We start from the raw sequence: 72,089 nt of genomic DNA, 5'->3' as shown, positions 1-72,089 counted from the left end.
CTGTTCTTCACAGCTGTGTTATCAAAGGAAAGGAGAGAGGGAATAATAGAGAGAGAAAGAGCTCTGTCACTCCGCCTTTTCTATTACCTGCCTGACATCCCTCTTTCCTCAACCTGTCAATCACAGTTCACATCCCATTGACCTCTGCTGAGAGCCTACTGTAGCCACACACATAGACCGCACGCACGAACACACATGCCAACACCACACACACACACGCACGCACACGTACACAAACGCACACGCTAGAGCAGAGGCGCCAAACATGTAGCCCTGGGGCTTTTTACCTCCTGCCATCTGATAATGTGTTCCCAATACAAACCTCTTAGTTTGGAAAAAACATTGAGGCTGGAGAATAAAAATTCCCATCAATGCAGTTAATGAATTCAAACGTGATGCTACTTAGTCAATGAGGCAGCTAATATTCTCTGAACATATACGGGGCATTCGAAAAGTATTCAGATCCCTTGACTTTTTCCACATTTTGTTACGTTACAGCCTTATTCTAAAATTAATTTAATTGTTTTTTTCCCCTCATCAATCTACAAACAATACCCCATAATGACAAAGCAAAAATAGGTTGTGAGACATTTTGCAATTTAAAAAAAAAAAGATCACATTTACAGAAGTATTCAGACCCTTTACTCAATACTTTGTTGAAGCACCTTTGGCTGCGATTACAGCCTCAAGTCTCTTGGGTATGAAACTACAAGCTTGGAACACCTGTATTTGGGGAGTTTCTCCCGTTCTTCTCTGCAGATCCTCTCAATCTCTGTCAGGTTGGATGGAGAGTGTTGCTGCACAGCTATTTTCAGGTCTCTCCAGAGATGTTGATCAGGTTTAAGTCCTGTCTCTGGCTGGGCCACTCAAAGACATTCAGAGACTAGTCCCGAAGCCACTCCTGCGTTGTCCTGTTGGAAGGTGAACCTAAGCCCCAGTCTGAGGTCCTGAGTGCTCTGGAGCAGGTTTTCATCAAGGATCTCTCCGTACTTTGCTCTGTTAAGCTTTCCCTCGATCCTGACTAGTCTCCCAGTCTCTGCCGCTGAAAAACATCCCCACAGCATGATGCTGCCACCACCATGCTTCACCGTAGGGATGGTGCCAGGTTTCATCTAGACGTGACGCTAGGCATTCAGGCCAAGGAGTTCAATCTTGGTTTCATCAGACCAGATAATCTTGTTTCTCATGGTCTGAGAGTCTTTAGGTGCCTTTTGGCAAACTCCAAGCGGGGTGTTATTTACCTTTTACTGAGGAGTGGCTTCCGTCTGGACACTCTACCATCAAGGCCTGATTGGTGGAGTGCTGCAGAGATGGTTTTCCTTCTGGAATTTTCTCCCATCTCCACAGAGGAAGTCTAGAGCTCTGTCAGAGTGACCATCAGGTTCTTGGTCACCTCCCTGACCAAGGCCATTCTCCCCCTATTGCTCAGTTTGGCCGGGCGGACAGCTCTAGGAAGAGTCTTGGTGGTTCCAAACGTTTTAAATTGAAGAATGATGGAGGCCACCGTGTTTTGGGGGACCTTCAATGCTGCAGAAATGTTTTGGTACTCTTCCCCAGATCTGTGCCTCTACAAAATCCTGTCTCGGAGCTCTACAGATAATTCCTTCGACATCATGGCTTGGTTTTTGCTGTAGGACCTTAAACAGACAGGTGTGTCTTTTCTAATAATGTCAAATCATTTGAATTTACTACAGGCAGACTCCAATCAAGTTGTAGAACCTCTCAAGGATGATCAATTGAAACAGAATGCACCTGAGCTCAATTTTGAGTCTCATAGCAAAGGGTCTGAATACTTATGTAAATAAGGTATTTTTGTATTTGCAAAAAATAAATAGTAAATAGATAGAAACATAAATAGATAGGTTGAGAGAGAGAAGGGGGAGTAAGAGAGAGAGAGTGAGTGAGTGAGTAAGTGTGTGAGAGAGAGAGAGAGAGAGAGAGAGTAAGTGTGAGAGAGAGAGAAAGAGAGAGAGTGAGAGATAGATGATAGAGAGAGAGAGAGTGAGATAGATAGATGATAGAGAGAGAGAGAGAGAGAGAGAGAGAGAGAGAGAGTGAGTAAGTGAGAGAGAGAGTAAGTGAGAGAGAGAGAGAGAGAGTGAGATAGATAGATAGATGATAGAGAGAGAGAGAGAGAGAGTGAGATAGATGATAGAGAGAGAGAGAGAGAGAGAGAGAGAGAGAGAGAGAGAGAGAGAGAGAGAGAGAGAGTGAGATAGATAGATAGATGATAGAGAGAGAGAGAGAGAGAGTGAGATAGATGATAGAGAGAGAGAGAGAGAGAGAGAGAGAGAGAGAGAGAGAGAGAGAGAGAGAGAGAGAGAGAGAGAGAGAGAGAGAGAGAGGTGGGGGTGAGTCTCTTTCTTAATAGGTTTCCTTCAAACACACCTGCTGCCAGAAATGCCATTTAATGTCAGCCGTCCGTATCGGACACACACACTGGCCCCTGTCCCATGAGCCTCCAGGGTAAGTTCAAGGTTGTCTTTCCAGGCTGATGCCATGGTCTGTGACATGGTCTGTGACCAGAGTGGGTGGCTGAAGAGGCTGCCAGTAGAAGATGCACCCAGGCACTGGTCTGGACAACTCAATATTAGGAAGGTGTTCTTAAAGCTGCAATATGTAACTTTTTGTGTTATAGATCTGTCATTGAAAGCAAGTCTAAGAAGCGGTGTATCTGTTCTATGTGCACTATTTCTATGCTTCCCATTCTTAAGTTTTGTGTTTGTGTCTTTTACTTTTGTTTTTATACACCAGCTTCAAATAGCCGAAAATACTATATTCATGGTTATGGGAAAGATATTCCACAGAGGTTTCGGTGTTCCAATGATTATCTACACTATTCTTGCTTGTTTTGTCACACAAACTGAAATTAGGCTAACTTTTCAAATTTTAGCAACTAGGAAATGCCGGAGCGATTTCTGCATAGTGCATCTTTAATATTTTGTATACTTAGTGTACATCATAATAATGTTTAAAGACATGGTATTAGATTGTGTCCATTTTGATTTCAACAGGGGTTTTTGGTTGAAAACAATAATGGCCAAAGGCAAGCCAAACTCTGTCGATAACTCTGTAGAGTCGCCCAGACCTACTGGACTGGTAGCACCACTGCACACAGGGAAATAACTATTCATCTCAATTAGCCCATTGGACATTGCTCAGCTACGACTGGGTGGCTACTGGGCTGAGTACACCATCAGGCCAGAGATGGAAAGGTAACACACACACAAACTTCTTGGCGTGAGCACACTGTTGCATGTGTAATATGATGGACGTGGCTGAATCAAGAGTGCACATGCCTGTTAATATCATGTCATATAATCTGCAATTCTAATCCAATCTAGGATACTCACTGATATTAAAACTATTCATTTCATTGGCAAAGGGACTTGGGTGTGTGAGTGCTGCTTCATTTCTTCATTCATGTTCTACTCCTTTCTATCCATCCTGTCCATTGTCACAGCTGTGTCTGTCTCACCGATGCAGTCCCGCAATCATTGGTGTGCTTGCTCCTTAATTGGCAATTTCACCAAGTGCCACACACCCAGTTGGGGGCCAACTATAACTAAACCCAGCGATTGCTCTCGGAGAATAAACAGGTTTCCCCCCTCACACACCCGTCTGACAGCAGCGTGTCGAATGAATGAACCGGGAGGGCGTGCAGGCAGACAGAGAGAAAACGCTCTCTACATCTCTTCCCATTTACTCTGAATACCCACCGTGGCCTCTCTGCGTAGCTCAGGTGGAATAACTCAGCCGATATTTGCTCTGATGAAAAATGGTTTGCTCCTCTGATTCAAATGTCCGTTGTCATTAAAGCAAATTGCCACTGAAGCGTCAGTCTGTTGTGTTATTCTCTGTGATGTCTCTTCTCATTTCAGAGACACAATACCCATTATGATATTACAGTATATAGTTGGCTCAGTAACCCCAGTGACTGGACCACTGATCTGACATGACAACCTATTCCGAGGTTGTTCCGGTATATCTGAGAATCAATAGATCAACGATGCTGTAAATTAGCCTAACCTAGAAGCATTATACTACAACGCACCTGACTGTGGGTGATTCGGTGGTCAGCATGTCACTGTTTTGTGTTTGTTCCCGAAAGAAACCATTGGAGGAATGAAATGGGATAGTCACATCAAAACCGCTGAGCCTCAGATGAATGTCTTCTTCAGGAAATATGCATCAACTTACACTGCAAGGCATGTATTGCCACATAATTAGACAATGTTGACAATAACCACCACAAACAAATTGGGATGCCTTATGCAGATATGAGAGATGTAAGATAAGAAAAACATTATTGTCCCTCAGGGGACACAGCTGTAAACACCCTATATGGCCATGTTTTGATGTCATACTTGATTCTTATTTAATATGTGCAAATATTCATCTCTAATAAAATCCTCAATGGTGTCATAACCTTTTCTCAGTCTGCTGCATCCAATGATAGTGTCTAATGTGAATTAATGACTGCCAACATTAGCAGTGATGCATTATCAATCAACGCAGACCTTAGAATGCAGACAGGAACAGGTTTCAAAACAAGTCTTCAAACTCACTGAGGCTTATTAGATTAGAAAGAAAGTCAGTCACTTTGTTTATAGAATCATTTTTTAAGCTACATCAGAATTTTGTCAAGTGAAAAAAAAAAAATCAAGACCTGGTCCCATGTCCACAAAGCAATTCAGAGTAGCAGTGCTGATCTAGGATCTGTCCATATATTTTAATTATGATCTAAAAGGCCAAACTGATCCTAGATCAGCACTCCTACCCTGAGACGCTTTGTAGCTATGGGCCCAGAACATTAAACTGGCTATACTTATTGGTAGAGTCGATCATAGATATAGAACAATTAGAATTACTGGCAACTGATATGTCTATAAGGTCTCTCCTAAGTGAAGTATAAGAGACATCTATCAATAGAAAACATCGGATTCAATAATTGGATCCAGGCCAGATGAGCAGATGGCAGAGGGGTTCCCTGGCCTAGATGACCGTACAGGTTTGGTTCTGCAGGACCACACGGATCCATCACATCTGTGATGCGCTCGCCAGCCCTGATGTTCGTCCTCATTACTGCTGGATTCCAGAAATAAGAGGTCTAGTGATCACCATGCCAACAGCTTTATTACATCACTCTTCACATGGAGACAAAAAAAATATATAGTACATTAGGGATGAACAAAAAACATTCCAAGAGAAGCCTTTGGAAACAGATGAGCTGGGATGAAAGGAAACAAGGCCCCAGTTGGCTTCCTCTGTTCTAGTGGGAAGGGGTCTAGACTGGGTTACCAGTGTGTATTAATGCTGCCCCCTATAGGAAACATTATGACATTGCAACAACCCCAACTACACCAGACCACAGGCATCACGCAAACACTCTTTCTGCTGGTATTATTATAAAAAGGAATGACAGAAAATGTTTTTTTTTTGTAAGACGGCAACTTTATTTCACATTATCCAAGATGGGAGACAAAAGGGTAAAAAAGTAACATACATGTCTGCTAAATATGATCTATCAGAAGATAAAAAGGCCCAAAAGAAAGCATGTATGTGGGGGACAGTCAAATCTGAAGGATGGCCCTATTGAAAGTCACGGTAGTCTCTGGAGAGATGGTAAGAGTCAGTGTGATCAGAAAGGCTTTATGTATGTTTAGAGGTGGGTTTGGGTTTTGTGATATTCTTATGTTCAGAAGGGCCTCCCCATGCCCATGCGTGGGTTAAGTGGGGGGGCTCTGTTGGGTGGTGTGATGGCTATGTCCAGGTAGTCTCCTATCTGGAAGCGCTGTGACTGTAGCGTCATGGAGTCATTTTCCCCCTTCCTGCCTGACATAGTGTTGCCGATGTCTTTCACTCTGTAACCATAGAGACCGTGGGTGAGACAACAGTATTCATAATGACATCATCCAATCAAATAACTGAGGCCATGTTTAAATACTTTTAAAAAGGCTAACACTAACACAGCCGATTTACCATATCCACTTACCGCCAAGCTCTTGATTTAAGGTAGAGTCAGCAATGCACAAAGCAAACAGCAATGTCAGGCGACATCCACAACAACTACAGAGCATTCGGAAAGCATTCAGACGCATTGACATTCTCCACATTTTGTTATGTTACAGCCTTATTCTAAAATGTATTAAATGATTTTTTTCCCTCAATCTACACAAAATACCCCATAATGACAAAGCGAAAACAGGTTTTTAAATTTGTGCTAATTTATAAAAAATACCTTATTTACATAAGTACTCAGACGATTTGCTTTGAGCCTTGAAATTGAGCTCAGGTGCATCATGTTCCTATTGATCATCCTTGAGATGTTTCTACAACTTGATTGGAGTCCACCTGTGGTAAAATCAATTGATTGGACATGATTTGGAAAGGCACACACCTGTCTATATAAAAAGGTCCCACAGTTGACAGTGCATGTCAGAGCAAAAACTAAACCAGGTCGAAAGGAATCGTCCGTAGAGCTCCGAGACAGGATTGTGTCGAGGCACAGATCTGGGGAAGGGTACCAAACATTTCTGCAGCATTGAAGATAGCCAAGAACACAGTGGCCTCCATCATTCTTAAATGAAAGAAGTTTGGAACCACCAAGACTCTTCCTACAGCTGGCATCCCGGCCAAACTGAGCAATTGGGGGAGAAGTGCCTTGGTTAGGGAGGTGACCAAGAACCTGACGGTCACTGACAAAGCTCCAGAGTTCCTCTGTGGAGATGGGAGAACCTTCCAGAAAAACAACCATCTCTGCAGCACTCCACCAATCAGGCCTTTATGGTAGAGTGGCCAGACGGAAGCCACCACTCAGTAAAAAGCACATGACAGTCCGCTTGGAGTTTGCCAAAAGGCACCTAAAGGACTATCAGACCATGAGAAACAAGATTCTCTGGTCTGATTAAACCAAGATTAAATTCTTTGGCCTGAATACCAAGCCTCATATCTGGAGGAAAGCTGGCACCATCCCTACGGTAAAGCATGGTGGCATCATGCTGTGGGGCTGTTTTTCAGCAGCAGGGACTGGGAGACTTGTCAGGATTAAGGGAAAGTTGAACGGAGCAAAGTATAGAGAGATCATTGATGAAAACCTGCGCCTCAGGACCTCAGACTGGGGCGAAGGGTCACCTTCCAAAAGGACAACGACCCTAAGCACACAGCCAAGACAATGCAGGAGTGACTTCTGGACAAGTCTCAATGTCGTTGTGTGGCCCAGCCAGATTCCGGACTTGAACCTGAACGAACATCTCTGGAGAGACCTGAAAATGGCTGTGCAGTGATGCTCCCATCCAACCCGACAGAGCTTGAGAGGATCTGCAGAGAAGAATGGGAGAAACTCCCCAAATACAGGTGTGCCAAGCTTGTAGCGTCATACCCAAGAAGACTTGATGCTGTAATCGCTGCCAAAGGTGCTTCAACAAAGTACTGAGTAAAGGGTCTGAATACTTCTGTAAAGTATGTATACATTTTTGTTTTATCATTATGGGATGTGTAGAATGAGGGGGGAAACAATTGAATCCATTTTAGAATAAGTCTAATGCAGCAGCGTGAAGTGCACCTACGCAGATATTTGCCAGTGCAACGTCTTGCATTGCACTCATCTGAAAAACCTGCGGTTCATCCTGCTGCTCGTGGCAACATGTCGCTGAGTCTCTCTTTAATTAAGTCAGGTGTGTTACGGGGTTTCCATTAGCCAGCTAATGCCAGCTTTTAGCCAGAAAAAAAATGAAGCCAATAAATAAAAATGTTGCCAGCAAAAATTAAAATCCAGTTGCAAAATATTGCTTTTTAATCATTGATGGAAATACCAGTGGATGGAAATACATTTGACTGCCATGCTTATCGGTCTATAGGTTCATTTGAATCATTTAGTGGAATTCAAATTGTCCGAGACAGTATTTTTGTTATTCATCGTATATCTTATTTATCCAATACAACCATCACATGCATACACAGCCTATTTTAAGTGTGATTTCTCCTGCAGCTCCTCAATTGGTAACTGCTGGAGTAAAACATGTGATTTTAGCAGCCCATTCAATGCACAACAATTTCTAAATGCAATCGTGTGGTCAAAACAGTTTGGTACACGATTAAAAAAAGAGCTACTATTTTTATTTTTCAACTGGTAATTGAAGCTTGCCTCCCATTCAAGTCCAGGTCAACAGGTTATCAGCACATCACCCACCACTTTACAGTGTGAGCTGGAGACACTATGCATTTGTTTTTTTTTAAATACTTAATTGTTTGAAACCTGAATATTTTATTTAATATTATGAGACATGTCTTACCTTGCTTCAAAGTAGCCTATAGGCAAAATCCGACCATGGAAACATGGAGGCAATTATTTTATATAGACTTCAAAAGGCAGCGCATGAGTATCATGTTTGGGGAAACTTACAATTTATCCCACCATTTCTACCATTCTGCCCGCTAGTTATATTTTCAGATACTCATTCTCGCGGACCAGTTTCATTTCATAATGTTTTTGTTTCTCAAAATCATTGAAGTGGTTAATCTAAAAATCTCAATTAAAATGTTATTGAATTTAAAAGTCTACTAACACGAGATCACCAGCCTCTGCCATATGGACACATTTTCAAATCTTCCCGGTCAATGTCCGGCGCCACATTTTCCTAACAGAAACCCTGGTGTGTTAGTACTGGGCTGGAACAAAACCATGCACACCCTGTGTCCAAGATTATAGCGTGACTTGAATCTACAACAGCCCAGTTGCCCGTAGACCCAATGAAATGACATTGCCACGAGCAGCACCACAGATATTGAGATGAGCAAGATGCAAGACTTCGCTCTCACACAGTATCTGCAGATGTGAATGGGTTCGCTTCACGCTGTTATAGCATGATAGCCACGGGACCAAAACAGTAGAGAAGTTGAGACTTGCGCTTCAACGCTCTTAGTAGTTGCTGAAATTGACCCACTACGCTGTCTACTTTGTGCCTCTACGTCATATCACTGACTCTACCTTTAAGCTAGGGCCGTAGAGTAGTCTACTAACCTGTAGCCATTTCTTTTGGGCTCAGGATAAACGATGGCGAAACCAAAGTGTGTTCCTTTCTTCCGAGCTTCAGGGTACACCTCCTTCACTAGGCTGGTCAGCTCCTTTAGCGAGGCATCCATCCTTCAGGAGAAAGACATATCACCACAATAATCAAAACTATGTAGCCATGGTTCCCTGTAATACACACAACACTATCATCAGTGCTCGACTTGGGCAGAGTGCCAGTGCCACATTTTTTACTCCTTGAGTTCATGCACTTCTTATAGAATATTAGCTCAAAAGTATTGTGGCACGCCTAAATACAAACAGTACCGGCACCCAAAATGAGTACTGGTGTTGTGCCGAGAATTCCCCCCCTTCGCGTTCTTCATTGCTGCGACTTGTTTACTTGTTTGCTAGTTGAGATTTCTGCTCTTCACTCCATTGTCAGCTTAGCCTACATTTCACTGATCTTAGTAGCAGAAAGCAGTGCCCACCCCTGGGCTCCGTTCCGCCCCCAGCAAGATGCCGCCCTGGGCGACTGCCCATGTCGCCTGTACCTAAATCCGCTACTGATTTTGTATTAGTCTAAATAAATCTTTGCCAAAATTCGTCATCTCTCTCATGTCTTATTCAACTAGTATTTTTGGAAGTGTAAGGATAATAATTCAGCCATAGTTGTTCTGAAATGCTTATTGCTTGCCAACATTTCACTCCCACCTTTGTTTAATATAACACTAATTATTCATTTCGGTTGCCTATCCTGACGTGAAGTTTATTCTATAGAAAGTATTTGACTATTTGAAATGTTTACCTTGTCAGCTCGGGGATTCGATCTAGCTACCTTTCGGTTACTGGCGCAACGTTCTAACCACTAGGCTACCTGCAACCCCTGCACCTAGGGTCACATGACCCTAGGTGTAGCCAACCATTTAGATATTCTTACCATGTGTAGATTTGCAGCTCACTTGAAGGGACTTGTCCTCGTGCGAATTCGTCCCCTCTGTGATGCCTGCCACCGTTGGTCGTAAATACCCGCAGCAGAAGAGGACAAGTCTATAGACACACAAACAGTTAGCTAACTGGTTAGACAGGCACGTGGCTAGTCTCCTAGAAAATGTGGTATCAGGAAAAAAGATGAAATGCCCGTATAGCCGCTTACAGAACTACAAACAATTAGTTTCGTTTGAACTGGGAGTCACTTGCACAGTTCAAGCAATGCAGCTGCGTTTGCTAGCACAGCAGGCTCGTTAATGCTAGCTACGTTAGCGAATTGCTTTCTCACAAACCAAGCGAAGATAAAGTGCTTATAGCTACCTTTTCTCGGTCGATAGGCTTTTCAGGGATTTTTCGAATCTCTTCTTGTGTGATTCTTGACTCAAGAGCCATTTTAGGGAGTAAATAAGTTAATTAATTGACGTTGTTGGTCACAGCAGAAGATTTGCAAACACCGTGCCAAATAGTTGTTTCCGTTTCCGCTTTCCCAGCATGATGACGTAGAAAAGGTGCGCAAAAACTTTATGAAACTTTAACGATTGCCGTATAAAAAACATATAGGAATAGATTGCAGTTAGCTTGATTTTACAAAAAAATAATTTATAAACATCTAATCTCTCGAGTCCGATAACAGATAATTAAAGATAGTTCTCAATTAATTATTGTATTTCCAACAGGTGGCGGTAGACAATGATAGCCATTCTTATGTTCATTGCTATTCGGAATCCTTGGAAGGTCCACACTCTAAATCCTAACCCTTTAATTTTGTATTTTTATTGAACCTTTATTTAACTAGGCAAGTCAGTTAAGAACAAATTATTATTTACAATGACGGCCTACCCTGGCCAAACCCTATCGCCGGACAACACTGGGCCAAATGTGCGCCGCCCTATGGAACTCCCAATCACGGCCAGTTGTGATACAGCCTGTAATCAAACCAGAGTCTCTAGTGACGCCTCTAGCACTGAGATGCAGTGCCTGAGACGGCTGCGGCACTCGGGAACCTTAACCCCTACCCTTACCTTTACCCTAACCATAACCGTAATAGCCTTGGTTTCATGCATGTTAACATTAGAAGCCTCCTCCCTAAGTTTGTTTTATTCACTGCTTTAGCACACTCTGCCAACCCAGATGTCCTAGCCGTGTCTGAATCCTGGCTTAGGAAGACCACCAAAAACTCTGAAATCTCCATCCTAACTACAACATTTTCAGACAAGATAGAACGGCCAAAGGGGGCGGTGTTAGCCTGCAAAGTTCTGTCCTACTATCAAGGTCTGTACCCAAACAATTTGAACTTCACTTTTAAAAATCCACCCCTCTAAAAACAAGTCTCTCACCGTTGCCGCCTGCTATAGACCACCCTCTGCCCCCAGCTGTGCTCTGGACACCATATGTGAACTGATTGCCCCCCATCTATCTTCAGAGCTTGTGCTGCTAGGTGACCTAAACTGGGACATGCTTAACACCCCAGCCATCCTACAATCTAAACTCGATGCCCTCAATCTCACACAAATTATCAATGAACCTACCAGGTACCACCCCAAAGCCGTAAACACGGGCACCCTCATAGATATCATCCTAGCCAACTTGCCCTCTAAATACACCACTGTTGTTTTCAACCAAGATCTCAGCGATCACTGCCTCATTGCCTGCATCCGTAATGGGTCAGCGGTCAAACGACCTCCACTCATCACTGTCAAACGCTCCCTGGAACACTTCAGCGAGCAGGCCTTTCTAATCAATCTTGCCCGGGTATCCTGGAAGGATATTGACCTCATCCCGTCAGTAGAGGATGCCTGGTATTTTTTTTAAATGCCTTCCTCACCATCTTAAATAAGCATGCCCGAATCAAGAAATGTAGAACCAGGAACAGATATAGCCCTTGGTTCTCTCCAGACCTGACTGCCCTTAACCAACACAAAAACATCCTGTGGCGTTCTGCATTAGCATCGAACAGCCCCCATGATATGCAGCTTTTCAGGGAAGTTAGAAACCAATATACACAGGCAGTTAGAAAAGCCAAGGCTAGCTTTTTCAAGCAGAAATTTGCTTCCTACAACACAAACTCAAAAAAGTTCTGGGACACTAAAGTCCATGGAGAATAAGAACACCTCCTCACAGCTGCCCACTGCACTGAGGATAGGAAACTCTGTCATCACCGATAAATCCACTATAGTTGAGAATTTCAATAAGCAATTTTCTACGGCTGGCCATACTTTCCACTGGCTACCCCTACCCCGGTCAATAGCACTGCACCCCCCACAGCTACTCACCCAAGCCTTCCCCATTTCTCCTTCTCCCAAATCCAGTCAGCTGATGTTCTGAAAGAGCTGCAAATCTGGACCCCTACAAATCAGCCGGGCTAGACAATATGGACCCTTTCTTTATAAAATTATCTGCCGAAATTGTTGCAACCCCTATTACTAGCCTGTTCAACCTTTCTTTCGTGTCTGAGATTCCCAAAGATTGGAAAGCAGCTGCAGTCATCCCCCTCTTCAAAGGGGGGGACACTCTTGACCCAAACTGTTCCTAAACGATATCTTAACCGCCATCATTAAGAAACAATACTGTGCAGCCGTATTCATTGACCTGGTCAAGGCTTTTGACTCTGTCAATCACCACATCCTCACCGGCAGACTCAATAGTCTTGGTTTCTCAAATGATTGCCTCGCCTGGTTCACCAACTACTTCTCTGATAGAGTTCAGTGTGTCAAATTGGAGGACCTGTTGTCCGGACCTATGGCAGTCTCTATGGGGGTGCCACAGTGTTCAATTCTCGGGCCGACTCTTTTCTCTGTATACATCAATGATGTCGCTCTTGCGGCTGGTGAGTCTCTGATTCACCTCTACGCAGACGACACCATTCTGTATACTTCTGGCCCTTCTTTGGACACTGTGTTAGCAACCCTCCAGACGAGCTTCAATGCCATACAACTCTCCTTCCGTGGCCTCCAACTGCTCTTAAATACAAGTAAAACTAAATGCATGCTCTTCAACTCATCGCTGCCCGCACCTGCCCGCCCGTCCAGCATCACTACTCTGGACGGTTCTGACTTAGAATATGTGGACAACTACGAATATCTAGGTGTCTGGTTAGACTGTAAACTCTCCTTCCAGACTCACATCAAACATCTCCAATCCAAAGTTAAATCTAGAATTGGCTTCCTATTTCGCAACAAAGCGTCCTTCACTCATGCTGCCAAACATACCCTCGTAAAACTGACCATCCTACCGATCCTCGACTTCAGCGACGTAATTTACAAAATAGCCTCCAATACCCTACTCAATAAATTGGATGCAGTCTATCACAGTGCCATCCATTTTGTCACCAAAGCCCCATATACTACCCACCACTGTGACCTGTACGCTCTCGTTGGCTGGCCCTCGCTTCATACTCATCGCCAAACCCACTGGCTCCAGGTCATCTAAAAGACCCTGCTAGGTAAAGTTCCCCCTTATCTCAGCTCGCTGGTCACCATAGCAGCACCCACCTGTAGCACGTGCTCCAGCAGGCATATCTCACTGGTCACCCCCAAAGCCAATTCCTCCTTCGGCCGCCTCCCCTTCCAGTTCTCTGCTGCCAATGACTGGAACGAACTACAAAAATCTCTAAAACTGGAAACACTTATCTCCCTCACTAGCTTTAAGCACCAGCTGTCAGAGCAGCTCACAGATTACTGCACCTGTACATAGCCTGTACATAGCCTATCTATAATTTACCCAAACAACTACCCCTTCCCCTACTGTTTGTACTTTGCACTTTCTTCCACTGCAAATCTACCATTCCAGTGTTTTAATTGCTATATTGTATTTACTTCACCACCATGGCCTTTTTTGCCTTTACCTCCCTTATCTCATTATTGACTGTATGTTTGTTTTACTCCATGTGTAACTCTGTGTTGTTGTATGTGTCAAACTGCTTTGCTTTATCTTGGCCAGGTCGCAATTGTAAATGAGAACTTGTTCTCAACTTGCCTACCTGGTTAAATAAAGGTAAAGAAAAAAAAAACATATCCTGTACCTAACCTTAACCCTTAACCATTTTAAATGTCATCTTCAATGTACCCCATTCTTATGGAACAGTGGTGCATCTCAATAGTCTAAATCTCCATAAGGTTAAATTACTGTAAGTGGATGTCTACTGAGAATATTCTTTCACTTCCCAGTTCATGTCAAATCAAATCAAATCAAATTTTATTGGTCACATACACATGGTTAGCAGATGTTAATGCGAGTGTAGTGAAATGCTTGTGCTTCTAGTTCCGACAACGCAGTAATATCTAACAAGTAATCTAACAAATTCACAACTACCTTATACACACAAATGTAAAGGGATGAATAAGAATATGTGCATATTAATATATGGATGAGCAATGGACGTACGGCATTGGCAAGATGCAGTAGATGGTATAGAATACAGTATATACATATGAAATGAGTAATGTAGGATATGTTGACATTATTAAAGTGGCGTTATTTAATGTGACTAGTGATACCTTTGTTAAGTCCATTTATTTAAGTGGCCAGAGATGTGAGTCTATGTTGGCAGCAGCCTCTATGTTAGTGATGGATGTTTAACAGTCGGATGGCCTTGAGATAGAAGCTGTTTTTTAGTCTCTCGGTCCCAGGTTTGATGCACCTGTACTGACCTCGCCTTCTGGATGATAGCGGGGTGAACCGGCAGTGGCTTGGGTGGATTATCTTTTTGGCCTTCCTGTGGCATCGGGTGCTGTAGGTGTCCTGGAGGGCAGGTAGTTTGCCCCCGGTGATGCGTGTGCAGACCGCACTACCCTCTGGAGAGCCTTGCGGTTGAGGGCGGTGCAGTTGCCATACCAGGTGTCGATACAGCCCGACAGGATGCTCTCGATTGTGGATCTGTAAAAGTTTGAGTGTTTAGGTGACAATCCAAATATCTTCAGCCTCCTGAGGTTGAAAAGGCGCTGTTGCGCCTTCTTCACCACGCTGTCTGTGTGGGTGGACCATTTCAATTCGTCCGTGATGTGTATGCCGAGGAACTTAAAACTTGCCACCCGCTCCACTACTGTCCCGTCGATGTGGATGGGGGGGTGCTCCCTCTGCTGTTTCCTGAAGTCCACGATCATCTCCTTTGTTTTGTTGACATTGAGTGAGAGATTATTTTCCTGACACCACACTCCGAGGGCCCTCCGAGGGCCGTCTCATCGTTGTTGGTAATCAGGCCTACCACTGTAGTGTCGTCTGCAAACTTGATGATTGAGTTGGAAGCGTACATGGCCACGCAGTCATGGGTGAACAGGGAGTACAGGAGAAGACTGAGAACGCACCCTTGTGGGGCCCCAGTGTAGAGGGTCAGCGGGGTAGAGCTGTTGTTTCCTACCTTCCCCACCTGGGGGCGGCCCATCAGAAAATCCAGGACCCAGTTGCACAGGGCAGGGTCAAGACCCAGGGTCTCGAGCTTAGTGACGAGTTTGGAGGGTACTATGGTGTTAAATGCTGAGCTGTAGTAAATGAACAGCATTTTTACATAGGTATTCTTCTTGTCCAGATGGGATATGGCAGTGTGATGGTGATTGCATCGTCTGTGGACCTATTGGGGCGGTAAGCAAATTGGAGTGGGTCTAGGGTATCAGGTAGGGTGGAGGTGATATGATCCTTGACTAGTCTCTCAAAGCACTTCATGATGACAGAAGTGAGTGCTACGGGCGATAGTCATTTAGTTCAGCTACCTTTGCTTTCTTGGGAACAGGAACAATGGTGGCCATCTTGAAGCATGTGGGGACAACAGACTGGGATAGGGATTGATTGAATATGTCCGTAAACACACCAGCCTGCTGGTCTGCGCATGCTCTGCGGACGCGGCTAGGGATGCCGTCTGGGCCAGCAGCTTTGCGAGGGTTAACACGTTTAAATGTTTTATTCACAGTGGGTACGACATCTCCGATGCACTTGCTAATAAACTCGCTCACCGAGTCAGCGTATACATCAATGTTATTGTCTGAGGCTATCCGGAACATATCCCAGTCCACATGATCGAAGCAATCTTGAAGCGTGGAATCCGATTGGTCAGACCAGCGTTGTATAGACCTGAACACAGGTGTTTCCTGTTTTAGTTTCTGTCTATAGGGTGGGAGCAACATAATGGAGTCGTGGTCAGATTTGCCGAAGGCAGGGCTGGGGAGGGCTTTGTATGCATCGCGGAAGTTAGAGTAGCAATGATCCAGAATGCTACCAGCTCGTTTCGCGCATTCGAAATGCTGATAGAATTTAGGAAGTCTTGTTCTCAGGTTAGCTTTGTTAAAATCCCCAGCTACAATAAATGCAGCCTCAGGATGTATGGTTTACATAGAGTCCAGTGAAGTTCTTTCAGGGCCGACGAGGCATCTGCTTGGGGGGGATATACACTGCTGTGATTATAATCGAAGAGAATTCTCTTGGAAGATAATGCGGTCGGCATTTGATTGTAAGGAATTCTTGGTCAGGTGAACAAAATGGCTTGAGTTCCTGTATGTTGTTGTGATTACACCATGAGTCGTTAATCATAAGGCATACACCTCCGCCCTTCTTCTTACCAGAGAGATGTTTGTTTCTGTCGGCTCGATGCATGAAGAAACTGGGTGGTTGTACCGACTCTGACAACATATCCCGAGTGAGCCATGTTTCTGTGAAAAAGAGAATGTTACAGTCTTTGTCTCTCTGGAAGGCAACTTGTGCCCTAATTTTGTCCACCTTGTTATCTAGAGATTGGACATTGGCGAGTAATATGCTCGGAAGCGGTGGATGGTGTGCTTGCCTTTTGAGTCTGACCAGTAGGCCGCTCTGTCTGCCTCTCCTGCAGCGACCGCGTTTTGGGTCGGCCTCTGGGATAAGATCCCATGTCCAGGGTGGCGGTCCGAACGAAGTATCCGCTTCGGGAAAGACGTATTCCTGGTCGTAATGTTGGTAAGTTGACATCGCTTTTTATATCCAAAAGTTCTTCCCGGCTGTACGTAATAACACTTGAGATTTTCTGGGTTAACAATGTAAGAAATAATACATAAAATAATACATAAAAAAACTAATAACTGCATAGTTTTCAAAGGACCTGAAGTGAGGCGACCATCTCTGTCGGGGAAAGAAGCCACTATTGAAACCTCACATTTGTCATCATCATTTGTGTTAAGAAATAATCATTTTCCAGCAATTGAGGTGTAGCTCAAATCTGACATAATGCATTAATTGATTTGTCTGCTGGAGTGTGGACAGTGCATGTCAATATACAGTAGTCTACAAAGCATACCAGACACAGTGGGCAATGTAGTGCGCATGTAGACTATCTATCAATACAGATCGTGTGTGAATTTCTATGCACGGGTGTGTGTATTTGTAGTTGTGCGTGTGTCTACGTATGCCTCTGCTTATCTCCACATACTGTACTGACTCAGTGAGTGTGTAAATGTACTGGATATACATGATGGGTTTGCAGTTGAGTCTGCTTTGCAAGACCCATTGTCTGAGCCTCTGGCCTGGACATCTGTGTGCGTGCGCTCATGCAAGTGTGTGCATGTGCATGCTTGTGTGTGCGGCATGCCAGCAGGAGTGGGACCGTCTAGTCGTAGATCACCTCTGACCCATGTTCTCAGATCAGCCCAAACCTCCCTCATCAGGAGTTACACAATACAGCTGTATATCAAACGTGTTTTGCCTTGAAATGAATTGAGTCAACCCAACTCCATCAAGTGACTTCTGGCCTTTTATGAGATTACCCTTTGATACTGTTTATCAGTATTCAAATTGCTGTGTATTGAAGAAACCAGAGTCAAGCATGTTCCACCCTCATCTATCACAACTAACTTGGCTGGGATCAATGGTAATTGTCCACCTACACGGCCAAAACCTACTGTTTAGTCACATGCAGCTAGAGCCTCTCTCTCCCACTGTCTATCCTTCCCGCTGAGAGAGCCCTCACACTGGCCTCCTCTGTTCTGCTGCTGGCTGGATGACCAGGGTCTACTCTCACTAACAATCACATCCATTTTACCCCAACCAGGCCCATCCCCTCGCAGCCCCGCACCAGAATTCTCATGGATCCACTTGAAAGAATCTATCCGCCACTCTCTCTCTCTCTCTCTCTCTCTCTCTTTCTCTCCACATCTCTCTCTCTCTTTCTCTCCACCCCTATCTCTCTCTCTGTCTCTCTCTCTCTCTCTCTCCACCCCTCTGTCTCTGTCTCTCCACCCCTCCATCTCTGTCTGTTTCTCTCACCCCCCCTCCATCTCTGTCTGTTTCTCTGTCTCCCATAACAGTGTGTTTTAGAGCCCTCCCGCGACACTGATATCAATTCATTATTTTCGCAATAACCGGATTACGATCAATGACTCCCCCTCCATCTCCTCTCTAAAAAGGGATCGTTTCCTCTCTCCATTTTCTCTCATTCCCCCCGAATCCCTCCATCCTGTGTTTAGTTCTAATGTACAGTATAAACTCCTCTCTTCAGATGGACACAATGGGGCCTTGTAACCCTGCTGGTGTTGATTCTGCCTCAGGGAGAACAGAGACATTACTGTAACTACTGTACCTGAATCTGGTAACAAGGTGACTGACTGATGGGGAAAGAGGGGATGGAGAGCGGAGGTGGACACTTTGAAAGTGTATACTGTAGGCTGATTTTGAAGGTAATTTGGTTATTTTAGTGTGTGCTGCCCGGGTGCTGGACGTGTGTGTGTGCATGCATGTGTGTGTGTGCGAGTCACTGTTCATTTGGTCTTTCTCTGGGCTATGAGTGGCTGACTGCTGCCTCCTCCTTCTGAATGGAGCAACAGTACATAGGGTATTATGGCTAAAATGCCTCATCTCTCTGCTCACCTGAAGACATGTACTGTAATGGACACATTACTGTCGTCACTGGCCGCCATCGTCAGCTTAGTGGGGGCAGAGATGGGAGTGATATGACAGAGAGTAGACATTTGGTTATAATGAACGTACCTCACTACCTCAACATCTTTGGTATTTGGTCATTTATTAGGATCCCCATTAGCTGTTGCGGAAGCAGCAGCTACTCTTCCTGGGGTCCACCCAAAAAATGAAACATGACATAATACACAACATTAATAGACAAGAAAAGCTCAAGGACAGAACTACATCAATTTAACAATGGCACACATCGCCTGCATATCAATACATACACACAAACTATCTAGGTCAAGTAGGGGAGAGGCATTGTGCCATGAGGTGTTGCTTTATCTGTTTTTTTCATTTGAGCAATATGAGTTCATGCAATAATGGCTCTATATAATACTGTACGCTTTCTAGAATTTGTTCTGGATTTGGGCACTGTGAAAAGACCCCTGGTGCCATGTCTGGCGGGGTAAGTGTGTGTGTCAGAGCGGTGTGTAAGTTGACTATGCAAACAATTTGGAATTTTCAACACATGAAGATATTATAAAAAGAAGAAGTGATTTAGTCAGTCTCTCCTCAACTCATAGCCAAGAGACACTGGCATATATAGTATTTACAGTTGAAGTCTGAAGTTTTCCTACACTTAGGTTGGAGTCATTAAAACTCATTTTTCAACCACTCCACAAATTTCTTGTTAACAAACTATAGGTTTGGCCAGTCGGTTAGGACATCTACTTTGTGCATGACACAAATCATTTTTCCAACAATTGTTTACAGACAGATAATTTCACTTATAATTCACTGTATCACAATTCCAGTGGGTCAGAAGTTTACGAATACTAAGTTGACTGTGCCTTTAAACAGCTTGGACAATTCCAGAAAATTATGTCAGGGCTTTAGAAGCTTCTGATAGGCTAATTGACATCATTTGAGTCAATTGGAGGTGTACCTGTGGATGTATGTCAAGGCCTACCTTCAAACTCATTGCCTCTTTGCTTGACATCATGGGAAAATCAAAAGAAATCAGCCAAGACCTCAGATAAAAAATGGTGGACCTCCACAAGTCTGGTTCATCCTTGGGAGCAATTTTCAAAGGCCTGAAGGTACCATGTTCATCTGTACAAACAATAGTACGCAAGTATAAACACCATGGGACCACACAGCCATCATACCGCTCAGGAAGGAGACACATTCTGTCTCCTAGAGATGAACACACTTTGGTGCAAAGAGTGCAAATCATCCCAGAACAACAGCAAAGGACCTTGTGAGGATGCTGGAGGAAACAGGTACAAAAGTATCTATATCCACAGTAAAACGAGTCCTATATCGAAATAAGCTGAAAGGCCGCTCCGCAAGGAAGAAGCCACTGCTCCAAAACCACCATTAAAAAAAGCTAGACTATGGTTTGCAACTGCACATGGGGACAAAGATTGTACTTTTTGGAGAAATGTCCTCTAGTCTGATGAAACAAAAATAGAACTGTTTGGCCATAATGACCATCGTTATGTTTGGAGGAAAAAGGGGGAGGCTTGCAAGCCAAAGAACACCATCCCAACCGTGAAGCACGGGGGTGGCAGCATCATGTGGGGTGCTTTGCTGCAGGAGGGACTGGTGCTCTTCACAAAATAGATGGCATCATGAGGGAGAAAAATTATGTGGATATATTGAAGCAACATCTCAAGACATCAGTCAGGAAGTTAAAGCTTGGTTGAAAATGGGTCTTCCAAATGGACAATGACCCCATGCATACTTCCAAAGTTGTGGCAAAATAGCTTATGGACAACAAAGTCAAGGTATTGGAGTGGCCATCACAAATCCCTGACCTCAACCCTATAGAAAATTTGTGAGCAGAACTGAAAAAGTGTGTGCGAGCAAGGAGGCCTACAAACCTGACTCAGTTACACCAGCTCTGTCAGGAGGAATGGGCCAAAATTCACCCAACTTATTGAGGGAAGGCTACCTGACATATTTGACCCAAGTTAAACAATTTAAAGGCAATGCTACCAAATACTAATTGAGTGTATGTAAACTTCTGACCCAATGGGAATGTGATGAAAGAAATAAAAGCTGAAATAAATCATTCTCTCTACTATTATTCTGACATTTCACATTCTTAAAATAAAGTGGTGATCTTAACTGACCTAAAACAGGGATTTTTTACTAGGATTAAATGTCAACAATTGTGAAAAACTGAGTTTAAATGTATTTGACTAAGGTGTATGTAAACTTCCGACTTCAACTGTATATTAGCCCTCTGATTACAATGAAGAGCAAGACATGCCGCTCTGTTCTGGGCCAGCTGCAGCTTAACTAGGTCTTTCTTTGCAGCACTCGACCACAAGACCAGACAATAGTAAAGATAAGATAAAATTAGAGCCTGCAGAACTTGCTTTTTGCAGTGCGATGTCATAAAAGCAGAGCATCTTTTTATTACAGACAGGCCTCTCTCCATCTTTACAACCATTGAATCTATATGTTTTGACCATGACAGTTTACAATCTAAGGTAATGCCAAGTAACTTGTTCAACAGCCACACCATTCATTACCAGATTCAGCTGAGGTCTATGTTCAGGACGTTTATTACTGGCTACCCATTCCAAAACAGACTAACTCTTTGTTAAGGTTTCAGTGACTTCATTAGCTGTGGTTGATGATGTGTATATGGTTGAATCATCAGAATACATGGACACACACATGCTTTGTTTAATGACAGTGGCAAGTTATTGGTAAACATAGAAAAGAGTAGAGGGCCTAGAGAGCTGCCCTGCGGTACACCCCACTTTGCATGTTTGAAATTAGAGAAGCTTCCATTAAAAATAAAACCCTCTGAGTTCTATTAGATAGATAGCTCTGAATCCACAATATGGCAGATGTTGAAAAGCCATTCTCAACAACAGGTTAGGGTCAATAATGTCTAAGGTTGCTCTGAAATATAACAGTATAGCTCCCACAATCTTCTTATTATCAATTTCTTTCAACCAGTCAACAGGCATTTGTGTCAGTGCAGTACATGTTGAGTGCCCTTCTCTATAAGCATGCTGAAAGTCTGTTGTTAATTTGTTTTACGGAGAAATAGGATTGTATTTGGTCAAAGACAAAACACATTTTTCCAACAGTTTGCAAAGAGCTGGCAGTAAGCTGATATGTCTGCTGTTACATTTGACATTTTAGTCATTTAGCAGACGCTCTTATCCAGAGCGACTTACAGTAGTGAATGCATACATTTCATACATTTAATTTAATGCATTTTTTTGTACTGGCCCCCCGTGGGAATCAAACCCACAACCCTGGCATTGCACACACCATGCTCTACCAACTGAGCCACAAGGAAGACCAGTAAAGGCCGCTTTACCACTCTTGGGTAGCAGAATGACTTTGGCTTCCCTCCAGGACAAAGACTTTGCTCTAGTCTCAGATTAAAGATATGACAGATAGGAGTGGCTATAGAGTCAGCTACAATCCTCAGTAGCTTTCCATATAAGTTGTCAATGCCATGAAGTTTGTCATTATTGACAAAATTAAAACTTTTAAAACTTTTCTTTCATTATTCATTTTTTTATGCTTGAATACGATGGCTCACTGTTCGTTGTTGGCATTTCCTGCCTCAGTTTGCCCACTTTGCCAATGAAGTAATCATTCAAATAGTTGGCAACATCAAATGGTTTTGTGATGAATAAGCCATCTGATTCGATGAAAGATGGAGATGAATTTGTCTTTCTGCCCATCATTTCATTTAAAGTACCCAAAGGTTTTTTTTTCTCCATTATTCTTTATATCATTGATCTTGGCTTCATAATACAATTTATTCTTTTTTTTTAGTTTAGTCGCATAATTTCTCAATTTGGGGTAAGTCAGCCAGTCAGATGTGCAGCCAGACTTATTAGCCACTCCTTTTGCCCCATCTCTTTCAACCATACCGTTTTTCAATTCCTCATCAATCCATGGAGCCTTAACATTTCTAACACTCAGTTTCTTAACAGGTGCATGTTTAACAATAATTGGAAGAGGCAATTTCATAAATTCATCAAGTGCAGCATCTGGATGCTCCTCATTAATCGCATTACACCATTAAATATTTTCTACATCATCCACATAAAAGTCACAGCAAAATATTTTGTATGATCTCTTATACACTATTTTAGGCCTAGCTGTTGGAACTTTGGCATTCCTGGATATAGCCACTATATTGTGATCACTGTATCCAATGGGTATGGATACAGCTTTTGATAAAGTTCTACAGTATTAGTAAAAATGTGATCAATACATGTGGATGATCTTGTTCCTGTAGTGTTTGTAAATACCCTGGTAAATTGATTAATAACCTGAACCAGATTACAGGCACTGGTTACAGTGAATAGCTTCCTCTTGAGTGGACAGCTTGATGAAAACCAGTCAATTATTCAGGTCCCCAAGAAAGTAGACCTCTCTGTTTACATCACATACACTATCAAGCATTTCACACATTATTTTGATACCCACTGTTAGCACTTAGTGGCCTACAGCAACACTGCAAAAGAAGAGGCTTTAGATGTGCCAAGAGAACCTACAACCACAACGCTTCAATAACACTTGCATAAGACATTCTATAAGCGTTACAGGGATATGGCTCTGAATATATATACAGCAACACCTCCCCCATAAGCATTCCTGTCTCTTCTGTAGATGTTATGTCCTTGTATTGCTACTGCTGTGTCATCAAATTAATTACGTAAGTGAGTCTCAGAAATGGCTAATATAGGAATGTTATCTGATGTTAGCAAGTTATTGATTTCATAAACCTTATTTCTAAGGCTACATGTATTAATATGGGCTATTTTGAGCCCTTTCCTGGGTAGCATATTAGAGACATAATATGGAAAAGAGCAAACAAAGCAAGAGACAAATATATACATTCAGCAGTCCATTAATCAGTTGGTGTGTGTGTGTGTGCTGCAGGGTTGAAGCTATGATTCAGGCTTGGCTCTCTCATCCCTTCCAGGCTTTTGGGAGGGAGGGTGGACAATGACCCTGTCATAAGCAGATGTAAGCAATGTCCCCACGCGCTCTGGCAGCTTTTATGGCTGGGATAAGTTCTTTCCTCTTCTGGCGCACAGCTTCCGGATAGTTCTAGTTGAGGAAGATATACATTCCTCTGAAGTTCTTGGCTCTCCTGAACAGCTACCTTGTCCTTGAATCTCAGGATCTTGACCACTATCGGCCTGGGCCTGTCACCTGGGCTGGTGGTGGGTTTTCCAGATCTGTGAGCGTGCTCTGCCTCAATCTTCCTGTGGTCCATCTTCAGTTTCTCCGAGATCACTTTGTCCTCAGACTCCGTCCAGGTCTCATGTGGAGATTCTGCAGTTCCGTCCACAGCCATGTTGTTCTGCCTTGAATGTCCCTCAAGATAATCAGATTTTTTCCGTCATTGTTGTCATGGATTCACATACAGAACTAATGTCCTCTCTCAATGACATACAGAATGCAGTCATATTTCCGTTCTCATGTTTAAAGTCATCGAGCTGACCCTGGGAGAACTGCCAACTGTTCTTCAGGTCCTGGATCTCTCCGGTCAGGTCCTCCATTCTTTTATTAGTTGACTCCACCAGTATTTGGACAAAATACTTGAAGCTATTTTCTTATTGTTGTGACAACTGCTTGTAGAACTATTTTTGTTTGTTAAAAGATCCTTCCCCTGTGATAGAGAGACACCACTGTCCTCAAAGGTACTCCCGCCCGCTTTGGTCTTTGTCATGGTAGCAACACAGGTTACGCTGTAACTCCTCGCAGTTCCAGACAGGGCAGGTTGCAGGGAAGATTGAAAACAACAAACAGCAGAGATCTAGACAGCCACAAGCCGCGGTCCCAGCTACAATGGCTAACAGCGTCACGTGCTGCGTTCAAGCCCTCAAGAAAACCCAGCTATTTTGATAGGCTAGCTGCTACGCCAAGCAGCTCCTCAGACCCTGGGTTGGCAGGATCACTGGACAGAGGGCAGCGGTCCAAGCAACTGATGCCAACCGCGTCGCAGAATCTAAACTCAAAAAGGAACTAGCTACTAAGAAACTTTTAAATAGACTTTCAAAACTTTCCAAAACAACAAACCGAGCTCTCCCTCATTCTGCGTTCAACAGGAAGTGAATATACAAATGCTAGACAGTGGAATTGGTGGAGGGTGTTATGATCTTCCAATAGGGTAAACCAGATTTGGAGCCATCATATAAATGGGATAAATGAAGCAGAAAATCTGCTGAGGTGACGAGTCCTACACTCCAACATGTGTGTCTATGTACCTGCAAATGGTGAGAGGTTGATCTTTAATGAGATCTGACTAGGACCCGTGCCAAGTGTAGAGAAGTGTTGAAAAAATGAATATGCACATTAATCTTCCTGTTACACAAAAACATGCTATAGAAATATAGATAGCGATCACCACAGGGTGAAAGCTCAGATTGGATCTAATTGATCTGACGAAGTTAACAAATCAGACAGTTATGCATCCCTTGTTACATGTGCATGGAATGTGCTGCTTCACATGCACATGTACAGAGACACACACACACACACTCAGTCTCAATAGGATACACACTCACGGTCTCAATACAATACACACTCACGGTCTCAATACAATACACACTCACGGTCTCAATACGATACACACTCACGGTCTCAATACGATACACACTCAGTCTCAATACGATACACACTCACGGTCTCAATACGATACACACTCACGGTCTCAATACGATACACACTCACGGTCTCAATACGATACACACTCACGGTCTCAATACGATACACACTCACGGTCTCAATACGATACACACTCACGGTCTCAATACGATACACACTCACGGTCTCAATACGATACACACTCACGGTCTCAATACGATACACACTCACGGTCTCACTACGATACACACTCACTCAGTCTCAATACGGTACACACTCACTCAGTCTCAATACGATACACACTCACTCAGTCTCAATACGATACACACTCACTCAGTCTCAATACGGTGCACACTCACTCAGTCTCAATACGATGCACACTCACTCAGTCTCAATACGATGCACACTCACGGTCTCAATACGGTACACACAGTCTAAATACGATACAAATTTCTCAGATGAGCAAATCCCGTCTGGCTGAGGAGGACATTACCAGTTATCATCACTCTGGTTGTGTCTCTTGTCATGCAGCACCAGACCCCAGTGTCAACTCACCTCGTTGGTAAACAGAACTGTTGTTGTCGCCAAAAAGAGCCACACAAAGCCATGCCTGTACTCACTACCCACCCCACCTCCGCCCTATCGAGCCCTGTACCCCCTCCTTCCTCTGCCCTCAGTAGGGTTTGTGACCCACCCTTCAGCCCCTCTTCTCTGTCCACACCCAATCTACCAATGGGCATCCGCCCCCAATCCCCAAGAAATAGGTGTGTGTGTGTGTGTGTGTGTGTGTGTGTGTGTGTGTGTGTGTGTGTGTGTGTGTGTGTGTGTGTGTGTCCTCACTGTGCCCTGCTGTTATCCTGGTGGGGCAGGATGGGGGTGATTAGGGAAACCCAATCTGGTGGGAGCAGTTTGGTAGTGAGGGATGAATGGAGGGAAGAAGAGAGTAGGGAACAGAGATGAATAGAAAGGAAAGTGTTTCACCTCATCCACTGAGCCACTCAGACAGAAGGGGAGTGTTTGGGATGGAATACTGTATACTGCTACAATGCAGTTCAACCAAGGTGCATGAACAAACTGGATCTTGCAAGCACCTGGATGGGGATGTGATGGGATTGTGTTGGGGTAGGGTTCAATGTGTTTTGTGGAGTGTTTAAGTCTAGATTTAGCTAAAAATTCATGTGTATAAAACATTCCCTTTGGTCAACATTTTGACCACATTTGAGTGTAAAGACATCAAGACCTGGTTTGTGCATCCACACACCAAAAGAAGTATAATCACTCAATGTGGGATTCGCTGTTTGGTTAGAACCACAAGAAAACAAAACCTCTTTTGATAAACTGACTGAATGAACTCCTCCTCAGTCAGTATACACACACACACACACACACATAAATATATTTGAGTGAAGAAGAGAAAGATGCAGATCAGCACAACATCTATGGCTTGTGTGTTTCTTATACATAGGAACATCAGCTCAAGACTCACTCAAACTGCACTTGTTGTCGCTCCAGATTTCAGCTCCGCCCCGAAACTGATGTCACGCAGGTGAATCCACCAGTTCAGGTGAGTCTCTGAGAGCGCTCAGAGCACATCAGTTCTAGTCAGCGGTAAATCAGTGGACTGCGTCTCACCCTAGACGGTCTCTCCCTGGAGCTCTGTTGGATCTGACTATGGCAGAGTGAACCAAGCAGAAGAAGTGGGGGTACATGGAGCCTCCCTGACACTCAGGAGAGAAAAGGAGACGAAGGCAGGTTGATGTGTTGTTCTGTTCTCTGTCAGCTGACTTCTTTTTCTCTATTTGTTTCATTAGATGGAACATTTTAAAAACTTTGGAGATGTGTTATTTAAAATGTATTTTTGTTATCACATGATGGAAGTATTGTGGGCTTGCACAAGGTCTTGAATTTACCTATCATAATAATAATAGATGTATTTTATATAGCACTTTTTATTACACATTGAATCTCAAAGTCACTTTAAAAACAACTTATGAAGTGAATATAAAAAATAACACTAACTTATTGACATTTTATTATTATAACATGTAAACCCCATTGATGTGAATATTGGGTGTCTTCGAGAGGTGAATGTAACGTGCAGTTATAGTGCAGTTATAAAAACTTAGTACGGCTATATAGCGCAGCTGTACACTCTTAGGGGGAACCTAAAAGGGTTCTTCAACTGTCCCCATAGGAGAAACCTTTGTAGAACCCTTTTTGGTACTAGGTAGAACCCTTTTGGTTCCAGGTAGAACCCTTTTCGCTTCCATGAAGAACCCTTTCCAGGGTCGTGTTGTATGACGGCTTCCACCCTTTCCAGGGTTCTACATGGAACCCAAAAGGATTTGACCTGGAACCAAAAAGGGTTCTACCTGGAACCAAAAAGGGTTCTCCTATGGGGAAAGGCAAAGAACCCCTTTTTTCTAAGAGTGTAGTACATTAGAAATGTTGGCTGGATCAATAGTTCATGACAGCATTGGCACTGGTCTAGCCAAGCAACTGTATTCAGTTCTCTCTCTCTGTCTCTCTCTCCTCCTCCTCTCATCTCTACTTCCTCCTCATCTCATTCTCCTCCCTCTCTATTTATTTTTTTTAACCTCAACTTTCACCCCCCTTCTCCTCTCCCTAGAGTAGAGTGGATTGTTCCTGGGCAGCAGAGGAACAATGAGCCTGGGGACCCTGTACCTAATGTTTTCTTATCTCCTCCTTCCTCTCTCTTCCCTCCAACTCTCCCTACTTCGATCCAGCCCTCACCCCCTCTCTCCTCTGGTCTCTCTCCAGGGTAGAGGTGTGTGTTCTGGGCCAGAGGAGCAGGAGAGATGACCTGGGGGACCCTGTACGCCCAGCTGGCTGGTGTGAACCGCCACTCCACCAGCCTGGGGAAGGTGTGGCTGTCTGTCCTCTTCATCTTCCGGGTCACCGTGCTGGTCCTGGCGGCCGAAAGCGTCTGGGGGGACGAACAGAGCGACTTTGTCTGCAACACCCTGCAGCCGGGCTGCGAGAACGTCTGCTACGACCACTTCTTCCCCGTGTCCCACATCAGGCTCTGGTGTCTGCAGCTTGTCTTCGTCTCCACACCCGCTCTCCTCGTCGCCATGTATGTGGCCTACCGTCATCACGGCGACAAACGCCAGATCCTGCAGCAGGGTTCAGTCGGGGGGCGTTGCCGCAGCGACAAGGCCCAGGCGGCCCAGGAGGCTGAGCTAGAGAGCCTGAGGAGGCGGAGGCTGCCAATCGCCGGGCCGCTGTGGTGGACGTACGCCTGTAGTCTGGTCTTCCGCCTGCTGTTCGAGGGAGGCTTCATGTACGTACTGTGTTAGCTCACTGAGCAAAGCCTAACAAATCTTTATTTCAGGCAGACAAGTTACTTGAGTGTAGCTCAATGAACCACCTCCATTACATACAAACGCTTAAGAATAAGATGTAGATGCACTTCCTCAAGATTCATGATATCACCATGTACAAATGTAGGATCTTAATTTGATCACCCTGTTGCAGAAGAATGTTCCCGCAATGCAGGAAATGTCAATCTTGTAGTGTATTTGAGGTTTAAAAGGCTTCTGAAGTTTGTAATTTCCACTTTGAAATGTCAGACATGATTTTCCCTTTACGAAAAATATATCAACGCTTACAAAAATGTCCATAATTATAATCCACATAATAATTCACATTTCCTGTTGCTGTAGGATTATTTACCCACTGTAGCAAACTGGCTCAAATAAAGATGCTACATCTGTAGTTCTAAGCCTTTATCTTCACCTTCGTTCTCCAGGTATGCTCTATACGTGTTGTACGACGGCTTCCAGATGCCCAGGCTGGTCCAGTGTGACCAGTGGCCCTGTCCCAATGTGGTGGACTGCTTTGTCTCCCGCCCCACAGAAAAAACTGTCTTCACCGTTTTCATGGCCGCCTCCTCCTGCGTCTGTATGGCACTCAACATGGCCGAACTGGCCTACCTGGTCGCCAAGGCTATCGCTCGGTGCCCGTCATCGCGGCGCAGAGGGGGGAAACAGAAAGAGAAGGGTTCAAACTGTTCCTCAACCTCTTCCAAAGACAAGACTCTGCAGCAGAACAAGAAGAATGAGAAGTTGTTGTCGTCCTCTTCGTCAGGGTCCACCTGCAGCAAGGCGGTGTGAGGACGGGGGAGCTATAGACATAGCGTACATATGCACACACAGACGTGCAAAACATAAGTAGCCTACACACACAAACACACCGAATCATAAATATGTGTAAACACTGTGTAGTCCACTCCAGACATGCACAGAAGATCTCCTTTCCCGCTTCAGTCACTGGAGTCACTACGCCATCTAGTGGACAATATTCACACATGGCCACTGACCCTTCACAGGCAAAGACAGGCCTACAGGCCTACAGACAGACAGACAGACAGACAGACAGACAGACAGACAGACAGACAGACAGACAGACAGACAGACAGACAGACAGACAGACAGACAGACAGACAGACAGACAGACAGACAGACAGACAGACAGACAGACAGACAGACAGACAGACAGACAGGAATTGTGATGTTGGTAATGAAGAGATAATATTGTAAATACACTGACAATGGCATTCGCAGAATCACAGTAGAGTACTATGAGTAAAGGCTTATGCAATGACCTACAGAGGATGTGTGTGTTTTAAAAAGTTGTGAAATAAAAATATTAGATATTTGATATACTGTCTGATCATTGAGACACATTTTAGCAAAGCTGCAATTCACAATTTGGGTGATGGTGGGTGGTCAGATGTTTGTAAATCATGTGGTCGTGTTAGTGGGCCTGAGGAAGCACATCCCAGCACTTAATCATGTGATGTGATATATATATATATTATTTTCAGATAGCACAAATGTAAAATAGATTACTACAAAAAATATACAAAGTGCACAAAGAAGATGTTCAGATCGTACAGATAATATGGGAGAGGAACATCCAGTCCTGTACTATAACTCATCTATATGCATTTAGGCCAACTCTCCAACATAGTGAAGGCCATCATTTTCCCCCCGCGCGCGGAGACGCCATCCACAATTTTGGAGTCCTGGTGTGGAATTTCGGAAGAGCAGGGTGGCAGGGTGGGATGGGAGGTGACGGGGGGTTGACGGGTGGGCGACGCCGCCCCCACCCTCCACCCTCCCCCACGCGTGCACTCATGGATGGTCACACAATGTGACAGTAGCGATGGCTGGGCACGGGACGCAGCCGCTGCGCTTTGCGGGACCCCATCTCCAGGTTCCACACGCGCCCTTAGACTAGCATCGCTTTGCTCACCCTCGCGCTGTCTCTCTCTCTCTCTCTCTTCTTCGCTCTCTTTCTCTCGCGCACGCCTGGCCTCGAACCCCGCGGGAGAAAAGAAGAGAACGCAGATCGCGACGCTTCCGGGAAAAAGTTTTTGGCCGGCCGCTGTCAAAGGAGATTGGTAAGCTGTCAGAGCTGGGGAGTGAGAGGGAAGGGGAGGGATCTTTCTACCTGGGAAGGTCTGTAGGATTTTCCAACCCTATCAAAATTTGGATAACTTCAGTGACCACCGGATACGGCTTCAAGTGGCCAAGGCTTGGGGAGTCTATCCATCCACCTTGTCCTTATGCTTATTTGGGAACGCCAAGTAGCCACTTTTACGCTCACCAATTCCAATGCGAGTGATGTTGACTTGACTTAGCCTGCAATCAATTACTGTATCAATAGGTATTCTGTTAGGATATCTACTGCCCAAGGTGTATATATTTAAATAACTTAGGTCAGTGTGGTCAAAGAGTTAAATGGTGCGGCCGCTGGAACACAATGCCGCTGATCCCCGTCAATAGCCAGTGCCAAGGAGCACAATGCGCGTCTGGCAGCTTCTCTATTGTCACAGGTGACAGACGGTATTTAATCAAAACCTCAAAAGGATCAACACATATACTGTGCAGCTCGACACATACTGTCATTATAGAGGGGTATTGCACCACTTTGATACCAGCGCGTTATTGAGTAGGCTAGGCCAGGCATAACGACCATGGAATCATCTATTGAAATTAATATTGAACTGTAGAAGGCCAGTGAGTTGAGTTGAGCTAATATGGGCTACATTCAGCAACAATGCACCACCAATCGATAGATTGGGATACTGTGGTAATCATAGTAATCATAGATTTTACAGTAACAGCCTGCCTGTGTTTTAACATGAGGGAAATAGGTCCTTGTTTTCAAAGTTTGTAAAACCACTTCATGTCCAAACAGGAGTTTGTAACAGGTAGAGTAATGCAGCTGGGATCTGTTTTGTTGTTGTTGTATCTATGCATTGGTGATATAGAGCCCTCTGTAAATGCATATCAGTCGATCCCAGGCAAATATTTCCTCTCATCAGCAGTTCTGTGTTCTGATGATCCGAGCATTCCTCCCAGGCTGCTATGTACTCATTCAGACTGCCACAGATGGCCAGCCATTGTAACCCGCTTGCCCAGCAATACACAGACAGGCCTATGGATGGATTGTATACATTCCTCAATTAAATCTGCCTTTCAAAACAAAACACATGTGTCTATCAATGCTGTGGCATTCATAGGGTTCATGGTTCCATGTAGTCTGTCCAATTAGAAACACCAAAGTCACCTATTTCAGAGAAATATACATTTTGGGGGAAGATGATGTAGGTTTTTGACTTTGAAGACATGATACATTTTTATTGGTGGCCAGTAGGCTTGTAGAAGCCAGCCTAAAAAGATTTGAGTTTTCCACTCATCTCCGAAGTGTCTATATCGTAAGTTGCATGGACAATAGGCATACAAAAGAATGGTTCATTTGGGTATTTGGGTAATGTAAGCATATTTAAATGACATTATAATTGTAATTCATAACTGATATGATTTGTTTTCTGCTTCCAGGTATTGTATTTATTTTGAACCACTAGTCGATGGATTTATCACTGACAATACAACAACATTTTAGTAAGTCCACCGTCTGTCACTGCTTTGGGTGCTTTTTTTGTGTCATCGGATATCTGGTTCTTTTTTCGTCTGCTTTGCAATGTGTTCAAAAGTTGCCGTGGGCACTGGATTCATTTCAAATTGATAGAACTGTAAAATGTCAGCATTGGGAAAAATGTTCCTTTGAATTGCTGCTAATGATTCTAGTAGGCCTGTAAGAAGCACAATGGTGGTGCTCAGGATATTTTATTGGCACGTTTAACCTCAGTCTCCAGTACTGTGATTAGAGAATGTATTAGAGAAGTATGTGGCCGGTCGACAGTGAAAGTGATCAAGGCAGTTTGTTAGTCCCGAATGACTGACTCGACGGCGTCCATCCTGTGTCTGAGGGAGACGAGTGTTGTTCGGTGCTCTCCACAGCTGTTCTGGGCTGTGCTGAGTGGGATGCCACATTACAGAACCTTCAGATAGAAATATATTACAACAGATATGTATCCTTTATGTAGAAAAAGGAATCATGCAGCCCCGCTGCCTCCTTCAGTGCCAAACGCATTGGCTTTACCTGAGAGATTGTGTGACTTCACAGAGTGATGTCGGGAGCAGAAAGTGCATAGGATGGATACAATGTGTGTGCATAATATGACAGTAATCTTTTGTGATATTATGGCTTCGAACCAGAGGTCAACTCCACCAATGTTTGTTTTGGTTTTTGAACCTGTACATTTTCATTCAAAGTTTTTATTGCCCTCTTCTCTCATGTCCCCTTCTCTCATTTCCCCACCTCCCTTTCCTGTTTTCTTACCCTCTCAGTTGTTACTCACCCATGCCTGTGCTCCCCCTCTCCCTGGCCTATGCTCTCTCGTTCTGTGTGTGTTCCCTCCCCACCTCTCTCTTCCCTCTCATCCCCAGTCGGTGCCTACACAGCCCTATTCCCTCTCTGTTGCTCCCACCTATCTCCAGCTTTCCAGCTTTCCCCCACCTCTCTATCTGCACCTCTCTCCTGCTTCACCCAACCTTTCTCCTGCCTCTCCTCCAGCCTCTCCCCTCCTCTCTCCCCCAGCCTCTCCCCACCTCACTCCCCCAGCCATTCCCCCCCAGCCTCTCCCCACCCAGGCCTCACCCAGTTGCTACTCATCCCAGGCTGTGCTCTCTCTCCCCAGGCTAGAAATCGTGTGAAGCATGGGTGACTGGAGCTTTCTGGGGCGGCTGCTGGAGAACGCTCAAGAACACTCCACTGTGATTGGCAAGGTGACTGATTGATCGATTGATACATTTCTACAGTTATTTGATTGATTGACCCTTTTATTCCTGTGGTATATAGCCCCTTATGCCCTCTTATGTGGCGTTATGTCCCTTGTGTCCAGGTGTGGCTGACAGTCCTCTTCATCTTCCGCATCCTGGTCCTGGGGGCGGCTGCGGAGGAAGTGTGGGGTGACGAGCAGTCGGACTTCACCTGCAACACGCAGCAGCCCGGTTGCGAGAACGTGTGCTACGACGAAGCCTTCCCCATCTCGCACATCCGCTTCTGGGTGCTGCAGATTATCTTCGTGTCCACGCCCACCTTGATCTACTTGGGACACGTGCTGCACATTGTCCGCATGGAGGAGAAACGCCGGGAGAAGGAGGAGGAGCAGCGGAAGGCCAGCCGGCACCAGGAGGAGAGAGACCCTCTGTACAGGAACGGAGGAGGTGGAGGGAAAAAGGAGAAGCCCCCAATCAGAGACGAGCACGGTAAAATCCGCATCCGGGGGGCTCTCTTGCGCACGTACGTGTTCAACATCATCTTCAAGACGCTGTTCGAAGTGGGCTTCATCCTGGGTCAGTACTTCCTGTATGGCTTCCAGCTCAGCCCCCTGTATAAGTGTGGTCGCTGGCCCTGCCCCAACACGGTTGACTGCTTCATCTCACGCCCCACAGAGAAGACCATCTTCATCATCTTCATGCTGGTGGTAGCCTGCGTCTCCCTGCTGCTCAACCTGCTGGAGATATACCACCTGGGATGGAAGAAGGTGAAGCAGGGGGTCAGCAACGAGTTTGCGCCCGACCGAATGGCGCTCCCCCTGGCCAGAGACGAGGCGGTGGAGTCCAATATGATCCAGGAGGGGATTGCCCACCCGGCCCTCAACTGCCTGCCCACGTACGGTGGCGTGAACGTGGTGTACCTGCCCAACGAGCAGGCAAACGCCACAGCCGCTTTATCCGAGCAGCAGGCAGCGGCGGAGGAACTCAAGATGGACCCTTTCCATGAAGACTTCCTGCTGGAGGCTCCTCCCACATCCTTCTACGGCAGCGAGGGCAGTGGCCAGCAGCAGTCCGTGGAGCAGAACTGGGCCAACATGGCCATGGAGCTGCAGACTCTGGACGCTGCCAAGTCCTCCTCCTACCCTCCTCCTCCCTCCTCCCCTTCTCCACCACCCTCCTCCTCCTCCCCCACCTCCTCTGACCAGGAGCAGTCACCCCCTCCACCGGACACTGCCCCTCCTATCCCCGACTCCCGCTCCTCCACCCTCCCCCTGGGGGAATCGAGAAGGAGTGAGGAGCACCAGCAGCAGGAAGAAGAGGAAGCGGAGGCGGCGCTGCCACTGACGCACGTTGATGATGTCACGGTGACCCGGGTGGAGATGCACGAGCCGCCCGTTTTCATAGCGCCGGATGCCCGCAGGCTGAGCAGGGCCAGCAAGACCAGCAGTGTCCGAGCCCGGCCCGACGACCTTGCCGTGTAACACATACACACACACACCCTCTCACACACCTTCACACAATCACATACAAACACATGCAGACCCCTATCCACCACCGCACCCCAATGCCTCTGGGTTCTATACATGATATATCTATGAGGCTCAGGTGTCAAATGTTGTGTGAAATACAGAGGCGATGTGGGAGGGGGGGCTCTGGAGTTGAGATGCTCCTGACATTACTCTCTACCAAAGTTGCGTTATCTGGAGATGCATTCGGTGAGGTGAGGCATAGCTTAGTGCTTCAGAGTTCTGAGGTGCCAACACGTGTGTGGAGAGGGAACACACACATTCACTGTTTGCAGCTCAGATGCCATGAAAGGATTAGAGATATTGGACTAACTAGTTTGGGACATTAGCGACATTTCGGATGAATATAATTCTGCTGTTTTCTTTATTCTTTGATGGTAGACATCAGAAGAGGGTTTGCGCTTTCGTTTATTTTTTTCTCTCCCCCCTTTCTTTTTTATTTTCTTGTGATGGACCCTTTAAGATGAAGCCGATGTGTCCTATTGTCTCTTCCTAGTGTCTGTCTGTCTGTCTGCCTCGTAGCTAGCCGTCTGTCTGTTCCATGCTCACCCTTCTTATTAAGCTGAATGAAGAGAGGGACACTCTGACAGTATGGTGGAGTGGAGAGAGACGGGGATAGGGTACCTGGGTGGCACTTTATTCAAAATGACTTGGTATTTACTTACAAATGACATGTTAATTACACAATAATACCCTGTAAATTACTTGTAAAACAAGCACGACTAGGCACATTTTGGTACCAGGTAGTTAACAATGAAGTACCCTCTGATAATATGTAATGTACCAGTAAATACCAGGTTAATACTAATAGTGTGTAGCCATACTAGTGTGAAGCTTCAACCTATGTTACCACCGCGATCCCAACCTGAGGCTTGGTCTTTAGGCTTCACAGGCTTTGTGTGTGTGTGTGTGTGTGTGTGTGTTTCTGTCTGTGTGTGTGTGTGTGTGTTTCTGTATGTGTGTGTGTGTGTGTGTGTGTGTGTGTGTGTGTGTGTGTGTGTGTGTGTGTGTGTGTGTGTGTGTGTGTGTGTGTGTGTGTGTGTGTGTGTGTGTGTGTGTGTGCGCGCAATAGATATATTATAGAGTCTTTTTTCAATGTCTACAACAACATTTAGGCAGTTACATCAGGGTAAATAATATATATATGTAAATATATTACATAGTACATATAGGGTTTATTATACATATAGAATTATGACTTATAAAGAACCCATACTGACGCTTGTGTTTGCAGTGTGTTAAAGAAGTGTGTGTCCTCATCGTAAAGAAATTCAGCAGATTTAAGACTGTAGGCCCCCACTGGTAGTCAGTATGGGAAGTTTCAGTATAGTGCTTAGAGAGAGTAGGCAATAGAATTGCTAGAAGATAGATAGATAAGGAGTATTATTTAAGGCAATGACATTTCATTCTTTGTTACTGAATCATAATAGCAAAATCAATAGGAATGTGCATTTGCGTATCATTTTCTTAAACTCCTGCCAGTTTTTTAAATCAGAAAATGGCTCTTAACATGCAGTTGTATTTCTTTTAAGCTTCCTGTTTTTTTCTCTCTCCAAATTAATTCATTTTATTGTCATCTAACATTCAGGAAAAAAATCATACCTATCGAACAATGTTTGGACAAATCTCTTTTGCGTTTTGTACCTCTTTATGTTTTGAACAACGGTCTATTCTGTTACTGTGAAACTACAACTCACTACAACGGACTCACTCAAGCACTTGACCTTTGACCTTGTTATGATGAAATCATATGTTATCATTCCACCACCACAAGAAGCAGGGGGCACTTCAATTTTGGCACTTAAAGTAAGAACAGAAGTTGTGATTCTTACAGTACATTTCAACAGTGTAGATAGGCTGTTTGTTCACATTTCTCTCTCTATCTTCCCCTCCCTTCCCCTCACACTCGTCCTTCCTTCCTTCCTTCCTTTCTTTTCTCTCTTTCTTTTTTTTCTCTCTCTCTACACACACACACACACACACACACACACACACACATACACACACACACACACACACATACACACACTCACACACACACACACACACACACACACACACACACACACACACACACACACACACACACACACACACACACACACACAAACTCTACATTGGGGTATATCTTGGGATAGAGGGTTTAGACTGAGACTGTGAATGGGCTGTTGCTGTGCTCTGCTGTATGATGTGTTAAAATGCTTAGAGAATCAGGTCTGCTGTTTTTTTGCGTTGCCACACACACAGAATCCAAGTGCCTCACAAATCGTTTACATACCAAGCACATACAGTATGTAAAAAAAAGCCACCAGGTGATGGGATCGAGCTGTGACATTGTAATCCCCAAAAAAAAACGAAGAGCAGGTCAGCTGTCCACCAAAGAGAGAAAATCTAAAATGGCCACCAATAGAACTCTGTTAAGAGTTGTTGAAAACAGGTTACGGTTCTGTTAACTCACAATTTCTGTTTATAACCATGTCATTTGGGTTGTTTAAAGTTGACACTTTAGCATGTAGATAATGATCTGGACAGTTAAGACAGAATGATGTTCTAAGATAAAATAACAAAGGACATCTCAAAAAGAGGATGTCTCGATAATTTAGAAAGTATTTCTATTTATGAGAGAATTACTATATTACCAAATACAAAAAAAAAAAAGGATTTAGAAAAGAATATTGCTTCTTTGTTGACTTTTTGGTCAAAAGAATACTGGAGAGGTGTTTGGCTAGGTTAAAGTTATACTCCATTGTTGTGTCATTGGAAAACTGACATTTTGTTGGACTTTTGGAATCTCTGGTGTGGAGAGAGATTTCATTGGCCAGTGAGGCAGGGAAGGAGATTTAGACATGCTCAGACCAGATACCCCATTGTGAAATCACTGTCTATGAAGAGAAGTGCCTTGCGTCTGAACTTTTGTAAGAACATGTTGATGTAAATGTTAATTTACCTCAAATGTTTACAAAACTGTTACTGAATAAACTTTTTGTACCATATCTAACTTGTCGCCTGGGGGTTTTGTTTGGTGAAATAGAATAAGTACTTTGGCTTCCCACAATGCAGAAAGAGATAGTAGTTATGCTTTTTGAGGACATAGGGGTATGAAGGGAGGGGGAGATGAAGTGAGAGGAAAGGAAGGGGTGGAGGAGAGAGGAGAAGGGAGTGAGAGGTTGGGAAGACACACAGGCACACGGTTTTCACACTGTGAGGAGGAACGTCCATCAAAATGTAATTTAGTTTCCTTTATAACATGCAACTACAGCTAGCCTATCTGACAGGCTGTAACCAACACCAATGGGGAACAGTTGGGTGTGATAGTGAAAGTCAAGATATCTCTGTCACTTTCAGTACTTAGCCCTTACTGGTTCAGTATTCACCGAGATAAAAATACACTTTGGGGAGGGGCATGAGGGAAGTGTAGGGGTGAAATGGATCACAATCTTGGAGAATTGGGGAGTCTGGAGTGAATTTGGTGGATTTAAGAAAAGATAGTGGGCGAAGTCTTGGACTAGGAGAGGAGGATCTAAGTCCTTGGAAGAGTACAGACAGCATATTCCATCCTTAGCTCTCCTTCTCTTCCTTCCCATCTCCCTCTTTTGCTCTACATACAGCTTTCTTACTCTTCCTCTCTCTCTCTCTCCCCCAAACCCCACCCTGTAGTGTGCTCTCTCCCGCTACATACCTTCCCTCCCCCCACATCTCCCCACCTCTCCCACTCCCCCGCCTCTCTCACTCTCTCACTCTGTCCCCCAAACCCCACCCTGTCCTGTGCTCTCTCCCTCTAATTTCCTCCCCTCCCCCACGTCTCCCCACCTCTCCCACTCCACCGCCTCTCTCTCTCTCTCCCTCAAACCCCACCCTGTACTGTGCTCTCTCCCTCTACTTACCTCCCCTCCCCCCACATCTCCCACTCCCCCGCCTCTCTCAATTCAATTCAATTCAATTCAAGGGGCTTTATTGGCATGGGAAACATATGTTAACATTGCCAAAGCAAGTGAAGTAGATAATATACAAAAGTGAAATAAATAATAAAAATGAACAGTAAACATTACACTCACAGAAGTTCCAAAAGAATTAAGACATTACAAATGTCATTGTATGTATATATACAGTGTTGTAACAATGTGCAAATGGTTAAAGTACAAAGGGAAAATAAATAAGCATAAATATGGGTTGTATTTACAATGGTGTTTGCTCTTCACTGGTTGAATTTTTCTTGTGGTAACAGGTCACACATCTTGCTGCTGTGATTGCACACTGTGGTATTTCACCCAGTAGATATGGGAGTTTATCAAAATCGGGTTTGTTTTCGAATTCTTTGTGGATCTGTGTAATCTGAGGGAAATATGTTTCTAATATGGTCATACATTGGGCAGGAGGTTAGGAAGTGCAGCTCAGTTTCCACCTAATTTTGTGGGCAGTGTGCACATAGCCTGTCTTCTCTTAAGAGCCAGGGCTGCCTACGGCGGCCTTTCTCAATAGCAAGGCTATGCTCACTGAGTCTGCACATAGTCAAAGCTTTCCTTAAGTTTGGGTCAGTCACGGTGGTCAGGTATTCTGCCACTGTGTGCACTCTGTTTAGGGCCAAATAGCATTCTCAGTTTGCTCTGTTTTTTTTGTTAATTCTTTCCAATGTGTCAAGTAATTATCTTTTTGTTTTCTCATGATTTAGTTGGGTCTAATTGTGTTGCTGTCCTGGGGCTCTGTGGGGTGTTTGTGTTTGTGAACAGAGCCCCAGGACCAGCTTGCTTAGGGGACTCTTCTCCAGGTTCATCTCTCTGTAGGTTATAGGTGTAGGAATCGCTTCCTTTCAGGTGGTCTCTCTCTCTCTCCCCCCTGTTGTTTTTGTCATGGCCACACTAGTTCATATCATGTGATTGGCAGAGGATTGCCTAGTTAATCGCTGGCTATAATTCCCCCCTCGCCACTGGCCTCCCCTGCAGACCTAGCCCACTGACCCTGCTGAGAGCAGCACTTCCTTTATGCCCCTGAAAGCACAGGGGATTGAGCCCTAACAACAAAACTAATCACCCTCCTCCCCTCTCTTTCTATCGCCAGGCCACTAGCCTGGCAGTGTGTGTGAGTGTGTTCATGTGACACACACACACATCAGTCAGGTGAAGGTTAGCTGCCAAACTTTTCTCTGTGACCCTTTCCAGGGATCTGGGAAGACTGTCATTGCTATGCAAACATTAGCACACAGACAATAAATTGTGTGTATCAGGCATCTGCCTGACAACTTTGGTAAAGAGACACCAGATGCTGGGAAACTAGCCCATCACAGAGCTAGATACCTAGAAATAATTTTGCCACTGAGCTTGTCCAGGTAGAAATGGACCTTTGGCATAGATCTAGGACCAGCTTACCATCACCTTAATAACCATTAAGGGGGAACACAAAACTGACTTAAGATCAATGTCTAGGGGCATCTTAGTGCATCCTACTCTGAGGGAGTCCCCTCCACAGATCACTATGGAGATGAGGGAGGGCCATTCTAATAATGACTGGGCGCCCTTCCTACCTACTGTATGAGTGACTGAATGGCTTGCGATGTCAAACTATGGTGTTCCTGAGTCAGACAATAGGAGACAAGAACAACTGGGCCCCACCTTACTTGACAGAAGGGGTACATTCATCTGCAATGAGGATAGAATACCAGCTGTTATAAACAGTAATGACAGCTTATGTCAGCTTATAACCAGTTTATGTGGGCTCTGGTCAACTATGTGGAGAATTGTGTTTTTATTTTACAATCAGCTACCTGTCGCTTTTACACGTTATACAATACATAGGGAATAGGGTGTATTTTACTGTCAGGCATCTGTGTCTGTCTGGTTTCCAGTGGCCCTGGCGTCTTTTGTCATCACAATGGGAAAAAATGTGGCTACAGGGCCATTTAGTTGTGTGGAGGTCCGTGAATGCCATCGTTGTCACATGACCAGTCTCAGCCATCGTTGTCACATGACCAGTCTCAGACATCTAGCACAAAGAGACCAACCATCCCTTTTATCACCCCATGAACCCCTTCCCTTCACTTTACCCCCATAGGATATGTGTGTGTGTGTGTGTGTGTGTGTGTGTGTGTGTGTGTGTGTGTGTGTGTGTGTGTGTGTGTGTGTGTGTGTGTGTGTGTGTGTGTGTGTGTGTGTGTGTGTGTGTGTGTGTGTGTGTGTGTGTGTGTGTGTGTGTTTGCATAAACTTTGGACCATAGACAGAGTGACTGAGTATGAGCTCTGCCCCAGGCCTAAATGGCATTAATGATTATATAAGCAATAAGCATAGTGAGCCTACCAGTACCACTGCCAAGTGGAGTAAAAACTCCTACTGGCATAGTGGTCCCGCCTTGGGAAGGGAAGCAACATGCTGCTGTTACGAATATCAATCATTTAGATAGTAAAGTGTCAGCGGCAGCACAATGAATCTTCCCATGACATTGACCTTGAACATGTCTGAACATCTCAAACAAAGTGGACACCAACATCGGCATGCCACTGTGCCATGCAAAAACTTCCCGACATCCCAGATCTTGTGAAAGTCTTCGTGCACCACCTAGCGGCCAAGGGGAAAACACAGCCACGTTGAATACCTCACGTCAACGGTGCGCGCGCAGTCATCGCCATTTTGAATTACGGCCGCACTTCGCTGGCTGATGACTGTAAGGAGGCACGATTTCTTCGTTTCTGAATATTTCTGCGCATTCAAAGCTATACTTATTGGATACATATTGTGAGGTATTTACTTCGCTCCAAGTATGGCTCACCGAAATCTAAAACAGGTCAACATTCAAAACAACGCACCGTCGCGGAAACCTCAGCAGCAGCAGCAGTACCACCACCAGCAGCAGCACACAAAGCGCAACATGGACTCTCCAGGCATGGAGCGAAGGCCGAATGTTGCGGATGGGAAAACCCCACCACCAAAGCCGCCGACTGCTGCCAGCCCTGCGGCAGAGGGGGAGGGTGAAGCCGGAGAGTCGCAGGAGATGACTCTGGATATAAAGAGTTTCAGGAGACCCGGGGAGAAAACCTTCACGCAGCGATGTAGGTTGTTCATCGGTAACCTCCCGACAGACCTCACGGAGGATGAGTTCAAAAAGCTGTTTTCCAAGTATGGCGAGGCTAACGAGGTGTTTATCAACCGAGACCGAGGATTCGGCTTCATTCGGCTGGTAAGACTGCGTTTTAGAGTAACGTTAATCAGTAATATCTAACTCCGTGGTGAAGGAAGCTCCTTTTGAATGTTGGACTTTAGGCCGCGTTACTATCGATAGCCATTGTTTCCCCTAGTTAACTACTATTTATTACTCAGGCGGATGGGTCTGCCTGACCAGTTGTTAAGCCTACTCCCCCACCTGAAACCATTCATTACTTGATACATTGCGTCCCTTTGAAACATACTTGACTAGATTTTATGGTAACACTAGGTGGCAATTCTCATGAATCAATCAAGACTGCATAAAAAACGTTCGAAAGTTTGCGATCAATAGAGCCTAACCTTTCACCTGGTATTCTAGGAAACCAGGACGTTGGCGGAGATTGCCAAGGCAGAGTTGGACGGCACAGTGCTGGGGAACCGACCTATCCGGATCCGCTTCGCCACGCACGGCTCTGCCCTCACGGTGCGGAACCTTTCGCCCGTGGTCTCCAACGAGCTCCTTGAGGAGGCCTTCTCGGAGTTCGGCCCCGTGGAAAGGGCTATCGTTGTGGTGGACGACCGTGGAAGGCCCACGGGGAAGGGCTTCGTGGAGTTTGCCAACAAACCTTCTGCTCGTAAAGCCCTGGATCGCTGTGCTGACGGGGCGCTGCTGCTCACCACGTAAGACAACCAACGACTGCATTTACTTAGTTACCTGGTTTACGAAATAACCCAAACACGCCAAATCAATTCCAAGTAGTGTGAGTGATAACTCCCATCTCACCGTGTTGTCTCCAGGTCTCCTCGGCCTGCCATAGTGGAACCCACCGAGCAGCTGGATGAAGAGGATGGACTCCCAGAGAAGTTGCTGGTGAAATCTGTACACTACCACAAGTACGTTATACACATGATCTCCTATTGGGAGTTTTACTCTCTGTACCAGTCTTGACAACAGGAGTTCTTTATCATAACCACGGGGGACCATTATGAAAGAAAAAAAAATGTATGCATTCACTACTGTAAGTCGCTCTGGATAAGAGCGTCTGCTAAATGACTAAAATGTAAATGTTGATTTATTCACTTGCCCATCGGTGTGTGTGTGTGCGCACCGTTCAACTTTCCTCATAGACTCCCTGCAGGTCTTAGTCCAGCCACTAACCCCTCTCCTCCCTGTCTCTCCAGGGAGAGGGAGCACCCCCCGCGATTTGCCCAGCCGGGGACATTTGAGTTTGAGTACTCGTCCCGCTGGAAGGCCCTGGACGAGATGGAAAAGCAGCAGAGAGACCAGGTTGAGCGCAACATCCGAGAGGCCAAGGAGAAGCTGGAGCAAGAGATGGAGGCCGCCAAGCACGAGCATCAGCTCATGATGATGAGACAAGGTACACACACTGAGAGGAACCTCTCTCACACTGAGGAAGACACTCACTTCTCAAGGACAAAGTTAACCTCTATGGGCTAGGTGGGATGCTTGCGTCCCACCTACTCAACAGCCAGTGTAATCCCGTGGCGCGATATTCAAATACCTTAGAAATGCTATTACTTCAATTTCTCAAACATATGACTATTTTACACCATTTTAAAGACAAGACTCTCGTTAATCTAACCACACTGTCCGATTTCAAAAAAGCTTTACAACGAAAGCAAAACATTAGATTATGTCAGCAGAGTACCCAGCCAGAAATAATCAGACACCCATTTTTCAAGCAAGCATATATGTCACATAAACCCAAATCACAGCTAAATGCAGCACTAACCTTTGATGATCTTCATCAGATGACAATCCTAGGACATTATGTTATACAATACATGCATGTTTTGTTCAATCAAGTTCATATTTATATCAAAAACCAGCTTTTTACATTAGCATGTGACTAGCATGTGACTAGCATTCCCACCGAACACTTCCGGTGAATTTACTAAATTACTCAAGATAAATGTTCACAAAAAACATAACAATTATTTTAAGAATTATAGATACAGAACTCCTTTATGCACTCGCTATGTCCGATTTTAAAATAGCTTTTCGGTGAAAGCACATTTTGCAATATTCTGAGTAGATCGCCCGGCCATCACAGGCTAGCTATTTTGACACCCACCAAGTGTGGTACTCACCAAACTCCGATTTACTATTAGAAAAGTTTGATTACCTTTGCTGTTCTTCGTCAGAATGCACTCCCAGGACTTCTACTTCAATAACAAATGTTGGTTTGGTTCCAAATAATCCATAGTTATATCCAAATAGCGGCGTTTTGTTCGTGCTTTCAAGACACTATCCGAAGGGTAAAGAAGGGTGACGCGTTTCGTGACAAAAAATTTCAAAATATTCCATTACCGTACTTCGAAGCATGTCAAACGCTGTTTAAAATCAATTTTTATGCGAGTTTTCTCGTAAAAAAGCGATAATATTCCGACCGGGAGTCGTTGTTTTCGTTCAAAGAGAGAGAAAGTAAACATGGTGTCGGCTCGTGCACGCGCCTCCAGTCTCATTGTCCTCAGATCGACCACTATCCAAATGCGCTAATGTTTTTCAGCCAGGGCCTGCAAAGCCACCATTCATCGTTCTGGCGCCTTCTGAGAGCCTATGGGAGCGTTAGAAAATGTCACGTTATGCCAGAGATCCCCTGTTTTGGTTAGAGATGATCAAGAAGGCCAAGAAATAGTCAGAGCGCTTCCTGTTTGGAATCTTCTCAGGTTTTGGCCTGCCAAATGAGTTCTGTTATACTCACAGACACCATTCAAACAGTTTTAGAAACTTTAGGGTGTTTTCTATCCAAATCAAACAATTATATGCATATTCCAGTTACTGGGCAGGAGTAGTAACCAGATTAAATCGGGTACGTTTTTTATCCGGCCGTGCAAATACTGCCCCCTATCCCCAACAGGTTAACATGTTACCTTTTGTGTTGTGCGCATATTCAACATTAGCAGACATAGCCATAGGCCTACTTCAAGTGTTGTCAGAAACTGTCACGTGTGAATACAAAAAAAAACATTAATACCAAGCCAACCCCTTTCTCTCAGACCTGATGTAATACCAAGCCGACCCCTTTCTCTCAGACCTGATGTAATACCAAGCCAACCCCTTTCTCTCAGACCTGATGTAATACCAAGCCGACCCCTTTCTCTCAGACCTGATGTAATACCAAGCCGACCCCTTTCTCTCAGACCTGATGTAATACCAAGCCGACCCCTTTCTCTCAGACCTGATGTAATACCAAGCCAACCCCTTTCTCTCAGACCTGATGTAATACCAAGCCGACCCCTTTCTCTCAGACCTGATGTAATACCAAGCCAACCCCTCCTCTCAGACCTGATGTAATACCAAGTCAACCCCTCCTCTCAGACCTGATGTAATACCAAGCCAACCCATATTTCTCTCTCATCTTCTCTTTCTCAGACCTGATGAGGCGTCAAGAGGAGCTGAGACGTCTGGAGGAGCTTCGCAACCAGGAGCTGCAGAAACGCAAGAATATAGAGATGAGGTACGTGTGTGTACCTCCCACTCTATTTTCTACTCGTCACGAGGAGAGTCAGAGTGTGTGTGTTAAACGTTCTCTCCTGTTTGTAGACATGAGGAGAGGCGTAGGCAGGAGGAGGAGATGATGCAGCGCCATCGAGAGCAGGAAGAGATGAGACGCCAACCGGACGGCTTCAAGCCAAACTATGCGGACAACGTGAGTTCACCGGACAGACACGCAAACATGCACACACAAAGGTCAGACCGGTTCAAGACTAACTTCATGAAGAGTGTGAATTCACTTGGAGAACACACACACAGCCAACATAGACCTTCACATCAGTACAGTCAGTATCACTCATTTCTAGGTTTTTGAATACACAAACTATCACCTTTTTTTTTTAATACATTTTCTTCGATTCAGAGAAGCAGTGTTCACACACTTTCATTCACATGATTCTGCTGAGGGTCTGCGTTTTATATGGGGATGTTGAGAACATTCTCAGATATGATAGGGATTTTTCAGGTCCATCGATCATGTTGGGTGCTGAGAAAAGATGCCTAACAGTCCTTCTGCTCTACGTCACACTGATGATGATCAAGCATACTAGGGATGGGCACGGTTAATTAAATACCCGGATATCCGACCAAATGTTAGTATTCAATTACTTGAGTGTCATTTTTAAAGATATTTATTTATTTAGTCCCATTTTAATGATGAAAAAGCTTTGTCTGTATTACGTCATCCTTGTGACATTTTTATCTACAAAGAAATACCAGGACATTTGGAATTCTTAATTTAATTAAACAACAAACCTTTGAATGTAGTTTCTATAGCGGTGCGTTGTGCTACTGCTGGGTATTTAGCCCTCCAGGCTGCCCCAACTCGGTGTGCCATTTTCCCCACTTCAAATAGCAATTACAGGCACTCCCTTGACAGTTTCCACAATACCTGACACAGATCAATGCAAAACACTCACCAGAAAACCTTTTTTTGTAGCAGAATCAGTTCTATCACGGCGAAAATCAGACTTCTCTTTCGCTGTTGCTGTTAGCCAAACTACCGGAAACGCAGCATCTCCGCTGTTTACCTCTGCCATGTGCATTTTTCCACTATCCGGATATCTGGAAAATATAAGTGATGATATTATTTGAATAGTAAAATAATTTTGACTACCCATTCCTTAAGCATCCCAGAATGCTGCCTTTTTCTTTTCAAATAGTGTCCCATATCACTATAGGAGCATGTCTTTTCTAGGTAACTACAGATTAACATAGTGTACCGTAGTCCTGTGTGTGAAAGTCCAATTTAAAATGTATTTTGGGTTGGTCTAGTTTAGGGTAGCCTACTATTTCTTTTGTAAGTAGCATGTCGCAATACCAACAGGGCTCTAGGTTTGGTTTTGGTATCTTCCAAAGACTTTAGCTTGAAAGACACAAACCTGATCTGAAATTGACCTCAAGCCACTATTCATTCTCCTTCTGACGGGACTGATAGGTGTAAGCAGTGCAGCGATTGCTCAACCTAACCCTCCAATGGGCTTAGGGTAGCAGCTGACGGCCACCATCTTGTTTACACCCATCTGGTTTCTTCAGATCTGCTAAAACCAAATGAGAAAGGCCGAGATGTTTTCATATTGGTTCATCATTGTTTTACTGTGGTTTTCAGGGTGTATCTTTCTCACCAAACTGATGTCCAGCAGTAGCAGCCCTTCTAAGCAGTGTATCCACAATACTAGCCTCACAGCTAGCGACATAAAGCACCATGTAGCTGTCCCACCTTATACGTTTATCATCAATTCAAATGTCTGTTGTATTTACCTGGGTTTTCAACACCTATTTTACTAAAGTAGTATGGGAGAGGGACACCTGCTAGAACAAAATACTGCTCTATCTCTGCTGAGTTGTCTGAAGTAATTTAGATCCTGTAACCGACAGCTTGGCTTTCTTTTGGGAACGTTAAGAGGGGAGAGGCTAATGATTGACAGACCCTTTCACCACAATGCTCATTTGTCATGCTTGACTGTGTTCCAGATGAGAGTAACTTCACTTCCAGAAAGAGTCCTCAGAATAGTTCTAAGGTTTTCCATGAAGGCGATAGGGTAACTTGAATGTCAATCTGTTCAAATTTTAATGGCATGTCTAGAAATGGCCACTGTGCAAAGGCTGTGTCCTTTGGTATCTTTATCTAATCACTTGACAAAAACACACAGGCAAAGAGTTGAGGAATCTGTCATCAGCTTTTTTTAGGTGGATTTTAATGTCTTTCATTTCACGCCTAAGTCTTGGTCCCAATTTTCAGTACTTCAATAGTCTCCCGTCAACTTTTTCATCATTGCAACTCTGTGATCATGGGTTGGGAAACATACTGACATTCTCAGGAAACATGTGTTTATCTACCTAGCCCTTAGTGCACTTGTATTACTGCATGCCTGTGGATGTGATGTGTCTTATGATGTTGCTGCATAATAACTTTTCTTCTCTGTTTCTATTGTGTGTTGAGAGGCCGTAGAGAAAGAGGACCGGCTGGAAATATCGTACAAAGCACCCTCTGCTGTTACAGCCAACCTTACACTACTCTTAGCATGAACTCTTGTTCCTATGCAACAGTTACAACTCCTACAGCTTAACCCAAAACAACCCGCACAAGGATGAACATAGATCTACTGTCGTTACCCTTTACCATTAGTCTTGGGGGGATGTTAGACTGGCGGCAGTCTTTAGAACATGCTCGCAGGCCTCACACATTTACGAACAACACGTATACCTAACAAACTTTTTGTCTCCCTCCATTTACATTTTAGTAATTTAGCAGACGCTCTCATCCAGAGCGACTTAGTTAGTGCATTCATCGTAAGAAAGCTAGGTGAGACAACCACATATCAGTCATAGTCAGTACATTTTTCCTCAATTAAAGTAGTGATCAGCAAAGTCAGTGCTAGTAGGAAAAGACGAGTGCAAGTTTAAAAAAGAATCCCCTAACTTACTGCGCTATCGACCGAGGAATGAAAACCAAAAGGGGTGGTTGAATAGAAGTCCATAAGACAAGGCTGAACTACAACTTAGAAGTCAGAAGTGTCTGGCAATAATATAACTTTTAAAGATCTATCAATTGGGCACCACTTTGTATTCAATGAGTCATCCAGAGTGCCAAAGTTGTGCTCGTGTAAAACACACAGGATTACACTATATGTAGGCCTACTATTATTAGTGGCACTAGCAAAAGTCCTCACTTTAAATATTGTAAAAAAAACGGACTTATAGTTCTTATTATTTAGCACGCTACTCCTATAACACTGTTTCAGATAGAAATACCATTCAAACTTTAAAATGTGTAGACTGGTCTGGATTAAGTTGCTTGCATACAGTTTTTTTCATAGCATATATGCCCATATATATATATATTTTTTAATTACCCCCTTTTCTCACCAATTTCGATCTTGTCTCATCGCTGCAACTCCCCAACGGTCTCTGGAGGTGAAGGTTGAGTCATGCGTCCTCTGAAACATTACCTGCCAAACCGCGCTTCTTAACACCTGCCAGCTTTACCCGGAAGCCAGGCTCACCAATGTGTTGGAGGAAACACCGTTCACCTGACGACCAAGGTCAGCCTGCAGGCTGAAGCTCCCCCTGTCAAACACCCCCCCTAACCCGGACGATGCTGGGCCAATTGTGCGCCGCCCTATGGGATACCCGATCATGGCCGGTTATGTGATACAGCCCGGGATCGAACCCGGGTCTGTAGTGACACCTCTAGCACTACGATGTAGTGCCTTAGACCGCTGCGCCACTCGGGAGGCCCTGCATATATATACTTTTTAAATTATTTAACTTTTTGTCCTTCTTAAACTTTGTATAACAATGTCTTTTTACACATAAGCTAATTTGACCACTTTCCCAACAATTTAGACAAAACTTAGAGGACATGAAATATTCAAATCAAATCAAATGTATTTATATAGCCCTTCTAAAATCAGCTGATATCTCAAAGTGCTGTACAGAAACCCAGCCTGAAACCCCAAACCGCAAGCAATGCAGGTGTAGAAGCATGGTGGCTAGGAAAAACTCCCTAGAAAGGCCAAAACCTAGGAAGAAACCTAGAGAGGAACCAGGCTATGAGGGGTGGCCAGTCCTCTTCTGGCTGTGCCGGGTGGAGATTATAACAGAACATGGCCAAGATGTTCAAATGTTCATAAAAACCAGCATGGTCAAATAATAATAATCACAGTAGTTGTCGAGGGTGCAACAAGTCAGCACCTCAAGAGTAAATGTCAGTTGGCTTTTCATAGCCGATCATTGAGAGTATCTCTACCGCTCCTGCTGTCTCTAGAGAGTTGAAAACAGCAGGTCTGGGACAGGTAGCATGTCCGGCGAACAGGTCAGGGTTCCATAGCCGCAGGCAGAACAGTTGAAACTGGAGCAGCAGCACGGCCAGGTGGACTGGGGACAGCAAGGAGTCATCATGCTAGGTAGTCCAGAGGCATGGTCCTAGGGCTCAGGTCCTTCGAGAGAGAGAGAGAAAGAAAGGGAGAATTAGAGAGAGCATACTTAAATTCACACAGGACACCGGATAAGACAGGAGAAATACTCCAGATATAACAGACTGAACCTAGCCCCCCGACACAAACTACTGCAGCATAAATACTGGAGGCTGAGACAGGAGGGGTCAGGAGACACTGTGGCCCCATCCGATGATACCCCCAGACAGGGCCAAACTGGCAGGATATAACCCCACCCACTTTGCCAAAGCACAGCCCCCACACCACTAGAGGGATAGCTTCAACCACCAACTTACCATCCTGAGACAAGGCCGAGTATAGCCCACAAAGATCTCCGCCACGGCACAACCAAAGGTGGGGCGCCAACCCAGACAGGAAGACCACGTCAGTGACTCAACCCACTCAAGTGACGCACCCCTCCTAAGGACGGCATGGAACAGCACCAGTAAGCCAGTGACTCAGCCCCTGTAATAGGGTTAGAGGCAAAGAATCCCAGTGGAGAGAGGGGAACCGGCCAGGCAGAGACAGCAGGGGCGGTTCGTTGCTCCAGAGCCTTTCCGTTCACCTTCACACTCCTGGGCCAGACTACACTCAATCATATGACCTACTGAAGAGATGAGTCTTCAGTAAAGACTTCAAGGTTGAGACAGAGTCTGCGTCTCTCACATGGGTAGGCAGACATTCCATAAAAATTGAGCTCTATAGGAGAAAACCCTGCCTCCAGCTGTTTGCTTAGAAATTCTAGGGACAATTAGGAGGCCTGCGTCTTGTGACCGTAGTGTAGGTATGTACGGCAGGACCAAATCGGAAAGATGGGTAGGACCAAGCCCATGTAATGCTTTGTAGGTTAGCAGTAAAACCTTGAAATCAGCCCTTGCCTTAACAGGAAGCCAGTGTATTGGTCTTCTCTGCTATTCAAATCTGAAATCGGGAACGGAATTATCTTCTAACAATCAAACTATACAGCTGTTTCAGGAACCGCATCAACTACTATCTCTTAACTTTTACAAACTTTTGACTACTTTCAGAAAAACTTCGTGTTTGAAATCTTTAGTCTGCTTTTCAAATCTGAAATCAGAACAGTATCAAATTATAACACTTACTCTAGCTACCCCATGGTCTACCTATCTAAAACAGTCACTACTGCAACGTAGACTACTGCTACTAGTACTTCTGGGCTACTTACTACTACCTAGTCTCCCACTGAAGCCTTCTATTCACTATTTATAAATCAGTCACACCCTCTACTACACCAGACACAAATTTTCAACACTAACAAACTTCTACCACTAGGTGTAACATATTCATCACCCCTAATTATAACCTAAAATATTTCTAATTCCTTATGAGTAAAAGTGTTGTAGTCTGAGTGTATTTACTGTATTTGTGATGAAATATGTGATCGAACTCCCCCACACGCCAAAGTAATAAGGTTTTTATAGTTGTCTATCATAGTATGGGCTTTGGTAGTATGGGCTTATCAGACCAGATATTTTAACATTTAACTTTGGCTATAATTTTTCACTTCACTTAAGTAAAATGTTTTACATTTCTTCAACTACTACAAAAATACTTTCAAAGACCTAAAGCAAGTCCCATAATTTGTTAATTGATAATTACCTTCTGGTTACTTTTTAAGATAAAAAATGTAATAAAAATCTTTAGTTGTAGTGCATACTGTACTTTAGAGAGTATTTATCCATAAATATTTGTGCGGAAATTGTTCCAGGCAAAATACCGATCAGATATTCTGATCCATCCTCAAGATTTAATTCAACAAATACTGTACATTTTGTTTCTCGTTTAACAGTTTTTCTTTTAAAGTTTCTTGCATTTAATTAACTCAACATTATAGATGACAAACTTTTGTAATACTGTCACGTGTCATGTTAATTAACATGACATTTTAATGTCCCATACTGCACTTACCTCTGTACTCAACAGAGACGAGAGTGTGTGTGAGAATTTGTTGCCGTGTGTGTTTGTCTGTGATGAGAATTTGTTTCTCTCTGTGTGTGTGTGTGTGTGTGTGTGTGTGTGTGTGTGTGTGTGTGTGTGTGTGTGTGTGTGTGTGTGTGTGTGGTGTGTGTGTGTGTGTGTGTGTGTGTGTGTGTGTGTGTGTGTGTGTGTGTGTGTGTGTGTGTGTGTGTACTTAAACTACTTCATGTGCTTGTCTTGAGGGAGTGTTGTGTGCAAGCATGTGTGATGGAAGTGTTCGATCTTCAATGTGGAACATTTGCATTAAATTCCAGGTAAGTATATTCAGGTGGAGCTGTAACTATATAACTAGAACACAATTTGTCCCACAAAAGATGAGTGAATGCAACTGGTGAAGGATTTTCAGTGTCCATCCCTCATTAACTATTTAAATGTAACGATTTGAAATATAGTATATTAATATGGAATATATAATATATGTACTATTTACCCATGTTTACTTTGTTTTAGCTGGCCAGTTTAAAATTCACAGGAAACTCCGAATTTACAACATATATCTTAAGACATTTTGGATTAGGAAGTGTATTCTGTGGTTCTGCAATGTTTAGAATGTTGCTGTTAGGAATGCAATGTGTAGAGCTGACACTGTTCCCTATTACATGTTACAGAGCATGTCTGTTCTAAACAATGCTTTTCTATCTGTAACTCTTCTGACTTGGACAATATAACGTAGCACACAGGACTATACTGTATGTGTATCATATTTGTTTGATGGTGTGAGTGAGCGACTTGGGAGGATGTTGTGTGTACTTGCATATTATTTGTGTCTGTGTGAGTGTGTGGGGGGGGTTGAGTTGAGTGATAATGTTGTGTTCTTACAGGTGTGTGAGAGAGAGAGCGAGTGGAGGCATGTTTATTGCATGTCCTTTATGATACGATATTTTATGTGAGTGTGTGAGAGGGGAGGTCAGTGTTGATAATGTGTGTGCTTTGTACAGCTTCATTTGTGGGTTTTGTGTAGAGTACATATATATTTGTGTACTAATGTTTAGGTTGTCTGAACATCAATGTGTGGAGGGGATTTGGGGATTTATCTACTTTCTTCTCAATCTTTTCTCTTGCATATTTATCAGTAACCCTTATTTCTCTATTAGGCTGAAATTACCACAACAAGGTCACTTCAGTGTTTGATCAACTTTGGACTAAATCCATGTTATATTTTGGCTTGTCCCATACTAAGTTATATACTCATCACATACAGCCCAATATGGACCCTTTTAAATGGACCTTGAGAATCCATACTGGACACAAATAACTTGTTAAGCAAACCTAGGAACTCAATGTTCATTCCGTATGTACTCCTCTCTCACTAAATTCTTACATATCCAATACAGTATCATTCCACACAGCTTTTGTAACTCCTCCTTCAGGACTTTTTCTATCAGCGTTGGGAGAACATTATTAACCTTATTCCCTGCCTGTTGCTTATATATCTGTGTGAGGAATCATCCTACACATGTCCTAATGGTCCTAGTAGTTATTGTCCACAAGGTTTACGGGTGCACCACTCTTCTTCACTTCTTCCAGAGAGAACAGGAAATGAGAATGGGTGAACTGGGCCCTCGTGGAGCCATTAATATGGGAGGTAGGGTCATAATGATGACTCAGCACTGACTGGTCCATAAACTACCCCCTCCCCCTTTCGGTGTCTACAGATCTAAAGGAACTGGGAAGGTGTTGGCCATATGGCTAGGTTTGTGAAATTCTGGTAACTTTCTCAATTCCCAGGGACTGGGATTCCTGGAAAACCTGGGAATTTAAGAAAGTTACTGGAGTTTTGCCACCCTAGCCATAAGGCAGAAGTTCCCCCTAAGCCCATTGGAAGGCTAGGTGGAGCCACCGCCATATTGTATGCACCTGGCTAGTTCCTTCAGGTCGGCAGACATTAAAGGGCTAGGAGCAGGGCTAGGGATATATTGTGAGGCTCTGAACGGGATGGGCTGTGTGAGGCTCATGGTGGCTCCTTCACCACTTCATGAATGTAACCCGGGGCTGCACATCACCTACATACTGTGTACTGAAGTACTAATACTACTGGAGGAAATATGCTCATGTGGCGTAGTCCGAGAACATGCTAATTATGTTTTTGTGTCACTGATTAGATATGTGAGTGAGAGTGACTAGGGTGTAAGTGTGTTTTGGGGGATTGTGAGACTGAAATAATCGTGGAAGGGTTAAAGTTATCCATCACTGCAAAGGATTTCCGTCATGGAATTCTTTTGAGATTTGTTTTATTTATTTTTTATGACTATATGGTGTAACTCAGTTTTAATTTTCAGTCATGGGATTTCTTTACTTTTTACCCCTGATTTGTGTGTGGAGAAACTTGAGTACATGAATTCGTAGAAAGTCATGTCTACCTTTTTTAGTGTGAATTTTCCATGACTTCACTGCTATGAGCTTTTGGTTATCAGGTCATTTGTTATTTAGTCAACTGGTTGAAGGAAACCATTGTTTTCTTTAGTCCTTAATGTTTTATGTAACTTCACTTTTGCTCTTTCTACAGACCTACTTATTTATCGTGCCACACATGTGGAAGGTTACCTGATTCGAACAATAGATGAGGCCCAAACCGAACCTACATTTCTAGCATGAGGGTCTTTAGCAAACATTTTGTATCAGCAGTAGCCACCAATCCCAACACTTGGTAAACGTTCTTATCTACAAGCTTAGAATAAACCTATCCCTTTGTTAGTATTTACATTTTATGTGTGTGTATGTTTACTACTTACAAACATAATGGCGTGCGTTGTTCAATGAGATGGTGGATTACTCCTTTTTTGGGGGGGGGGGGGGGAGCAGAAAAGTATCATTTCTGTGTACATATACCATCTAGGAAAAGTTGATCATCTGTTCATTTCTAGCAGTGTGTGTGGGTGGGTGGAGTCAATTCATAACTAATACAGCTCTGTCTCATTTAGGACCTAGAAAGCATAACGAACTCTTTACTTGTGTTTCCATTAGTAGTTGATGCAACATTTTCTGTCTTTTTTCATTTTTTAAATTGTCTTTTTTATTAAATGACTTGTCATCCTACTGACGCTTTTACAGTGTTCTCAAAGACCTGTATCGTATGGCTGTGAATGGGGTTTGGGATTTGGGTCCGGGGTTGAGTATCTGGCAATGGTGATGTGCAGTCACGGTTTTTAACCTAGAAGCAGAACTGGGTGATGGCGTTCTTTTGCCTGAAATCGGAAATTCATCCAGACTATCTGAGGGCCTCTCACAGCTTGTCCCACATTGCTATTTTACTGTAATGGAAGTGTTACTCTGTTGATTGAATGGTATGATACACTGCTCCTGTTCCCAATGACATGTAACTAGTCTGTTGTAGGCATCTATCTGCTAACGTTGGATTTTGGTTGTTCCGCTTATATATTAATACAACTTGGCCAATTTTAAGGCATAGCCTAATGATTACAGGTGCTGTAGACTGTTAACCTGCCATATGAAATCATCAACAAATGATGTACGTTTTTAAAACAGTATTTTTTTTATATACTAAACAAAAAATAAATGTAACATGCAACAATTTCTAATATTTAACTGAGTTACAGTTCATAGAAGGAAATCAGTCAATTAAAAAATGAATTAGGCCCCCAGCTCATGTAACATGGGACCAACATTTTACATGTTGCGTTTATATTTCTGTTCAGTGTATATATTGATATGGATATCTCACCGCAGACAAACAAAATGTAATATGTTTTCAATTGTGTACCACCGGGCTCAATATTTAGACTTATTTTTCCCTATCAAACTAGAAAACGAAACATTTGACACCTACATAATTGGCACTGCTTGTGTGACCAACAACCAACGTTAGCTAGCTCTGTCAGCCCTGAGAGATTTTTACACCACTCTACAACAACAAACAGTACACACGGGGTGTGATGGGTGGGGTTTACTTCCAGTGTGACCAAACGGTGCTACGTTGTTTTGCGTGTAGATGGGTTTAACCCCGCCTCTGTTGCCGGGGCCAGTGTAAACCAGGGACCCCCTCAAATGATGGGCATAGGCATGAGCGGAAGGGCCGGAGTCATGGGCCCCGAAGGAACTCCAAACATGGGCACACCAAACATGATGCCAGACAATGGAGCCATGGTAATGTATGCGCTAAAATGGGCACTTACTCTCAACTTCTTTTCAATTTCTCAATAACGCGCTCTTCTTAACCTGCTCAACCCTTGGTACTGAATAGAAACTGCAGTGTATTGTTTTCAGGTTTTAACCAGTGGTGAGAGGAGATGCCAGAGGCTATTTAGATGCTGCTTATGGACATTACATTCCAAGGTGTTTTGCCAGTGACTTTGATTTTAATAGTTTATGGTACAGATATCTCGTCCAGCTGGTCTTTTCTGGCATCTTTTCCCTTACCATTGCGATATCTTTAATCATGATATCATAGTATCTCGTGGTGGTGATTTAGCAAATTGAGGTTAATAATATTTACTCCCCTGACTTCACTGTTCACATCATGAGGTTAGTGTGGGTTAGGAAAGGGATTCTCATAGCTTAAATCAGCTCTGCACCCATAACTAATGGACTGATTCCTCTCTCCCTCTTCTGACTCTGCCCGGAACTCCTCTGCTTGCCTACTTTGACGTTCGGAACGCCTTCTCATTGCCTCGCCAAAACGAACATTGTTATTGAATATCCCTCCCATCTGATTCTTCTGCATCTGGACTGCTCATAATATCTCCACCAACCCTATCCCTTTATACTGTAGTTGCGCAACGATAGGTTCCCCCAGGGGGCTCCTAATCAGATTGGTTCGTCCCCCATGAGTGGCCGTCCAGGTGTCGAGTCCCCTCAGCAGCAACAGGTAGTGGGGGCAGGGCTTATGGGGGCAGGGCCTGGGCCTGCAGTGGGGGGGCCACCAAGCATCGGGAGGGGAATCCCTGTTGTGGGAAACTATGAAGGGCCTAACAACAAACGTCGCAGATACTGATTGTGTTATTATGTTTCTTTTTTCAACGGTGTACCCCAAGGCTCAATATTTGGATCTCTTGCTTTTCCTTTCTCATTATGTAAAATAACTGATTTATTATCTCGTCAAATGTTTTTTTTTATTTTTAATTTGGGCTGATTATTTCCCTCAGCTTTTTCATGTGTCCCAAATGTTGATTGAGGGGGGAAAAAATACTTTTTTTTTTTATATCAAAAGCCAGGCCCAATGTTGATGCAAAAAAAAAAAAATCTTCAATGTTGGCCGCCAAAGGCCAATATCAGCTGCGATGTATCTTGAAGTCAGGTCTGTAGGTAAGGTTTAGGCCAATAGTAACTGTGATGTATCTTGATGTAGGCAGGTCTGTAGGTGGCTTATAAACTTCTGTATGATGTCATTTCTTGCTTTTTGCTATCGGTATCCTATCCTCCTGTTTTTGTTTTCAGTAGTTCCTAGTAACAATAAGTGAAGACCTGCATTGCCTCTGCAATGGTTAGCTTGCTTTGATTTCCTCCCATCCATGGAATGTATTTCAGGTACAGTGCATCCTGTAGTAGTTGTTTGGCTAACTGCAATAAAACTGTGAAATGCCATTTTGTGAATACTAAGTTGATTGAAGTAAAAAAAAAAAAAAAACTATTGTAGCCTCTCTCTCTTGCCTTTTTAGATATTTTGGGATTTTGTCACCTTCATCCTTGTTTCAAGTATTGTGAACTCAAATGAATCTCTTAATTTTTCAGAGCAGAGAGCCAAAATGTCTGTGTAAAACATGCACAGCAGTGTGTTGTCACCCAGAGTCACATTTGTTTATTTGCAAGCTGTAGCACACAATATTTTAAAGGACCATAGAGTTTAGTCTGCTTCATGTTTTCTTTTTTGCCAAGGAAAATCTGATATCGTAGTATCGCGATACTGGTATCGGGACATCACTATTGGGTGTAATTGATCCTCAACCAGGCAAAATACCTATATTGGATATTCTGATCAATACACCAGAGTTTAATTTGAACCAATAGGCTACTCTACATTTTGTTAGTCCTTTCTCATTCTTTTTCCGTATATTTAAAATGTCTTGCATTTTAATTAACTCAACATTACAGACAAACTTTTGTAATATTGTCATGTGTTGTGTTAATTAAAATGACATTTGAATATCCCATACTCGTGCATTTACCTCTGTACTCGAGCGAGAGAATTTGTGTTGCCGTGTGTGTAGTAACATAGTAAAATCATGTGCTTGTCTTGAGTGAGTGTTGTGTGCAAGCATGTGTCATGAAAGTGTTTGTGATCTTCAGTGTGTAACATTTGCATTATATTCCAGGTAAGTATTTTCAGGTGGAGCTGTAACTACACTACATGACAGTATGTGGATACCTCATCGAACATCTCATTCCAAAACCATGGGCATTAATATGGAGTTGGTCCCCCCTTTACTGCTTTAACAGCTTCTTGGAAGGCTTTCCACTAGATGTTGGAACATTGCTGCGGGGACTTGCATCCATTCAGCCACGAGCATTAGTGAGGCCGGGCACTGATATTGGTCGACTAGGCCTGGCTCGCAGTCGGCGTTCCAATTCATCCCAAAGGTGTTCGATGGGGTTGATGTCAGGGCTCTTTGCAGGCCAGTCATGTTCTTCACACCGATCTCGACAAACCATTTATGTATGGACCTCGCTTCATGCACGGGCATTGTCATGCTGAAACAGGAAAGGGCCTTCCCCAAATGTATTTATTTTTATTGAATTTCCAAAACATACAATATACTTGCAGTGAAGCCGCTCAACAACTACACCACACCAGTCATCCAACAGACTCCCATTCAGAGCGACACACAGAAGCATCCAGGGTCAACGCCCTGCTCAAGGGCATGTCAACAGATCTCCCATAAGGCCAAAAACGGATCCAAACCTGCCTAGCCCGTACCATGAAAAACAGTCTGACCATTGTTCCTCGTCCACCAAACTTTACAGTTGGCACTATGCATTGGGGCAGGTAGTGTTCTCCTGGCATTCGACAAACCCAGATGTGTCCGTCGGACTGCCAGATGGTGAAGTGTGATTCATCACTCAAGAGAACGCGTTTCCACTGCTCCAGAGTCCAATGGTGGTGAGCTTTACACCACTCCAGCCAATGCTTGGCATTGCGCATGGTGATCTTAGGCTTTTGTGTGGCTGCTTGTCCATGGAAACCCATTTTATGAAGCTCCCGACGAAGTTTGGAACTCGCTAGTGAGTGTTGCAACCGATGACAGGCAATTTCTACATGCTTCAGCACTCTGCGGTCCTGTTCTGGGAGCTTGTGTGGCCTACCACTTTGTTGCTCCTAGACATTTCCACTTCACAATAACAGCACTTACAGTTGACCGGGGCAGCTCTGGCAGGGCAGAAATTTGACAAACAAACTTGTTGGAAAGGTGCATCCTATGACGGTGCCACGTTGAAAGTCACTGAGCTCTTCAGTAAGGCCATTCTACCACCAATGTTTGTCTATGGAGATTGCGTGGGTGTGTGCTCAATTTTATATGCCTGTCAGCAATGGGTGTGGCTGAAATGGACAATTCCACTCATTTGAAGTGGTGTGTAAATATGTATGTGTGTCTAACTTGAACACAGATAAACCCACTACAGATGAGTGAATGCAACCGGTGAAGGAATTAGTTTAGTGTCCGTCCCTCATTAAGTATTTCAATGTAACTCATGATTTTGAATATAGTATGTATGTTTAATATGTGTTAGCTGGCCAGTTTTTTAAATTCAGAAAACTCATATCTTGCAACATCTTAAGACATTCAATTTAGATTTTTGGACTAGGTGTATTCTGTGGTGCTGCAATGTTTAGAATGTTGCTGATAGAAATGTAATGTGTAGAGCTGACACTGTTCCCTATTACACGTTACAGAATGTCTGTTCTAAACAATGCTTTTCTATCTGTACCTCTTCTGACTTTGACAATATAACGTAGCATACAGGACTATACTGTGTGTATTTGTATGATTGAGCGAGTGGTGAGGATGTGTTGAGTGATAATAACGTGCACTTGCACGTTTGCGAGGGAGTGGGGGCAGATTTAATGGCATGTCCTTCAACAAGATGATTTGTGATTGTAGTAGTCTTATGTCAGGATGACTGCAGGAATGACCACCAGAACTGTTGCCAGAGAAATGAATGTTCATTTCTCTACCATAAGCCGACTCCATTTTAGAGAATTTGGCAGTACGTCCAACCGGCCTCACAACCGCAGACCATGTGTGACCACGCCAGCCCAGGACCTCCACATCCAGTTTCTTCACCTGCAGGATCGTCTGAGATCAGCCACCCGGATAGCTGATAAAAGTGTGGGTTTGCACAACCGAAGAATTTCTGCACAAGCTCATCTGCATGCTCGTCTTCCTCACCAGGGTCTTGACCTGACTGCAGTTCGGCCTTGTATCAAATCAAAGTTTATTTGTCACCTGCGCTGAATACAACAGGTGTAGGTAGACCTTACAGTGAAATGCTTACTTACAGGCTCTAACCAATAGTGCAAAAAAATATATTAGGTGAACAATAGGTAGGTAAAGAAATAAAACAACAGTAAAAAGACAGTCTATATACAGTAGCGAGGCTACATACAGACTCCGGTTAGTCAGGCTGATTGAGGTAGTATGTACATATGGTTAAAGTGACTATGCATATATGATGAACAGAAGAGTAGCAGTAGTGTAAAAGAAGGGGTGGTGGGTGGGACACAGTGCAGATGGCCCGGTTGGCCAATGTGTGGGAGCACTGGTTGGTCGGCCCAATTGAGGTAGTATGTACATGAATGTATAGTTAAAGTGACTATGCATATATGATAAACAGAGTAGCAGCAGTGTAAAAAGAGGGGATGGGGGGGTCACACAGGTAGCCATTTGATTACCTGTTCAGGAGTCTTATGGCTTGGGGGTAAAAACTGTTGCGAAGCCTTTTTGTCCTAGACTTGGCACTCCGGTACCACTTGCCATGCGGTAGTAGAGAGAGCAGTCTATGCCTGGGGTGGCTGGGGTCTGACAATTCTTAGGGCCTTCCTCTGACACCGCCTGGTGTAGAGGTCCTGGATGGCAGGCAGCTTAGCCCCAGTGATGTACTGGGCCGTATGCACTACCCTCTGTAGTGCCTTGCGGTCAGAGGCCGAGCAATTGCCGTACCAGGCAGTGATGCAACCAGTCAGGATGCTCTCCATGTTGCAGCTGTAGAACCAATTGAGGATCTCAGGACCCATGCCGAATCTTTTTAGTTTCCTGAGGGGGAATAGGCTTTGTCGTGCCCTCTTCACGACTGTCTTGGTGTGTTTGGACCATTCTAGTTTGATGTTGATGTGGACACCAAGGAACGTGAAGCTCTCAACCTGCTCCACTACAGCCCTGTCGATGAGAATGGGGGCGTGCTCGGTCCTCCTTTTCCTGTAGTCCACAATCATATCCTTAGTCTTGATTACGTTAAGGGATAGGTTGTTATTCTGGCATCACCCGACCAGGTCTCTGACTTCCTCCACCTTCGATGGCCACTGGCACGCTGGAGAAGTGTGTTCTTCACGGATGAATCCCGGTTTCAACTGTACTGGACAGATGGCAGACAGCATGACGTCGTGTGGGTGAGGGGTTTGCTGATGCCAACGTTGTGAACAGAGTAACCTATGGTGCCTGTGGGGTTATGGTATGGGCAGGCATAAGCTACGGACAACGAAGACAATTGCATTTTATCTATAGCAATTTGAATCCACAGAGATACCGTGACGATATCCTGAGGCCCATTGTCGTGCCATTCATCCGCCGCAATCACCTCATGTTTCAGCATGATGACGCACGGCCCCATGTCGCTATGATCTGTAAACAATTCCTTGAAGCTGAAAATGTCCCAGTTCTTCAATGACCTGCATATCTACCAGACGTGTCACACATTGAGCATGTTTGGGATGCTCTGGAAGTCAAGATCAATGTGTACGACAGCAGGTTCCATTTCCCACCAATAACCAGCAACTTTGCACAGCCATTGAAGAGGAGTGGGACAACATTCCACAGCCACAATCAATGGCCTGATCAACTCTATGCAAAGGAGATGTCACGCTGCATGAGGCAACTGGTGGTCACACCAGATACTGACTGGTTTTCTGAACCACGCCCCTACCCATTTTATTTTTTTAAGGTGTATGTGACCAACAGATGCATATCTGTATTCCCAGTCATGTGAAATCCATAGATAAGGGCCTAATGAATTTATTTCGATTGATTTCCTTATATGAACTGTAACTCAAGTCTTTGGAATTGTTGCATATGTTGTGTTTTATATTGTTCAGTGTAATTTGGCCCCCAAAAATGTCTCAACAGAATGAAACAAAACTGGTTTAAACCTTCACAAAAGTTTTGAACAGGCTTATATTGCAGCAATTACCAACTAATTTCTGCAGGCCTACACAGTAAAAAACAGTTAATTTAGCCAACAAAAATATCTCAACAATGAAACAAAAAACACTTTCTCCAATAATAATATACAATACTAAAACAAATTATAATCAATCTGAAAATAATATTTTCACTATATTATACTTTGTCGCTAATGGAGATCCTAATAAATTAAATCAAAATCCTCTTTTACGTCAACGAAACTCCATCTTCGCAATCAATAGTAGGCTAGGGCTGTTGCGGTGACCATATTACCTCCACACCGGCGGTCATGAAGGCAGTCAAATTCCACATGACCGTTTAGTCAAAATAATGAGACTTCTTCAAGCTCTGATAGTGTTGCTGGTCATTAGTACCAAACGTGCTAACTGCCTGGTACTCAGCACTCTATTGTCCCTCAAATTACTCTGACAATGCAAATGTATTCAAATCTAATAAAACACTCATATGAGCTCATGTTGCTCAACATTTCTATGGGCTATGCAATTGCGGGAGAAAACAGAGCGATGGCCGCTAATAAAAAGAGGAAGATCCCATCAGTTTTCTATAGGCTAGGCCTACTATATTTATTTCTCAACTTTCCTAATATTAAGCACATTGCTTATATTTACAACAGGACTATAGCCCACCTGGCTGGCATGAAATATACCACAGGGAAAAGCGTCCTCCATTCGCTATTTAAGTGCATAGATAGGTATTTTTTTCATGCTGCCCCTGTTTCGAGACACGTGCATGATAATGGTCCATTCTAAAGTAAAACAAATTTCACACATTATTTAGTATAAGTAAAGACCAGATTAAATCAAGAATAGTGTGATGGGTGACAATATTAGCCTATCACTTGTGAATTATGCCCAGCATATTTTATAGCCCTTGGGCCTATATGTTAAGGTTTGTATCACAACTAAAGTGGCCAAATAACTTATTAAAATGAAGCACATTAATCCGCTTTACAATGAGTAGAGCCTAACTGGCATACATAAGCAGCGCATGAGTTTCAAGTTTGGGGAAGATCATTTTCAACATAAAATTGCACCTTTTATAATAAAAGCATTACATGCATAATTGCATTTGCGGTCACATTTGATAATGGTGTTTTCCGCTAATGGAACATTCACGCGTATGGCCTACTACCATATGCACAGAGCTGCGTGTATAATGTAAAGAAATAGCCTAATAGGTAGTAAACATTTAAAGCTAAAGTTTTGATCTGTTGCGTCAGCCACATTGCATAAAAAACGTTTTTTTTTGATGGTACTGGTTTTATTCGTTTGGGATCTCGTGTCCCACAACTGTCCCAGACTGTTTGGAATATTTATTTATTGCACTGAATAGAATAGGTAAAGTTTTGTATTATGGGGGATACTAGATTGACATAGGCTATTGTTTTTGCTGTTCATTTGGCCTACTCATCTTGTTGGCTGACGAAAAGTAAATGTGGACAGTCCTTCCCATATCTTCAATATGCACCTCGTAATTAGATCTGGACGTGCGCAGTTGCATCCCTGATGTGTCTGTCTTCACTTGTAGCCTGTAAGAAAGACCCGATCATGTGACCAAGAGCCATGTGAGTGAGAGCCGCTTCGGATTGCGCAGCACACTCAGGGAGAAGGGCACAAAGCAGCACTCCGGGCCGCAAAAGGCATGGATTTTTTGGGGGGGTTCATTAGGCCACAAAGGGGATGCCGCTGTGAAATTTGAGTCAGTATCAAGTGCTTGTCAAATTGTGAATGAGAGACTATTGGAGTGTGTACAGCCTGTGCAAAAAAAAAAGCAGAGCTCATGCCTTTTCAAGTGACTTTTTTCAAATCATCATTCGTCTAATCATGCAGCCTTACAATGTGTTAAAAAGCAAAACATAGCCCAACATTTGTAAACAGGTAAAATTAATAACTATAAATTGAGCATAAAGGAGTACCTATTTATTTGTTAACGCACTCAAATTATTGAGGAAATATATTTTGTTCAACTTTGTTCAATTGTATTCTTAATACTATGAAATAATGCCACAGAATTCTAAGCACATCTTGTCTGCTAAAGGAACTAGTGTAGCCCACAACCATTTGGCATAGCCACATCAAGACCTAACATAAGGACAACTCAGAGTATACTATTCTTCTGAAATAGACTACATTTTCTTCATATCATGCTTCTTTAGACCTGTCTAAAATAAATAATGGATTTATTGTGAAGGTGTAGGCTATGTTACATGGATTTATTAGATTTTTTTTAATTGTAGGCTATACGTTGAAAACAGGAGATGCTAAATGTGTTCATGTTAATTAACGGGCAATTACCTTATTTGCTTGACAATCACCGGCTGACAAAATTTCGTGACTGCCCTAGCCTAGGCCAAGTCTCCTTTCACTCGCTCTCTCTGTATGTGGTGAGCAGCCGGACCCAGTTTCAGCTATACATTTTATTGAGTTGCAATTGGCTGACACATAACAAGCTTGCGTAGTTGTCATCACCTCACACACACATTAAAGAGGACGGTTCCGGTCGGTAAATCAATTTCAATTGCACGTACCTGAGACTGTGACAATTTTATATCAGATCTGAGTCAAAAGTCTGACATTTAGAACCCGCTCGGGTCCCTGGTCAGATCTCAATATTTCAAGCCTGTTGAACCTGTGAAGACTATATGGAGGTGTTGTCTGTTGACATGCCACTAGTATTGATGAAATAACAGCATTTCTGTAGCCTGTTGGTTTCCTAGCAGCAGGACTGACAAACACTGCTTTAGGGCCATCTGTTCCGTTTAACACACAAGTCCTTACAACATACACCTGTCATTAGTATCCTGAATGAATCTTGTTTCATTGTCCTCTGTGACATGACATACTACTAATTAGAGGTCGACCGATTATGATTTTTCAACGCCGATACCGATTATTGGAGGACCAACAAAAAAGCAAATACCGATTTAATCGGTCGAATTGTATTTCTTTATTTGTAATAATGACAATTACAACAATACTGAATGAACACTTATTTTAACTTAATATAATACATCAATAAAATCAATTTAGCCTCAAATAAATAATGAAACATGTTCAATTTGGTTTAAATAATGCAAAAACAAAGTGTTGGAGAAGAAAGTAAAAGTGCAATATGTGCCATGTAAAAAAGCTAACGTTTAAGTTCCTTGCTCAGAACGTGAGAACATATGAAAGCTGGTGGTTCCTTTTAACATGAGTCTTCAATATTCCCAGGTAAGAAGTTTTAGGTTGTAGTTATTATAGGACTATTTCTCTCTATACGATTTGTATTTCATATACCTTTGACTATTGGATGTTCTTATAGGCACTTTAGTATTGCCAGTGTAACAGTATTGCTTCCGTCCCTCTCCTCGCTACTACCTTGGCTCGAACCAGGAACACATCGACAACGGCCACCCTCGAAGCAGCATTACCCATGTAGAGCAAGGGGAAAAACTACTCCAAGTCTCAGAGCGAGTGATGTTTGAAACTCTATTAGCGCGCACCCGGCTAACTAGCTAGCCATTTCACATTGGTTACATCAGCCTAATCTTGGGAGTTGACAGGCTTGAAGTCATAAACAGCGCAATGCATTGCGAAGGGCTGCTGGCAAACGCACGAAAGAGCTGTTTGAATGAACGCTTACGAGTCTGCTGCTGCCTACCATCGCTCAGTCAGACTGCTCTATCAAATCATAGACTCAATTATAACATAATAACACACAGAAATACGAGCCTTAGGTCATTAATATGGTCGAATCCATCACTATCATGTCAGTGAAATACGGAACCGTTCCGTATTTTATCTAACGGGAGGCATCCCTAAGTCTAAATATTCCTGTTACATTGCACAACCTTCAATGTTATGTCATAATTACGTAAAATTCTGGCAAATTAGTTCGCAACGAGCCAGGCGGCCCAAACTGTTGCATATACCCTGACTCTGCGTGCAATGAATGCAAAATGACACAATTTCACCTGGTTAATATTGCCTGCTAACCTGGATTTCTTTTAGCTAAATATGCAGGTTTAAAAAATATATACTTCTGTGTATTGATTTTAAGAAAGGCATTGATGTTTATGGTTAGGTACAGTCGTGCAACGATTGTGCTTTTTTCACAAATGCGCTTTTGTTAAATCATCCCCCGTTTGGCGAAGTCGACTGTCTTTGTTAGGAAGAAATAGTCTGCACAGTTCGCAACGAGCCAGGCGGCCCAAACTGCTGCATATACCCTGACTCTGTTTGCAAGAGAAGTGACACATTTTCCCTAGTTAAAAGAAATTCATGTTAGCAGGCAATATTAACTAAATATGCAGGTTTAAAAATATATACTTGTGTATTGATTTTAAGAAAGGCATGGATGTTTATGGTTGGAGCAACGTGTACCTAAGCGATTATATGCAACGCAGTACAGGCTAGATAAACTAGTAATATCATCAACCATGTGTAGTTAACTAGTGATTATGATTGATTGATTGTTTTTATAAGATAAGTTTAATGCTAGCTAGCAACTTACCTTGGCTTCTTACTGCATTCGCGTAACAGGCAGGCTCCTCGTGGAGTGCAATGTAATGTGTGGTTAGAGCGTTGGACTAGTTAACCGTAAGGTTGCAAGATTGAATCCCCGAGCTGACAAGGTAAAAATCTGTCGTTCTGTCCCTGAACAAGGCAGTTGTTTCCTAGGCCATCATTGAAAATAAGAATGTTTTCTTAACTGACTTTCCTTGTTAAATATAGCTAAAAAAAAAAAAAAAAAAACGATTTCCGATTGTTATGAAACCTTGAAATCGGCCCTAATTAATCGGTCGACCTCTACTACTAATCCACTTGGTTGAATCCACTGTGTATTAGTATAATGAAGGATGAATTAATAAGTGAGTCAATGAATGAAGGACGCTTGTCCTTCAAGTGGATATTACCTGGCGACCATCTCGCACATGTCAAGGCCGCAGCACTATTGGTCATTCTAAAGGGTGGGTCTGATTTGTCCTGTTTCACTAAAGCATGTACCACATGGAGTTTCGTATTGCATCTGTCTGACACACACACAATTGTTTTCTCAATCGTTATTTGTGTTTCATCTACAAAACGTGCACCCAGAGGGGGTCCCAGGATCGAGTTTGGGAAACCCTGATCTACTTAGTAAATTAACCTCATCTACCAGTACTCATCATAAGCCAATTGACATATCAATATAACGAGTAGTAATGATGGATTGCTGGCCTGTTTTACAGATAGAGGTCTGGTGTCAACAACCCCATGGGTGCACAACTATGCTCCTTGAAGGCAGCTGGTTTTCATCCTAGTGTAATATCAGGGGATGTATCCAGTGAGGTGAACCATTGACCATTTCAGATCAACATCGAAGTTAATGAGAAGAGCTGACATGATTTGCTCATCTAATGACAGACAACCATATGTTACATTTTAGTCATTTAGCAGACGCTCTTATCCAGAGAAACTTACAGGAGGAATTAGGGTTAAGTGCCTTGCTCAAGGGCACATTGACAGATTTTTAACCTAGTCTCTGGGATTCAAACCAGCAGCCTTTTGGTTACTGGTCCAACGCTCTCACTGGGCTACCTGCTGCCCTGTTCTAATCTATACAATGTATTTCTATCTGTAGAGGTAGTATTCCTGGGTTGGGATAGGTCGACTGGTGTGGATGCAGTTTTAATCATGTCATTGTCTCCCTCTGTTCCCCAGGTACACTCACTCTACATGCTGCAGATATGAGACCAGAAAACTGGTTAAAAACAACAACATAAATATTGCTCTTCAGTGTTACCTCATTCCAACTGTTTTTATTAGGATTCCCTACAGGTAAGTGTTGATTTTTCCTCCTATTTATTATTCAACGCAGTGTTATGTCTCTTATTACAGTAAATAAAAAATACAGCTTTCAAAAACAAAGTGTTTGGTGCCTCATTCCTTTATTGATTGATTTCAGAGGTAATGACAAATGAGTGACTTTAGTGTATGATTCTCACGCTAGTATTGTTATGCTTAGAAATTCAGTGTATTTCAAGTTGTTATATGAATTAAACAATTTTTTGTGTGAAAAAATACTCAGTACTGTTAGATTTGATTAGAAAGCAATAAAAAAAACCAGGCCAAATCAATGTTGGTGTCATGGTCTTGGGACCCTCATTGAAACTGAAAACAGCTCCTACTGCTCAAAGATCACAATACTGCAAAAATACCATAACTTGTGAAATCGTTGAATTCATTTTTCCGACGCCTGTTCTGTGTCACAGATGCAGCGTTATAGCAAAATAGCTGGAAATTCAGTGCAGAGGAAGGTCTGTTTTAAGTTGTTCGATATCCACTTGTAGGCTACTTTTTGATGTCTTACAGTGCATTTGGAAAGTATTCAGGCCACTTGACTTTTTCCACATTTTGTTATGTTAAAGCTTTATTCTAAAATGTATTACATTGTTTTCTTTCCCTCAATCTACACAGAATATCCTATAATGACAAAGCAAAAACAGGTTTTTAGAAGTTTTTGCAAATGTTAAAATATATATATTTATCACATTTTATACGATTCAGACCCGTTACTCAGTACTTTGTTGAATGACCTTTTGGCAGTGATTACAGTGTCGAGTCTTCTTGGGTATGACGCTACAAGCTTGGCACACCTGTATTTGGGGAGTTTCTCCCATTCTTCTCTGCAGATCCTCTCAAGCTCTGTCAGGTTGGATGGGGAGCGTCGCTGCCCAGCTATTTTCAGGTCTCTCCAGAGATGTTCGATCGGGTTCAAGTCCGGGCTCTGGCTGGGCCACTCAAGGACATTCTGAGACTTGTCCCGAAGCCACTCCTGCGTTGTCTTGGCTGTGTACTTAGGGTCATTGTCCTGTTGGAAGGTGAACCTTCGCCCCAGTCTGAGGTCCTGAGTGCTCTGGAGCAGGTTTTCATCAAGGATCTCTCTGTACTTTGCTCCGTTCATCTTTCCCTCGATCCTGACTAGTGTCCCAGTCCCTGCTGCTGAAAAACATCCTCACAGCATGATGCTGCCACCACCATGCTTCACCGTAGGGATGTTGCCAGGCCAAACAGTTCAACCTTGGTTTCATCAGACCAGAGAATCTTGTTTCCTCATGGTCTGAGAGTCCTTTAGGTGCCTTTTGGCCAACTCCAAGCGGGCTGCCATGTGCCTTTTACTAAGGAGTGGCTTCCGTCTGGCCACTACCATAAAGGCCTGATTGGTGGAGTACTGCAGAGATGGTTGTCCTTCTGGAAGGTTCTCCCATCTCCACAGACGAACTCTGTCAGAGTGACCATCGGGTTCTTGGTCACCTCCCTGACCAAGGCCCTTTTCCCCTGATTGCTCAGTTTGGCCGGGCGGCCAGCTCTAGGAAGATTCTTGGTGGTTCCAAACTGATTCCATTTTTTAAGAATAGAGGCCACTGTGTTCTTTAGAACTGTCAATGCTGCAGAAATGTTTTGGTACCCTTCCCCAGATCTGTGCCTCGACACAATCCTGTCTCGGAGCTCTAAGAGACAATTTCTTCGACCTCATGGCTTGGTGTTTGCTCTGACATCCACTGTCAATTGTGGGACCTTATGTAGACAGGTGTGTGCCTTTCCAAATCATGTACAAACAATTGAATTGACCACAGGTGGACTCCAATCAAGTTGTAGAAACATCTCAAGGATGATCAATGAAAGCCGGATGCACATGAGCTCAATTTCGAGTTTCATAGCAATCGGTCTGAACACTTACAGTACCAGTCAACAGTTTGGACACTCCTACTCATTCCAGGTTTTAAAAAAAAAACTATTTTCTACATTGTAGAATAATAGTGAAGACATAAACTATGAAATAACACGTAGTAAAAAAAAGTTATGTATTTTATAATTTGAGATTCTTCAAAGTAGCCACCCGTTGCCTTGACAGCTTTGCACACACTTGGCATTCTCTCAACCAGCTTCATGAGGTAGTTAACTGGAATGCATTTCAATTAACAGGTGTGCCTTGTTCATTTGTGGAATTTCTTTCCTTCTTAATCCATTTGAGCCAACCAAGTTGTGACAAGGTAGGGGTGGTATACAGAAGATAGCCCTATTTGGTAAAATACCAAGTCCATATTATGGCAAGAACAGCTCTGTTTCTTCAAGTGCAGTCGCAAAAACCATCAAGTGTTATGATGAAACTGGTTCTCATGAGGACCACCACAGGAAAGGAAGATCCAGAGTTACCTCTGCTACAGAGGATAAGTTCATTAGAGTTAACTGCACCTCAGATTGCATCCCAAATAAATGCTTCAGAGTTCAAGTAACCGACACATCTCAACATCAACTATTCAGAGGAGATTGCATGAATCAGGCCTTCATGGTTGAATTGCTGCAACAAAACCACTACTAAAGTACACCAATAAGAAGAAGAAGAGACTTGCTTGGGCCAAGAAACATGAGCAATGGACATTAGACTGTTAAGAAATCTGTCCTTTGGTCTGATGAGTGCAAATTTCAGATTTTTGGTTGCAACCGCTGTCTTTGAGACGCAGAGTAGGTGAACGGATGATCTCTGCATGTGTGGTTCCCACCGTGAAGCATGGAGGTGTGATGGTGCTTTGCTGGTGGCACTGTCTGTGATGTATTTAGAATTCAATGCACACTTAAGCATTCTGCTGCGATACACCATCCCATCTGGTTTGTGCTTCTTGGGACTATCATTTGTTTTTCAACAGGACAATGACCCAACACACCTCCAGGCTGTGTAAGGGCTATTTGACCAAGAAGGAGAGTGATGAAGTGCTGCATCAGATGACCTGGCCTCCCCAATCACCTGACATCAACCCAATTCAGATGGTTTGGGAAGAGTTAGACCGCAGAGTGAAGCAAAAGCAGCCAACAAGTGCTCAGCATATGTGGGACCTCCTTCAAAACTGTTGGAAAAGCATTCTAGGTGAAGCTGGTAGAGAGAATGCCAAGAGTGTGCAAAGCTGTCATCAAGGCAAATGGTGGCTACTTTGAAGAATAATTTGATTTGTTTAACACATTTTTTGGTTACTACATGATTCCATATGTGTTATTTCATAGTTTTGATGTCTTCTATTATTCTACAAATTTAGAAAATAGTAAAAATAATTTATTTTTATTTCACCTTTATTTAACCAGGTAGGCAAGTTGAGAACAAGTTCTCATTTACAATTGCGATCTGGCCAAGATAAAGCAGTTCGACACATACAACAACAACAGAGTTACACATGGAGTAAAACAAACTTACAGTCAATAATACAGTACAAAAATAAGTCTATATACAATGTGAGCAAATGAGGTGAGATAAGGGAGGTAAAGGTAAAAAAAGGCCATGGTGGCAAAGTAAATACAATATAGCAAGTAAAACACTGGAATGGTAGATTTGTAGTGGAAGAAATTGCAAAGTAGAAATAGAAATAATGGGGTGCAAAGGAGCTAAATAAATACAGTAGGGGAAGGGGTAGTTTGGGCTAAATTATAGATGGGCT

The 72,089-nt window shown here is 43.5% G+C and overlaps 4 protein-coding genes across 6 annotated transcripts; 3 read left to right on the top strand and 1 right to left on the bottom strand.

Annotated features, from left to right (window-relative positions):
- Positions 1-5,441: 5,441 nt before the first annotated feature.
- sap18 (Histone deacetylase complex subunit SAP18) lies at positions 5,442-10,481 on the bottom strand. Its single transcript, NM_001279001.1, is given in 4 exon segments — positions 5,442-5,864; positions 9,023-9,145; positions 9,951-10,060; positions 10,322-10,481. Coding segments are annotated over 4 exon segments (471 nt in total). The 5' UTR covers positions 10,394-10,481; the 3' UTR covers positions 5,442-5,698.
- A 17,796-nt stretch (positions 10,482-28,277) lies between these two features.
- On the top strand, positions 28,278-30,021 carry LOC106575531 (gap junction beta-2 protein). The gene is made up of 2 exons (XM_014152084.3): positions 28,278-28,805; positions 29,274-30,021. Exons 1-2 carry the CDS (start codon positions 28,321-28,323, stop codon positions 29,635-29,637), a joined length of 849 nt encoding a protein of 282 aa, XP_014007559.3. The 5' UTR covers positions 28,278-28,320; the 3' UTR covers positions 29,638-30,021.
- Positions 30,022-30,660: 639 nt separating this feature from the next.
- Positions 30,661-38,176, top strand: LOC106575594 (gap junction alpha-3 protein). Its single transcript, XM_045699072.2, has 4 exons — positions 30,661-30,929; positions 32,374-32,436; positions 33,576-33,663; positions 33,780-38,176. The coding sequence occupies exons 3-4, from the start codon at positions 33,595-33,597 to the stop codon at positions 35,136-35,138; spliced, it is 1,428 nt and encodes a 475-aa protein (XP_045555028.1). The 5' UTR covers positions 30,661-30,929; positions 32,374-32,436; positions 33,576-33,594; the 3' UTR covers positions 35,139-38,176.
- Positions 38,177-41,777: 3,601 nt separating this feature from the next.
- Positions 41,778-68,529, top strand: pspc1 (paraspeckle component 1). Of its 3 annotated transcripts, NM_001140532.1 has the most exons (9): positions 41,845-42,348; positions 42,694-42,995; positions 43,113-43,208; positions 43,497-43,693; positions 45,712-45,796; positions 45,883-45,988; positions 53,796-53,853; positions 56,218-56,372; positions 56,998-57,855. In NM_001140532.1, the coding sequence occupies exons 1-9, from the start codon at positions 41,932-41,934 to the stop codon at positions 57,217-57,219; spliced, it is 1,638 nt and encodes a 545-aa protein (NP_001134004.1). In that variant the 5' UTR covers positions 41,845-41,931; the 3' UTR covers positions 57,220-57,855. The 3 variants fall into 3 exon arrangements, 2 of the variants coding, with proteins under 2 accessions (XP_045554428.1, NP_001134004.1); XR_006759921.2 differs by lacking the exon at positions 53,796-53,853 and having other exon boundaries at positions 41,778-42,348; positions 56,998-57,809; XM_045698472.2 differs by lacking the exons at positions 53,796-53,853; positions 56,218-56,372; positions 56,998-57,855 and adding an exon at positions 68,323-68,529 and having other exon boundaries at positions 41,778-42,348.
- Positions 68,530-72,089: the final 3,560 nt, after the last annotated feature.

The sequence above is a fragment of the Salmo salar genome, chromosome 17 (genome assembly GCF_965601325.2).
Source record: "Salmo salar chromosome 17, fSalSal1, whole genome shotgun sequence".
NCBI lineage: Eukaryota > Metazoa > Chordata > Actinopteri > Salmoniformes > Salmonidae > Salmo > Salmo salar.
The sequence above is the reverse complement of the archived record's forward strand: the minus strand, read 5'-3'. Positions and strand labels throughout refer to the sequence as shown.

Coding starts and splice junctions, on each gene's coding strand:
- LOC106575594 (XM_045699072.2), top strand. CDS start 33,595: ATGGGTGACTGGAGCTTTCTGGGGCGGCTGCTGGAGAACGCTCAAGAA. Junction 33,664..33,779: donor ACTCCACTGTGATTGGCAAG/GTGACTGATTGA, acceptor CCTTGTGTCCAG/GTGTGGCTGACAGTCCTCTT.
- pspc1 (NM_001140532.1), top strand. CDS start 41,932: ATGGCTCACCGAAATCTAAAACAGGTCAACATTCAAAACAACGCACCG. Junction 43,694..45,711: donor GCTCATGATGATGAGACAAG/GTACACACACTG, acceptor TCTCTTTCTCAG/ACCTGATGAGGCGTCAAGAG. Junction 53,854..56,217: donor TGGAGCCATTAATATGGGAG/GTAGGGTCATAA, acceptor TTTTGCGTGTAG/ATGGGTTTAACCCCGCCTCT.
- LOC106575531 (XM_014152084.3), top strand. CDS start 28,321: ATGACCTGGGGGACCCTGTACGCCCAGCTGGCTGGTGTGAACCGCCAC. Junction 28,806..29,273: donor CTGTTCGAGGGAGGCTTCAT/GTACGTACTGTG, acceptor TTCGTTCTCCAG/GTATGCTCTATACGTGTTGT.